We start from the raw sequence: 72,089 nt of genomic DNA, 5'->3' as shown, positions 1-72,089 counted from the left end.
CTGGCCCGTCGAGGATGCGCTCGGGTTCGCCAAGCTCGCGCTCAAGTGCACGGAAATGCGGAGGAGGGACCGACCGGACCTCGGCACCGTCATCCTGCCGGAGCTCAACCGGCTCAGGAACCTCGGCATCGCCTACGACCAGGCGCGCGCTGCTAGCGGCGACAGCAGCTCGCACGGGCAGGAGAGGACCAATGTCAGCTCACCGACGGTTGACGGAGCGTGTGCGTGGAGAACGGCACAGAGTTAGCGTTTGGCGCACGCAGGGTTAATTTTATGTAACTCCGTGTCAGATAGAGAGTGAGCTTATGAGGGGAGAGGGACAATGTGGTTGTCCTCGTTCTTTTTTGGGTTATGAAGATTCTTAATTGCCTTGATGTATGTAGTTTCTCGCATGCTTAACATTGACATGTTTGTAGTGCGGGCTCGTGATTACCTTGGGGGAGCCGCCATTAGGAATCAAAAACCTGCTTTGATCCCCAAATGATGATTAGACAGAATTTTACATCTATTAGGCGCCAATTAGATCTTGAAGGCAACATCTGGGTCATTTGGGTCATGAGGCACAATCTGAAGGCAACCAGGGATAACAAGGGACAACAGCAACACTAATATGAACCATATTTCAAAGGGACAAATGCAACATTTGGAGATACAATTCAATCAGGCAACAAAGGCAACAATGTTTTCCCTCTAATGTAGCTACAAACCTTTAAAAAGAAAGCCCACAAATTAATCGAATGGATCTCTATTGGCATTAAAAGACCAATAGGATTCTAAACCGCTGCTTAAATTAATCAACGCTTAATTAAATATCTTAATCTCGCATGTATAATCCAAGTAATAATCCAACCCTATTTATACTTGGCAGTGTTAAATTTAAAGCCAACCGGGATAAAAATGAACCAGCCCATCTCATCCACAAGGAGGGCGCCTATAGATACATACTCCGGCCATTCCTTAATTCTTATCGTGGTTTTAGTTCGACATGACAAAATTATGGAACAGAGGGAGTAGTTACTTGCACCAAAAGGACCCGCATGGAAGCACCACACACAACACATGCATTTATTTGTGGTTCAAGCCAAAAACAACATCATCAGCGTTACAAAACCAGCAGCACCACCACAGCAACCAACTTCGGACCACAACAACATTGTTGTTGATCACATCAAGAACATTTAGAATACCAAGAACATGATGAATTGCAGCTAGAACAACCGTGAAGAAAGTACAAATCATCGTGAAGGGATGCATTGAGGAGAGGACAATGTAGCAGCAGACGAAGAAGTGGTTGATCATCGGCACGTTCAGGAGGAAAGGCGGAGCCATGGAGAGAACAAGGATATGCGCGTCGAGGAGTTGTCACGTGAATTCATGATAATCAATAGGACTGTTTGGCTTGGTGGTATGAATATATTCATCATTGTCATAGATCTAAAAGTAGAGGCTATTATTCTTAAATTGGATTTTGAAAGGAATTTGACAAAGTGGATCATTAATTCATCCTCTCAGTTCTACAACATAAAGGATTTGGTCCTAGGTAGTGTCTTTGGATATAGCAGATTTTAATCTGCGCCACCTATTCAATTCTGTTGAATGGAGTCTCAATCTATATTTAAGTGCAGAAGTGGAGTCAGACAGAGTGATCTTTACCCCTCTACCTTTTGTATTGGCAGCAGATGTTCTACAAACACTTGCCAATGATGCCATGAGCCAAGGAAATATTAATAGGCATATCCCTCCGTTGTGCTCCACTGCATTTCCTATTGAGCAGCATGGTGATGACACTCTTGTCTTCATGCAAGCAAATGAGCTAGATGGAATTTGGTGTACCACCATAAAGATCAAGGAGGGCTTGGAATTCATGACCTAAAGGTCAAGAATTGAGCCTTCCTAGGTAAATACCTTATTTAAGCTTCTTACCGAAGATGGGGTGTGGCAAACCCTCCTTAGGAGAAAGTACATAGGCTCATGTGCATTGTCTAAGGTCTATTGGAAACAAGGTGACTCAAACTTTTGGGCTGGCTTAACGGCAACAAATAAATTTCTTTTCCCATATGGTTCATTCTCTATCAAGGATGACTCGAAAATTAGGATCTGGGAGTATAAATGGCTAGGTAACACCACACTCCAAGAATAGTATCTAAATTTTTACAATATTGTACGTCACAAAAGTGATACACTCAATAAGTTATTGGAAACTTCCCCGACAAAACTGGCACTCAAAAGAGACCTCATCGGTCCTAGATTAGCAGCTTGGAATGATTTGATATAGCGTTTAGCCTTGGTACATTTGACACAAGGGACATGCGAGTGTAATTTGCTTGAAAATGGTAAATTCTCACTGGACTCCAGGCATAAAGCGTTAATCCTGCCAGATGCGTTGGTGGATAATAATTAAAAAATATGTAAGATGAATATACCGATAAAAAATAAAGTGTTTGTGTGGTATCTTAGTCGCGGTGTAATCTTAACTACGGATAACCTTGCAAAACGCAATTTGCGTGGATGTAAAAAAGTGCGTCTTCTGCCATCAGGACAAGACTATCAAACACTTGTTCTTCGAATGCAAATTTTCAAGATCTATACAGTCAGTCATCTATATAGGTTCTACCTTATTGTTGGAGATATGCCAAAGAGGCAATAATAAAATGGTTATTATTATATCTTTGTGTTTATGATAAATGTTTGCATCACATGCTATAATTGTATTAACCGGAACATTGATACATGTGTGTTATATAAACAACAAGGAGTCCCTAGTAAGCCTCTTGTATAACTAGCTTGTTGATTAATAGATGATCATGGTTTCGTGATCATGAACATTGGATGTTGTTAATAACAAGGTTATGTCATTGGGTGAATGATATAATGGGCACACACCCATAATAAGCGTAGCATAAGATCAAGTCAAGTTCATCTTCTTATAAGCTTTCGATACATAGTTACCTAGTCCTTCGACCATGAGATCGTGTAAATCACTTACACCGGATGGGTACTTTGATTACATCAAACGTTACTGCGTAAATGGGTGGTTATAAAGATGGGATTGAGTATTTGGAAAGTATGAGTTGAGGCATATGGATCAAGAGTGGGATTTGTCCATCCCGATGACGGATAGATATACTCTGGGCCCTCTCGGTGGAATGTCATCTAATTAGCTTGCAAGCATGTAACAAGGTCACAAGAGATGACATACCACGGTACGAGAAAAGATTACTTGTCGGTAACGAGGTTGAACTAGGTATGGAGATACCGATGAACAAACCTCGGACAAGTAAAGTATCGCGCGACAAAGGGAATTGGTATCGTATGTTAATGGTTCAATCGATCACTAAGTTATCGCTGAATGTGCGGGAGCCATTATGGATCTCCAGGTCCCGCTATTGGTTATTGATCGGAGAGGAGTCTCGATCATGTCCGCATAGTTCACGAACCGTAGGGTGACGCGCTTAAGGTTCGATGTCGTATAAGTAGATTCGGAATCTGAGTTGGAGACCGAATATTTTTTCGTCAGATGGGATCCAGGACATCACGAGGAGATCCGGAATGATCCGGATAATAAGATTCATATAAGGGAAGTGATTTTCCGGAGTTCGGAAAAAGTTTCGGTGTTTGACTGGAGCTTCTAGAAGGTTCTAGAGGGCCACCGATGGGCCCACCACCCCGGGAGGGACCACATGGGCCAAGGGAGTGCATCCTGGCCTAATGGGCCAGGGACACCAAGCCCTCAAGGCCCAGCCGGCCAGCCCCCTAGGGATAGGATCAAATCCCAGAGGATAAGATCAAATCCCTAAAATCGAGGGAGCAATTTTGGAAGGGGAAGCAAACTTGGAAGGGGATGATTTATGATCCCCCCTTTCCTTCCGTGCGATGGTGGGGCCCAAGGGGTTGCCTTAGCCGCCCCTCCCTCTATAAATAGAGGAGAGGGGCAGCCGACCCTTTGCCCCTACACACCAAAGTCTGCTGCCCCCCTCTCTCCTCCACCGCTAGTCTGCTCCATCTTGGCGAAGCCCTGCAGCTTTTCTCCTCCACCACCACCACCACGCTGTCGTGCTGGTGGGATTCAGAGGGGATCTACCACACCTACTCTGCCCGCTGGAATGGGGAGAGGATGGACTTCATCGACACTGTACGTGCGACCGAGTACGGAAGTGCTGCCGGATTGCAGCACCGGAACGATCGTCTACATCAACCACGAGATCTGATCTCGTTAAGGCTTTGGATCTACAAGGGTTAGTTCTTATCTATCTCATTGATCCGATCTCATAGATTAGATCTTGGCTTTTCCATAGATTGGATCTTGGATTTATTCATCTTTGCGATAGAATTTTTTTGTTTTCCATGCATTGAACCCATCAGTGGTATCAGAGCCGTGTCTATGCATAGATATTTTGCACGAGTAGTACACAATGGATTTGTGGGCGTTGATGCTTTTGTTGTTTTTAGTAAGTGTACTTTGCATCTTGCGGGATGGTGGGATGAAGCGGCCCGAGCTAACTTTACATGACCGCGTCTCATGAGACTTGCTCCACGCTTGACATGCAACTTATATTGCATAAGTGGCTTTGCGGGTGTCTGTCTCTCTCACCATAGTTAAGATTCAATTTACTCTTTCGATTGACAACACTAGTATCACCGTTGTGGTTCATGTTCGTAGATAGATTGGATCTTGCTCGAAAACCCTAAATCACGTAAAATATGCAAACCAAATTAGAGGCGTCTAACTTGTTTTTTGCAGGGTTTGGTGATGTGATATGGCCATGATGTGCTGATGATTATATTTGATGTATGAGATGTTCATTATTGTATTTTGGCAACCGGCAGGAGCCTAATGGTTGTCTTTAAATTTGTTAAGATATGTGTGTCTATTCTTCATGTAATAGCTTTATTTCAAGTAGTTGTTATAGTAGCTATAAGTGATGGACAACCATGAAGCGGCGCCATGGACCTTGGTGCAATGCTAGTGATGATAGAGATCATGTTCATCTGCTTTGGAGATGGAGATCAAAAGCATAAGAGAAAGGCCATATCATATCACATATTTTTAATTGCATGTGATGTTAATCCTTTGTGCATCTTATCTTGCTTAGATCGCGACAGTAGCATTATAAGATGATCCCTCACATTAATATCAAGATAATAAAGTGTTCTCCCCTCGTATGCACCGTTGCAAAAGTTCGTCGTTTTGAAGCATCTCGTGATGATCAGATGTGACAGATTCTACGTTCACATACAACGGGTGTAAGGGCATCTCCAACCGCGCGACCTAAACGGACTCGTTGGACCGTCTGTTTTGGGCCGTTTGGGTGGCCGAGCGGACACGCGGACAGCGGCCCGCGTCCGCGTGTCCGTTTGGGTCGCACGCTGCGCCCAACGTGCGGACGCATAATGAAGAAATAGAAAAAATAAAAGTAAAAATGCAAATTTAAACGAAATTTGATTAAACATATGCCCTATTTTGGGAAAATTTGTACATAGCCCTATTTTGGGCAAATAACTAACAAAAGAAGCCCTCTATATGGGCTTTAAAATTTAAACTCAAAACCCTCTATTAGGGTTTGGTCGACGGCGCGGTGGTCGCCGGTGCACCGCCTAGCCCCTGTGGGCGTCGTCGGCGTTGACGACGTCCCCGAGCGGCGAGGCACTGTTGTGGCTCGAGCGCGTCGGGGACTCCGGCCACGGAGACCACAGGGCCTCCTCCCAGGCCGAGTGGGGGTCCGGTGCCACCCGAGGAAGCGGCGGCGCACGGAGCAACGCCTCCTCCCTGAGGCGCTGCTCCCTCTCCTGCCAGGCGCGGCGCCTGGCCTTCTGGCGCCGCTCCTCCTCCGCGCGGCGCCTCGCCTCCTGCCGCCGCTGGTCCTCGCGCCGCTGCTCCTCCGCGTGGCACGTGGCCTCCTCCCGCCGCGCCGCTTCCTCCTCCTCCCGTCGTGCCTGGCGGGCCTGGGCGTACAACTCCCAGGCCTCGGCTTCCTCCACCTCCCGCCGGGCCGCTTCCTCCATCTCGGAGGTGCGAATGGCCGCATGGAGGTGCGGCCATTTCGTGTCCTCCTCCGCCGCCGAGATGAGCAGCGCGGCGCGGAGGTCGGGGTCCTCCTCCGAGGACTCGGGCTTGGGCTCGAGCAGCAGCGGCGTCGTTTGCGGCATTGTCGCACCGCCGCGGGCGGCCTCTCCGATGTGGAGGCCACCTCGGTTTCCTCCGGATGGCCGCAGCGCCGGCTGCTCATCTATAACCCAGAATTATATCTCAAACCTAGTTGTGAATCACTTGGGTGATTACAATTATAAAACCAGACCATAATTGAGAATTGAACCAAGTACCATTAGGTGAATATAATTAGAACCCTAGAATTGCTCATTAGCTAAATTCTATGCTTCACTAATTAAACCTAAGAAACATCTAGTGCTTAAACTCACAATTAAAAACCTATATGTGGTGAATAACCACTCATACCAACCACTTATCTATATAATTAAGACCCAACCTTGAGGAGAGTAATATCTACTCTAGATAATTCAAAGTGTTCATAGACCATAACACAAATGCTAATTAATATGGGTTATCATCAAACCTATAAAACCTTAATAAAATGTTGCTCACATAAACTAACATGCAAGTGATTAATTTCTCAAATAGGAATTAAGACATAATGACAACTTCAGAAATACCTTGAGAATAAGGTATCAACTCTTATATTTCTAAATTGAATCGGAATTCATAACAAAAAGGAAAGTTAAGTGAAAATATCAACTCATGTCCATTTGCTATTTTGAATAAGTTCACAAATATGCAAATAATCTAATATAAAATATGAATTCAAATAGAATAGTGAAACAATAGTCAGTATACCAAATCTTGATTGAATCAACATAATTGAAATATTTGCAAACAGTATTGAATTCAAATAGGAATTCAAATAGGAAGTATAAAACAGAAAATAAAAATAGAAAAAGGAAAAGAAGGGAAAAACTCACCTGGACCTTACCAGACCGCAGCAGCCCAGTAACTAGCCCACCATAAGCCCAACACCACGGCCTGGCCCAGCCCAACTTACCTCTTCGTTGAAAACTCAACGAGAGGAAGTCATCATCATCCTCTCCTCACGCATGGAGGGCAGCACGACACCGTGAGGAGCTTCTCCTCTCGCAGGCGATCCCTCCTTGAACGACGACGTGACGAGTGATGACCCACAAGTATAGGGGGTGTATCGTAGTATTTTCGATAAATAAGAGTGTCGAACCCAACGAGGAGCAGAAGGTGTTGACAAGCAGTTTCGATGAAGGATTCACTGTAAATGCTCACAGACAAGTATTCAGGGGTTTTGATATAGCAGATGAATAAAGTACAAGTAAGTAAAGTGCGAGAGAAATAATTGCAGCGAGTGGCCCAATCCTTTTTAGCACAAAGGACAAGCCGGTTTGTTTACTTATAATGACCAAACGTTCTTAAGGACACACGGGAATTTAGTCTAGTGCTTTCGCTTCATATAGCTGATTAATCTTCATTGTTTTGATAAGTGTTGTGTGGGTGAACCTATGCTAATGCACCGCCCTTCCTAGGACTAATACATACTTGTGATTATACCCCTTGCAAGCATCCGTAACTACAAGAAAGTAATAATTAAGATAAATCTAACCACAACCTTAAACTCTGAGATCCTGCTATCCCTCCTGCATCGATATACCAACGGGGGTCCAGGTTTCTGTCACTCTGGCAACCCCGCAATTAGCAAACGAATACAAGATGTATTCCCCTAGGCCCATAAGGTGAAGTGACATGTAGTCGACGTTCACATGACACCACTAGAAGAATAATACCACAACACTACTAGGAAAAGGCTTATTGCCGGCGCACCAAAATGGGCTATTGCCGGCGCACCAAGAGCCCGCCGGTGCGAACGGGCCGGTGATAATAGCTTATTGCCGGCGCACCAGTCGGTGCGCCGGCGGTATCTCGCGTTATCCCCGGCGCACCTGTCTAGTTCGCCGGCGGTAAGTTATACAAGAAAACAAAAAAATTCAAATCTAGATCCAGATCTAGATCTAGATCTAGCTAGTCAACCGTGGTTGTCGTCTATGCGCCAGGTGTAGGAGGTGCATGAGGTGCATGAGGATGCTGGAAGCTCCCAAGATTGGCGGGCCGGTGTAGGAGGAGGAGTAGTAGGCCAGAGGAGGAGGAGTAGGCCGGAGGTGGAGGAGCCCGGAGGAGGTGGAGGTTGCCGGAGGATGCCGGAGGTGGTGGAGGAGGCCGACGGTGATGGGGGAGGCCGGAGATGTTGGAGGAGGCCGGAGGATGTCGAGGAGGCTGGAGGTGGTGGAGGAGGTCGGAGGACGTCGTGGCCGTCGGTGGAGGAGGAGGATGAGTAGGTCGCCGGAGTAGCTCGCCGCCGCAGAAGCTCGGTATAGAGAAGGAGGAGCAGGAGATGGAGGAGGAGGAGGAGGAGGAAAAGAGAAGGGGAAAGTGAGCACCTCGGGTTGAGTTGTGCCTATATAGCACTCCTTACCGCCGGCGCACCAAGTAGGGTGGTGCGCCGGGGCTATTTTTTTCTTTTTTTCACCCAAATCTTAAATCTGAAAAAAGTCCTGTTTCTGTTTTGAATTTGACGAATCCATTTTTTCTCCAAACGGCCGTAGGCGGTTGAATTCAAATAGGAAATTTCGAGTAGATCGATTTTGATATAAAAAAGTTTTTCATCGGAGGTCGTATGCAACCAGCAATCCCGTTTTACCGAAACATGATGCCATTTTGCATAATACATCGAAATTCAAATTTTCAAATTTTCCCTAAAACTAGATCACATATTACATGGGCATTTCAAAGGATTTTATTTTTTGAATTTTCTATCATTTTCTATTATTTTTTCGAAAACTGAAAAGGCGATTCCCAGGGGGGGTGGAGAGAAAAATCTAGGCAACTTACCCCCGGCGCACCTCTATGGTGGTGCGCTGGTGGTAAATTGTCTACCACCGGCGCACCACCATAGAGGTGCGCCGGGGGTAAGGTGCCCAGAATTTTTGGGGGCGGCCAGATCTCTTCGAATTTTATCCCCGGCGCACTAATTTTTTTTGTGCGCCGGCAGTATAGGTCCATCGCCGGCGCGGCGGAAAAGGGGTGCGCCGGCAACACTTTCCACCGGCGCACGTGCAAGTTGGTGCGCCGGCACATATTGCCTCCACCTATAGGCTTTTTCCTAGTAGTGCAACTTAAATATCATAACATTGAATATTCCCCAACATAATTCACTACTAACATTTAGACTTCACCCATGTCCTCAAGAACTAAACAAACTACTCACGAGACATCATATGGAACATGATCAGAGGTGATATGATGATGAATAACAATCTGGACATAAACCTTGGTTCAATGGTTTCACTCAATAGCATCAATAACAAGTAGAAATCAATACCGGGAGAGTTTCCCCTATCAAACAATCAAGATCCAACCCTAATTGTTACAGCGGTGACGAGGTGCAGCGGTGGAGATGGCGGTGATGATGATGGAGATGATGGTGATGATGATCCCAATGATGTCCAGCTCGATGACGGTGACGATGGCGTCAAATTCCCCCTCCGGGAGGGAATTTCCCCGGCGGATTTCAGCCTGCCGGAGAGCTCTTTTCTCTCTGGTGTTTTCCGCCCCGTAGAGGCGGCTGTGACTCTTCGTGATTATCCTCTGGAGCTTAGGTTTTCGGGACGAAGAAGTACGCGAAGGAGAGGAGGTCAGAGGGGGCTGTGGGCCCCCTCCCCACATGGCGGCGCGGCCAGGCCTGGGCCCGCGCCGGCCTATGGGGGGGCCATGGCGGCCCTCCTCGGCTCCTCCTTTTGGCTATCTTCGTCTTCTGGAAAAATAGGATTTTCAGTATAATTCCCGTTAGTTGTTGATCTTCCGAAATATTGCATTCTGACGGTGCTTTTTCCAGCAGAATCCTGACTCTGGTGCGCGATTCTCCAATAACCATGAAACATGCAAAATAGATGAAATAACATAAGTATCATCTCTAAATATGAAAAGATATCAATGAATAACAATAAATTATGATATAAAATAGTGATGCAAAATGGACGTATCAACTCCCCCCAAGCTTAGACTTCGCTTGTCCCCAAGCGAAACTGAACTCGGTAAACAAGACCACATGTTTATGGAGTGAAGAGTCAATAAATAAAATATGGACAAGAAGCATCATATTAATTCACACAAGACATTCTAGTAGACAACTTCCTCATATAATTCAACTTGAAACAAGTAAAAGGAAATCACAAATAAAGGTGCATAAGAAATCATATTTGGTGATGGCAAACTTCGTTCTTGGTCAGAGAACAGTTAACAGATTATACTTATCTATTGAGCAGCGCTCTTATATTAAAGCTTATAACAAAACTTGCATACTCAATCATAATAATTTCCTCAATAACATTGATAACCTTCAAAGCTATATTCAGATAAAACTTGTACTAAACAAGGAAGAATAAAAGGCATGATTAAGTAGATCACAATATAGATGGTTGGATCACAACAACTCAATTGCTTGCTTAAGATGGAGGGAAATAGGTTTACCGACTCAACATGAAAGTAAAAGAAGGGGCCCTTCGTAGAGGGAAGCAGGGATTAAATCATGTGCTAGAGCTTTTTAAGTTTTGAAATCATATAGAGAGCATGAAAGTAAAGTTTTGAGAGGTGTTTGTTGTTGTCAACGAATGGTAGTGGGTACTCTAACCCCCTTGCCAAACAGACTTCCAAAGAGTGGCTCCCATGAAGGACGTTATCTCTACCAGCAAGGTAGATCATCCCTCTTCTCTTTTGTTTACACATGTACTTTAGTTTATTTAAGGATGACACTCCCCCAACCTTTGCTTTCTCAATCCATGGCTAACCGAATCCTCGGGTGCCTTCCAACATTTCACATACCATGGAGGAGTGTCTATTGCAAAATTAAGTTGCTTACTGATGAATCAGGGCAAAACATGTGAAGAGAATTATTAATGAAAGTTAATTATTGGGGCTGGGAACCCCGTTGCCAGCTCTTTTTGCAAAATTATAGGATAAGTGGATGAAGCCACTAGTCCATTAGTGGAAGCTGCCCAACAAGATTGAAAGATAAAACACCACATACTTCCTCATGAGCTATAAAACATTGACACAAATAAGAGGTAATAACTTTTGAATTGTTTAAAGGTAGCACATGAAGTATTTACTTGGAATGGCAGGGAAATACCACATAGTAGGTAGTTATGGTGGACACTGATGGCATAGGTTTGGTTTAAGGGTTTGGATGCACGAGAAGTATTCCCTCTCAGTGCAGGTCTTTGGCTAGCAAGGTTGATTAGCAAGCATAAGAGTTGAGGGAAACAAACAAATATACATGTGATAGAAACAATCATGCATCTTCCTTTTAAGCACAAACAATTTTAACTTCAGAATACTAAGCTAGGAACTAACAAGAAAGATAATAACATATCTACATGCATTTCCTCTTTTCTACTTAAACTCAAAGTGTTGTTGCTATTGACCAATGCTAAGTTTGCCAAAACCAAATAGATTTACTCAATGCTCCCAAAGTGATACCAATACTAACAACAAGATCAATCATATAGCAGAGATTGCAAACTAAAATAAGATGTGCAATATGTAAATGATAAGACTTCTCATTAATATTCCATAACGATAACTCACACCAAGGGATACATAGACAACCAACTAAAAGAGAGATACTTCCATACCGCAACACATCTCATATGATAACTTCCCTACTCATGATATGACACTACTTGATAGTAAAAAGATAAAAGATAGTGATGATGTGATACCGCGGCACTCCCCCAAGCTTGGAACAAACCAAGGGGGTGCCAATACCGATGATGAATTACTCCTTCGGCGGTGGTGGTGATGAATTCTTGATAAGCTTCTCAACAAGCTCCTTTAGCTCATCAATCCTGTACGTGAGGTTGCGGATCATCTCCGAATTGTGCTCGACGCGGTTAAGAAGTATGTCCGACGGCGAGTCCCAACTCTTAGAATTGTTTCCCCACTCTTCAGCTTCAGGCCTCATCCTTCCTGCAGTGTTAGAACGATCTATATCCCAATTGCTAGGCAATACTGCCTTGGGAATCCTTTCAATTTGACTATTGTAAATTAGATTGCGGAAGGGGTTGTAGGTGCCTGGAGGAGATGTCTTTGGAGCTAGGTAGTGACGTGGAACCTTTCCTCCGGTGCGAATTCTTGCGCTTTTCTTGGTACTGAAAGAGTTTTCCACCACCTCGATGCTTGCGATGGTGGCACGCGGGTATGCACGTGAGTCTTCCTCCACTTCTTCTTCATCTTATTCCTTGCCACTCTCATCCACCTCTTTCCACTCGGGATCTTGAATATCTTCATCCGAAAGCCCCTTGCCCTTGTTGTTGGAGACCATGGTGCTTCTAGATCAAAGACAGATCCTGGCAGAAACACCTTGAAACAAAACACGTCGAGAAAATGATATACGGACCTCCAGGGGTCCGGGGGATTATATAGCAGAAATTTTCACGACAAAAGGAAAGTACCAGGTCGAACCAGAGTCGGAGAGGGACAGCGAGGAGCTGTCCTCATAGGGCGGCGCGGCCAGGCTGGGGCCCGCGCCGGCCTATGGGGGCACGCCCTCGTGCGTCTCCTCCACTCCGTTTCGATCTCGTAATTTTTCATATTTTCCAAAAGTAGCAAAAACATTGTTCGGAAAGTTAAACCCGGACTTTTTCTTACCGATCATCGTTACCTATTCAAAGTCGAACTCTGCAGAACAGTCAATTTGACCTTTGATGAAAGCTTCCGGAGTTACCACTCGAATAACATCAACATCTTCATTATAAGAATCACCGGAGATATAATGCTTGAGTCTTTGTCCATTCACCACTTGTGCGGCATTACCTTGCAGAGAACTAATTTTAATTGCCCCTGAACGATACACCTCATCAATGACATATGGTCCTTCCCATTTTGAGAGTAATTTCCCTGCAAAAAATCTGAGACGAGACCGATACAATAGGACTTTATCTCCAACATTAAATTCTCTTTTGATAATTCTTCTATCATGCCATTTCTTAACTTTCTCTTTAAAGAGTTCAGCATTTTCATAAGCTTCACTTCTCCATTCATCTAGAGAACTCAATTGTAGCAATCTTTTCTTACCGGCAAGTTTAGGATCTTTATTTAGTTCTCTCACAGCCCAATAAGCTTTGTGCTCTAGTTCTAAAGGTAAATGACAAGCTTTCCCATAAACCATTTTATACGGTGACATACCCATGGGATTTTTATAAGCAGTTCTATAAGCCCATAGTGCTTCCTTCAATTTAATAGCCCAGTTCTTTCTAGATTTATTACCAGTCTTTTGCAAGATAGATTTAATCTCTCTATTTGATAATTCTACTTGCCCACTAGTTTGAGGATGATAAGCGGAAGCAATTCTATGATTAATACCATATTTAGCAAGAGTTTTTCTAAAACCTCCATGAATAAAATGAGAACCTCCATCAGTCATAAGATATCTAGGAACTCCAAATCTAGGAAAAATAATATCTAAAAGCATTCTTAAAGAGGTCTCACCATCTGCACTTTTTGTGGGTATGGCTTCCACCCACTTAGTAACATAATCAACAGCGACAAGTATATGAGTGTTACCTTCTGAAGAAGGGAAAGGACCCATGAAGTCAAATCCCCAACAATCGAATGGTTGAATAACAAGAGTATAATTCATAGGCATTTCATTGCGTCTGGAGATATTACCAACCCTTTGACATTCATCACAAGATAAAATAAACTTTCTTGCATCTTTGAAGAGAGTTGGCCAATAGAAACCTGATTGTAGAACCTTTTGCGCGGTTGTGATGTCCTCCATAAACACTACCATGACACTTACTCAATATCTCTTGTTGTTCATATTCGGGAACACATCTTCGCAGAATACCATCCACTCCTTCTTTATATAAGTGTGGGTCATCCCAAAAATAATGCCTCAAGTCATAAAAGAATTTCCTCCTCTGCTGAGCTGAAAAGGTTGGAGGCAAGTACTTGGATACAATAAAGTTAGCATAATCAACGTACCAAGGACTATCTCGCGAGCTCACCTTTATTACAGCCAATTGTTCATTTGGAAAACTATCATTAACAGGAACAGGATCATAAGCAATATTTTTCAATCTAGACAAATTATCAGCAACAGGATTATCAGCACCTTTCCTATCTATAATATGTAAATAAAATTCTTGCAAAAGAATCACCCATATAATAAGCCTTGGCTTAGCATCTTTATTTTCCATAAGGTGTCTAATTGCAGCATGATCAGTATGAATCGTAACTTTTGAATCAACAATATAGGATCTAAACTTGTCACAAGCAAAGACTACAGCTAATAATTCTTTTTCAGTTGTAGCATAATTTCTTTGAGGAGCATCAAGAGTTTTGGTAGCATAATGAATAACATTCAATTTTTTATCTACTCGCTGTCCAAGAACAGCGCCTACAGCAAAATCACTAGCATCACACATAATTTCAAAAGGTAAATTCCAATCAGGAGGTTCAACTACAGGAGCAGTTGTTAAGGCTTTCTTTAGAGTTTCAAAAGCTTCCTTACAATCATCACCAAAAACAAAAGGTACATCTTTTTGAAGAAGATTAGTAAGAGGCTTTGAAATCTTGGAGAAATCTTTAATAAATCTCCTATAAAACCCAAGCATGACCAAGAACACTACGAATACCTTTAACATCCCTAGGATAGGGCATCTTCTCAATTGCTTCAACTTTAGCTCTACCAACTTCAATACCTCTCTCGGAAATTTTATGTCCCAATACAATTCCTTCATTAACCATAAAGTGGCATTTCTCCCAATTAAGAACAAGGTTAGTTTCTTCACATCTCTGCAAAACTTTATCAAGGTTTCGCAAGCAATTATCAAAAGAATTCCCATAGACAGAAAAATCATCCATGAATACCTCTACAATATTCTCACAAAAGCCATGAAAAATAGCAGACATGCATCTTTGAAAAGTAGCAGGAGCATTACATAAACCAAAAGGCATACGCCTATAAGCATAAGTTCCATAAGGACAAGTGAAAGTGGTTTTCTCTTGATCTTTAGTTTTAACAAGCAATTTGTGAAAACCCGTAATAACCATCAAGAAAGCAAAAATGAGTATTTTTAGACAACCTTTCTAACATTTGATCAATAAAGGGTAAAGGGTAATGATCTTTCTTAGTAACCTTATTAACTTTTCGATAATCAATGCACATTCTATACCCTACAACTACTCTTTGAGGGACGAGCTCATCATTATCATTAGGCACAACAGTCATTCCTCCTTTCTTAGGAACACAATGCACAGGACTAACCCATCTACTATCAGCAATAGGATATATAATACCATCTTCAAGAAGTTTTAATACCTCATTCCTTACCACATCCTTCATCTTAGGAATTACACGATGCTGATGTTCAACAACAGGCTTTGCATCATCTTCCATGTTGATAGCATGTTGGCAAATAGAGGGAGAAATCCCCTTCAAATCATCAAGAGTGTAGCCAATAGCTCCTCGGTGTTTCTTCAATATTTCCAATAATCTTTCTTCCTCAAAATCTGAAAGCTTAGAACTAATAATAACAGGATATATTTTCTTATCATCAATATGAGCATACTTAAGATTATCACGCAACGGTTTTAAATCAAAAACAGGATCTTCCTTTGGTGGTGGTGTTGTACCTAAATCTTCAACCGGCAAGTCATGTTTAAGAATAGGTTGACGAAGGAAAATTTCATCAAGCTCATTTCTTTCTTCCCTAAAGACTTCACTCTCACTATCCTCCAAATGTTGCTGCAAAGGATTATTAGGAGCAAGAGCAATAGACGCACACTGTTCAACTCTAAAATCATTATTAGGCAAATCAGCTTTATAAGGAGTTTTGGCAAATTTAGAGAAATTAAACTCATAAGATTCACCAGCAAATTTAGTCACAGTTTTTTCCTTCTTGCAATCTATAACAGCTCCACAAGTATTTAGAAAAAGGCCTACCAAAAATAATAGGACAAGACTTACTAGCAGCAGAACCAAGTACTAAGAAGTCAGCAGGATATTTAATCTTACCACATAGAACTTCCACATCTCGAACAATACCAATAGGAGAGATAGTTTCTCTATTAGCTACCCGAATAACCACATCAATATCTTCAAGTTCACAAGAACCAATTTCATGCATGATCTCCGTATAAAGCTCATAAGGAATGGCGCTAATACTTGCACCAATGTCACATAAACCATAATAACAATGATCACCAATTCTAACAGAGAGCATAGGAACACTAGCTTTCCTAGACTTATTAGGCTGCGAGACAATGTTAGAAGCATCTTCACAGAAAATAATATGACCATCTTCTACATTTTCAGTCACAAGATCTTTAACTATTGCAATAGCGGGTTCAACCTTTATTTGTTCTTCAGGTTCTATAGGTTTCTTTGCACTTTTATTGACCGCACAAGTTATAACAGAGTACTCCTTCATTTTAGCAGGGAAAGGAGTTTTTTCAATATAAGCTTCAGGAAGAATATGATCAACAGTTTCAATTATAGCATATTTATTTATAGATGGATCAGTTTTATCTTTATAAGGTTCATGATACTTATCAAAATTCTTCCTAGGCAATTCAAAGTGAGAGGAAAAAGCTTTATAAAAATTTGCAACGACTTGAGAATCAAGACCATAAGTAGCACTCATATTACGAAATTTATCAGTATCCATAAAAACTTCAATGCATTTATAATCATAGTTTATACCTGACTCTCTATCTTTGTCGTTCTCCCATCCTTCAGTATTCTCCTGGATCCGATCAAGAAGATCCCTTTTAAACTCTTCTTTGTTGCGTGTAAACGATCCAGAACAAGAAGTATCCAAGCAAAGTCTTATCTTGGAAAGACAAGTCTTGCATAGAAATTATCAATAATAATATTACCAGGAAGCTCATGAATGGGGCATTTCAGCATTAAAGACTTCAATCTCCCCCATGCTTGGGCAATACTCTCTCCATCATGAGGCCAGAAATTATATATGCGGTTCCGATCTTTGTGAATTTCACTTGGAGGATAGAATTTAGAATAAAATAAAGGCACAATGTCCTCCCAATCAAGAGAATCCCTATTCTTCAGCAATTTATACCAGGTCTGCTGCTTTACCAGACAGCGATATAGAGAATAGTTTCTTCCTAACTTCATCCATAGCAATACCTGCACATTTGAATAACCCGCATAATTCATGTAAAAACAGTAAATGATCTCCAGGATGGACAGTTCCATCCCTTCATAGCGGTTATCCACAACTCGTTCAATAATTTTCATAGGTATTTTGTATGGAACCTCTTTCTCACCTGGCGCCTCATCCACTACCTTTGCAGTAGTACTAGATTTTCCAAAGAGGAATTCAAGAGAAGACCTCTCCATAATGAATTATAGCAGCAGACAGAAATAAAAACAGCACGTACAATTCCACTTACCAATAGCGCTTCACTCCCCGGCAACGGCGCCAGAAAATAGTCTTGATGACCCACAAGTATAGGGGGTGTATCGTAGTATTTTCGATAAATAAGAGTGTCGAACCCAACGAGGAGCAGAAGGTGTTGACAAGTAGTTTCGATGAAGGATTCACTGTAAATGCTCACAGACAATTATTCAGGGGGTTTTGATATAGCAGATGAATAGAGTACAAGTAAGTAAAGTGCGAGAGAAATAATTGCAGCGAGTGGCCCAATCCTTTTTAGGACAAAGGACAAGCCGGTTTGTTTACTTATAATGACCAATCGTTCTTGAGGACACACGGGAATTTAGTCTAGTGCTTTCGCTTCATATAGCTGATTAATCTTCATTGTTTTGATAAGTGTTGTGTGGGTGAACCTATGCTAATGCACCGCCCTTCCTAGGACTAATACCTACTTGTGATTATACCCCTTGCAAGCATCCGCAACTACAAGAAAGTAATTAAGATAAATCTAACCACAGCCTTAAACTCTGAGATCCTGCTATCCCTCCTGCATCGATATACCAACGGGGGTTCAGGTTTCTGTCACTCCGGCATCCCCGCAATTACAAACGAATACAAGATGTATTCCCCTAGGCCCATAAAGGTGAAGTGTCATGTAGTCGACGTTCACATGACACCACTAGAAGAATAACACCACAACTTAAATATCATAACATTGAATATTCCCCAACATAATTCACTGCTAACATTTAGACTTCACCCATGTCCTCAAGAACTAAACGAACTACTCACGAGACATCATATGGAACATGATCAGAGGTGATATGATGATGAATAACAATCTGAACATAAACCTTGGTTCAATGGTTTCACTCAATAGCATCAATAACAAGTAGAAACCAATACCGGGAGAGTTTCCCCTATCAAACAATCAAGATCCAACCCTAATTGTTACAGCGGTGACGAGGTGCAGCGGTGGAGATGGCGGTGATGATGATGGAGATGATGGTGATGATGATCCCAATGATGTCCAGCTCGATGACGGTGACGATGGCGTCAATTTCCCCCTCCGGGAGGGAATTTCCCCGGCGGATTTCAGCCAGCTGGAGAGCTCTTTTCTCTCTGGTGTTTTCCGCCCCGCAAAGGCGGCTGTGACTCCTCGCGATTATCCTCTAGAGCTTAGGTTTTCGGGACGAAGAAGTACGCGAAGGAGAGGAGGCCAGAGGGGGATGTGGCCCCCCTCCCCACAAGGCGGCGCGGCCAGGCCTGGGCCCACGCCGGCCTATGGGGGGGCCCATGGCGGCCCTCCTCGGCTCCTCCTTTTGGCTATCTTCGTCTTCTGGAAAAATAGGATTTTCAGTATAATTCCCGTCAGTAATTGATCTTCCGAAATATTGCATTCCGACGGTGCTTTTTCCAGCAGAATCCTGACTCCGGTGCGCGATTCTCCAATAACCATGAAACATGCAAAATAGATGAAATAACATAAGTATCATCTCTAAATATGAAAAGATATCAATGAATAACAGTAAATTATGATATAAAATAGTGATGCAAAATGGACGTATCAACGAGGCACCCTCCAACGCGGTATAAAAACTCCAGGACGAAAACGAGCATCAGATTCTTCCTCCTCTCCTAAAAATTCCCCATAACCGAAACCCTAGCTGCACCGGTCACCATTACCGCCGGCGATTGGAGCATCCCCGAGCCAAGCCGAGCACACCAGCGTGATCGCCGTCCTCGACATGCCCAGCATGCGGAAGGAATCGAGCCGAGGTGCCCCGGAGCGTCCCCGTCGAGCTCGTCTTCTCCGACGTCCGGCGCCATGAAATCCGGTGATGTCGACCACCATTGACCTTGCCGTCAAGCCCTGCGTACTCCTGGTGAGCTGCTGATGCCCATGGTATCCTCTCTTAGCTCAATTGCATACCGTAGCGTCGCCGCACCATGAACCTGTCCCCGCCGCCGCGGTACATCGCCGGCGAGCATGCTCCGATGACCTATCCGGAGCGGCGCGACCACCATTCAACTCACCGTGACGCGCTGGGTCGAATGTAGTTAGTTTCCCGTCCGCGCAAACCCTGGAACGGCGGCGTCGTTGCCGTCCGATCGCCGGCGGTGAACCTCTCTGGACACGTAGCCTATTTTGACTAGTCAAAACCACCGTGGCTACCAGCGTGGCACTGGCCCACGGGTCAGTGACTCGGTGGGTAGAATAGTCGGGTAGATGTAGTTATTTTTTTCTGTTTAAATTTAAATCCCTTTATTCCAGAAACTTCAAATGAATTTATAAAACTCATAATAACTCATAAAAATGAAAATAAGATATAAAAATTCTGAGAAAAGAAAAATCTGTCCAATAAAAATATAATATGAAATCTTTATTTTCAATAAAAATTTAATTACTTAATACTTGTTATTTAAGCCATATGTATTAATTCTAAATTCAATTAAAATTCAATCATTAGGAAAACTTTTCAAATTAAATAAAAACCAGTAAATAAATAAAGAAAACATTAAAAGTAATTTTCTTTATTTGTTATTTTGTTAAATCCTTATTAGAGGGATTTAAACCCTAATTAATAATTACCTTAATTATTAATTCATTAAAAAAATGTCAAAACCAATATTACTTTTATTTCAAGGTTATTAATAACTCCAACTTGATAATGAAGTTATTAATCATAGACCTATATGGTAATCAGAAAACCCTAATTCCATATTGAATGATATTATAACCCTATCATTTCATGTGAAACCTCAAACCCTAATTCAATTAGGACCCCTAGCTCCATTAATCAATTTGAAACCTAAATGGTTCTAACCTAACTCCTAGGTTAGAACATGTGATCATGATACTTTCCTTTCAAACAAAGAACCATAATAGCAACTAAATAATTGCCATGATCACATAAAATGTAAGAACTCTATCACTAGTTAATTGCTATGCTCTTATCTAAATAAAACTTGTTGATCTAGTAGGATCAACCAAGTGTAAAACCCTAGTTCCTATTCCCAAGACCACCATCTTTAACTATCCATGACTAGCATCACACCATTGTGAGGAAACCAAATAGCAACCATGCTTATTATCTTGCATTACCTAACCATACTCCACTAAACCCTATTAGTGTAAGATAATTATTAGTCATCTTACTTAGGGGTCAACTATTTCTTACTTAGTAAGTCCAATAGCAAACCCTAGACAACCTTAAACCTAATTGAGATACTTCTTATAACTTAAGAAGTATGTTCTTCAAAAGTTATTCTTTTGAAGAAAATAAGGAATCATCATCAATCCTGCCTAATAGGACCTATAGCCAATAACCAGCTATCACCAGCAAGGTATACCCACCATGATAGCAACCATGCAAAATTAATTGCTTAAGTTGCTTATGCTTAGGTAAAACTAATCAAGCCTAGTTGCTGATGAATCCAACTGTGTTGAGATCCATCTAACCCTTACTCCAGAAACCAATTAGAATCATAGGGAACCATAGAACTCCACAACCCTAATTATCATACTTGTTCTTTATTTAAGAACATGTTCTTCAAAAGTTATTCTTTTGAAGTATATGATAATTAATCATTAACCATGTTGTATAGTGCTAAAACCAACCACTATTCATTACATGTTAGAATTATACCAAATGTTATTGTTGTGTGCTATTAGTGTTATTATTATGATATATTACAGCACATGTTTATGATACCAAGCAACCAATCCTTAATAAGAACCTTGTTTGTGAATCACTCTAAAATAGCAACCACCCCTGAACCAATCATTACAACTCACTGATCCTAAATCATCAGGGTTAGGTCACGTTTAGAGCGATTGCATCTCATAGTTATGCATTATTGCATCCTTGCCAATATTTTAAACATCGTCCTTACCGGACGATGATGCTATTTCAGAATTTGGGGTTATTGCGTATCGAAGACCTTGTCTGCATAATCTTGCTGCCATGAAAGGCAAGTTCATCACTTGCTCATGTCATTTGAGTATTTTTACCAAATTACTTGCAAAGTACTATATTTATCACTATTGCATCAAAATCAAAACCACTACTTTCATAACTATGAATGACTATGTGGTTGGCAATGGAACCATGGATTGTGTGATATGGTGGAGGTTCCATTGCAAGGGTTTATATCCATCTAGGATTAAACAACAAATGTCGTCCAGTGATTCTTGTGCCGTAAAACTCGTGTTAACCATAAGATCTGAAGTGGGACGGAATAGTCAATTGTATTTCCACCTCTCGTACATCAATGGATGCGCTTACCGTAGACACTTGACCCAGGTTGGGCAAGCGGTGGGGTGGGGATCCTATTCTAATTCCCCACGGTAATGTGGTCTATGATGGGTTGCAGCTACCGGCGGAGGAGTTTGGTTAACGAGTCCCAGACTGTCGTCGTGGTCGGGGTCCATCCTTAATTGGTATAAGAGGACCGGCGAGGACCCAGGGTCGGGGTATGCAACAAAGTGTGGGTGTGCGATGTAGCGGAGGAATATGATTGGCTATGACCTTATACCGGGCCTCACACCAAAGGAAGTGTGGACGGGTTGCGCCCCCGGTTGGCACCAAGGTTAAGATCTCTTATGGGTAAAGCAACACACCTCTGCAGAGTGTAATGAATCGTGACCTGTCACTCCCTGTTCCGGGATATGGAACTGCGAACGCTGCCGGAAAGGAGCTCCATGAAGTTCTAGTAAACCGGTGAAGGCTGACGGACATAGTTCTTCCGAATAAAAGCAACCTTTTGAAGAAATGATTATGAAAACCTGCATTGGTATTAGACTTTCCGGTCTAATGCCGTAGCTAGTGCATTAGACACCTCTTTCCTATAATGAACTTGTTGAGTACGCTCGTACTCATCCCACTCTTAAATCCCTGCTTAGATATGGAGGCATCGAAGGAGGATCTACAGTGCAACTCGAAGGCCGAGGAGTCAACAACTACTTCACGAGACAAGACCCTGTCAGAGGAGTCAGATACCACATCCAATAAGGAGAAAACCTAGTTTAGCCATAGAAGGGAACTAGTTTCCTAAACCTAGCTCCTATTTAGCTAGAATCTATTCATAGCCTCTATAGCTAGTCAAATACTCTATAATTAGAGTCTGTGATAAGACTAGACTACGAGTCGTTCTTCTGGAGTTTATTTGCAGTATTACCTCATTTTAAAGTAGGAGGCTGTGATGATCTTATGTAACAGAGTCAATATTGTAATTCTATAGACATTCCTTGGACCCGCATATGTTTCTGTTGTACCACTCTGAGAGATATAATACTAGTGGAACGGTGTTTCATTGGTGTTATATCAGACTTGCATACTACACCATGCAATGGTATGACGGGTCACCACATGATCCTAAGGTGGCATTGAGGCCGAAACGCCTTAGTGCCCACTAACCAACAAGAAATGGAGGTGTGCTCATCCCCGGTGTTTGCATAGGCGAGACGCGACAAGAACCAAGAAAAATGATGCCAAGAATGAAAAGTTTTGAGCTCTCTCCAAACAATACGATCAATTTACTCACTCGAGAGCCCTCTTGATAGTACATCCAACTATCCTATAAACCGGTCTCCCAAATACACCAGGAGACTAGTAAGAAAGAAACCCAATCAAGAAGAAACCTTAACCTTGTAGATTCCGCTTGAGCTAGATAATTAAGATCTTGACCACTTCAATTTGGAACATCTTTGTTCGTTGTGATTGTTTTGTGAAGTCTTGGGAATTTCTCCCCCATATACTATGGGAGAGGTTCTTCTTAAGTGCATGTAACATATCCATGACCCCCTTTTCGATAACAAGCTTCAATCATATGATCTCTTCGATATGGCTCATCTTGAACTTGCACTTCATTTCTTCTAGCTTGATAGTGTTGATGTCTTGAATATACACTTGAGAGCTCACTCCATCTTATTCTTCAATACATACTTGTCACTTGATCTTCTTCATTTGATTCTTGTTGCAACCTTTAATCCAAAATATGGTTCAATCATTGTCTATGGGCAAATCCTATAATTGGAACTCAATGCATACTTTAGTCCATATGGATTGTCATCGGTTATTAAAACCACATATGGGGCACCTTGCACTTTAAGTATCCCCCATTTTGGTCATTGATGATAATCTCTTTGAGAGGGTTTGTATAAGGAATTTATAGAACAAAACAAGATAAATATGTCATTTGAATGAACTTGAATTTCATTGCATATATTGCCAATCAAATGCTTGTGGAGTTTCCTATAAATATGGTTCCAAGGAAAGTAACAATATGCAAAGCATGAAATAAAATTGCTTAAGCACAATCCAAAACATAAAAAAAATCCCATAAAACCTCCAAACTTCTCCCCCGTTGGCATCCATTGCCAAACTAGACAGCGAAATTTAGAAGGCCAATACAGTTTTATTTACTCCATAAGGTGTGCATTTCTCACAGTATGAGTAAAATCATATGCACGTATCTAATGATGAATACCCGGAAATCAAACTATATTGAGTATCAAATATTGCAAAACTATAATGCGGTAAAAGTACTTGAACAAACGAAGCAAGAAAGCAATCAAATGAACCAATAAACCAAATAGGTATTATGATATGATCAAGAAGAGTTCTCTAAATAATATGAGGAACCTCCCCAAGGTTTGTGCAAAAATAGACAATTTGCATTGTATTATAAGGTGCACAAACAGGAAATTATCACTCCCAAAATATAATTCAAAACAAAAGATACTTGATATGTGCATTTTACATCATCAATATTATTACATATATGATTAGTTTTCATTGATATTGGCCATCATACATCATTATTTATGCATTTTTAGTTGATTTCCGGGACTTTCCTACAAAGCCCCCCGTCATTGGTATTTAATTTATGGGAGGCGGAAAACCTCCTTTTTCATATTTTGTTGTTTCAGAGACCTTCTGGACACCTAAAAATCGAAGGAAAAATACATGATCAGTTTTTCACCTGAAGAAGGACCGTGAGCCAAAGAAGCAAGCGAGGGGGCACAAGGGCCGAAAGAGACCAGGTTTCAGACTCGAGCGTCACCTCGGGTCCCCATTTATACCGACGCCTCCATTTCACCCAAAAACATAAGCCATATTTTCCCGAGATTTATTGAGGCGGCGACGGAGTACTCCGGGAGAAGGTAGATCATACCGCACCGGTGCCTCCGGTGAAGGGGAAATCAATGCTATCGTCATCTCCACTCCTCCTTGACATAGTGGGAGGCATCTCCATCAGCACCGTCATCGCCACCATCTGCATCTACGAGATCGACTTTATCCCCTTCATAGTTTGTGTTTGATTGAACCCCGGATATTGTTTTAAGGGGTAGTTGCATATTTGTGATGGGTATTTTATCTTTATTTGGTGGATAGATTATATATTTAGATTGTGTTGTAACCAGTATGCCTTTGGTCCATATTATGTTTGACACGTGTGAGTAGTTCCACACGTTCATGAGGGTATAGGATGATCTGGCTATGATTCTATACGATGTGCAATGAGTATTTGGTCAAGTTTTTTATCTTTTATGTTGTTCTCTGATGGTTTTATGCGAACTTCGACTACACATTACTTCACCTATATGGGCTCATAGGGTTGCACTTCAATGTAATGAATGAGTGTTGGAAGGGACGGAATGACAGATACTGTTTTCCAATACTTTGAGTTGCATTAGAGGGGTTTATGTCGGGGACCAATGAACTAATTGCTATGTGGGACATTTATATCTTAATGATTCCTATACTTGCACTTGAGAATGGCTCTAGGACCCATCATAAGGGGTGCACTTTCTCATATCTATGGTTGCACCTAATTTAGACTCCGCCCCTAATGGAATGAAACTTGAAAAAATATTTACCATGTTGTGTAGAACTCTAATGCTAGTAAACCCAAGCCGCCCTCAGGAACACTTGTCTCATATAAGCACACACACACACTTGAGCTTGTCCTCTTGCTGCATAGAGGACTAGGCTTTATCTCATTGAGAGCATTCACATATTGCTATTTAGTTTCCGCACTTTATTTTATTGCAAACTATATACCCAAAACACCAAAACTACTGCATTATTATTATTGTTTACTTGTCAAAATCTCTAACCAATACCTTCAGCTCCTCATGGGTTCGACAACCTTTCTTATTGAAAAGTACTACAATTGATCTCCTGTACTAGGGAGCCATAAGATACCAAGTGAAATAAACGATTATGATCATAAAAATAGTGCTTTAAATAAAATAGGAAGCTCCCGAAGGTATGTGCACAAATTAGAATGTTGCATGTGAATACAATGTGCATAACATGGAATCATCACTACCTCTGTACCATTTAAACACAAACACTTGCAAGAGATCATATATAATAAATTAAGCTTAACACTTCATCAAACAAATGGTTGAGCAATAAGTAAGAGATAACATATTAAAAGGCTCAACCAAAGAGATGTGTGAGAGGCATGGCAAAACATATTATAAGACTAATACAAGGATGAGCGTTGAGCATAAACATAGTCTTCAATTAATGATTTTGCTCAGCATGACCACCCAACACAGAACAAGAAACAAAGACGATATAAAATAAGAGATACCATATCTCTTGCGTATAAGTTTCTAAGTGGACAACATCACAAAGATATCCACAAAGAAATATCTACACACTAAATAGGTACTAAATAATATAACATGATATCCAAAACAAAGTCATGCAACATACCAATAAGATTTTTTTGCTTTAAAGCATGGTCAAAAGCTCAATCTTGTCTTATTGCATATTGATCAACTTCAACCACAAAACAAATCAAAGACATCAAAAATATCAAAAAGGGAAAGAATATAGTTGGGATGCTTTGAAAAATGAAACAGGTACCACGAAGAAAGAATACCAAAACAAAGAACTCGATTTGAACTTTTATCAATATTGCACATTTGAGAAAATTTAAGAATTCATATACAATAAAATTGCTAGATAGACATATTTGGGATTGGTGAATCATGAATGTGATTTTATATACTCCCCATAATATGTAATCATCTTAACTTACTCACATTTGCAATAAAGGGGTTTCATTAAGACCTTTGCAAGAAGCACAACATTTGCAAAAAAATATCCATGCTAATATGCAGCCACAAGGGGTTGGATGCAAGAAAATAATGCATGAAGTAGATACTTGTTACCGAGATGACATTGGTATGATGTACTAGATAAGACTTTGTCAATCATCATAGCTTATCTTCAAATTGTTGGAGATAGTGACCTAGAGGCAAATAATAAAGAGTATTATATCTCAAAAGTTCATAATGAGTTTTATGACATACTATAACTGTATTAATAACATTGATACAAGTGTGGTATGTAAACAAACCAAGGTCCTAGTAGGTCTACGTGCCAACTAGTTCATTGGACAACAGATGATCGAGGTTTCCCGATCATGGGCATTTATGTCAATCGGCAATGGGATCATATCATTGGTTCAATGATATGATAGACATACCCAATATAAGTATTGCAACGCGATGAAGTCACTAAGCTCATCGTTGAGATAATTATGAAAGTGTATTAACCCAATCCTTAGGCCGTGAGATCATATCTAATCACTATCACCGGAGGCTTACTTGATTGCATCAACTGTCACACCGTAACTGCGTGATCATAAAGGTGCGTGTTGGGTATTTCTGAAGGGATAGGTTGAGGCGTATGTATTGAGATCGGGATTTGTTCATCCACGTGGCAAAAAGATACTCTAGGCCAACTTGGTGAGATTACGCCCATAAAGCTGCACAGCGTATGACTAGGTCATGGGGATAGAATCACACGGGAACGAGTTGAAAAGACTCATCGGTAACAAGATAGAACTAGGTATGGTGATACCGATGATCAGATCCCGCACAAGTGTCGGCATTGAAGTAACAAAGGGAATATGACTCGATATTTATGGTTCAACAACTTGTATATTCATGGAATGCACAGGGTCATTATGGGCATCCGGTCCCGCTAATGACCATTGATCGAAGAGGCGTCTCGATTGTATGAACATGTCCATTGCCTATGTGTGGTTTTGGTAATTGATGACAATCCCTATGGACTAACGGTTGCATTAAGAATCAATCTTAGGACATGTCCATAGCCATGTGTTGGACTCAAGGTTGCAAGATGGAGAAGACGAAGTACAATGACGAAGACGGTGTCGAAGAGAGACGAAGACCGTGTTGAAGATGAAGAGAGATGAAGACAGCGTAGAAGATGGATGAAGACGGTGGCGTGTATGTTGGAGGAATACGGTGGCATGTACAATGATGAAGAGGGTGAAGACGGAGCTTGCCGACTCGAGAGGAACGCTCAGGGATAAGGTTTGTTCTCGATAGGATAGTGGATCGCATCATCGGAGAGAGCTCAAACCTCGCATGCATTGCATCGTGTTTCTTGGTTCTTCTTGGTTCTTATGCATGAAACGGATTCCGGTTGCATCGCATGTTGCATGTCAGAGACCTATACGGAGTCAAACTGAGCTAGGATTTCGGGGACGTCATTTTTTCACCAGAAGAAGTAAGATGGGATTTTGGAGCAGACCTGGAGAGGCCCGAGGGTCAAAAGAGGTCAGGTGGCTCGCCCACCTTGCTAGGGCGCGCCACCCCCCTCTTTCAGCCATCGATCGCCCAATTCGCTTGACTCGTTTGCGAACTGACGTATTTTGACCTAAAACCCACTATATATATGATCCCCAAGAGTTCTCTGGAGGAGAGCTGCGGAAACATAGAAAAATGAAAATGGAGGCTGCATCAGAGAAGATTTGAGGGGAAACTCCGCCGGTGCCGCTGCCGAAGGGATCTCCACCTTCTCCAACGTCTTCATCATCATCACCATGATCAAGGGGGAGTATTCGACCTCTGGACTACGGGTTTGTGGTAGTAGCTTGATCTATTTCTATCATGTTCTTGATAGTTCTTAGTCCCATATGAGTTGCCCAACATGATTATGGTCATATATGTAATACCTATGTGGTGGATCATTATTCTATGATATTGTGCTATGGGATTTGACTATACTTTGTGCAAGATGTATTGATAGATGCATATTATGTACCCCATTCTTAAGTATTGGTACTGATCCAACTTGTATGCAAAAACATGTGTCATGTGTGGGGTGATGTGTGTTAGCTGGAATAGCATGATTTTAGTGATTGGATAGTGACAACAAATTCATGATCTATTGTGGCTTTGCCTTTTCTTTTGCTATCTCACTAGGGTTAAAGTGAATGCATGTTCTAGGTTCGTCACGTGACAAAAGTGATGATCTTTTTTATTCAAGGTAACATATTTGATATTCAAACATCACGTTAAAGTACTTATGGCTATACTCTGTTAATTCTTAATACAAGATTGCTTGGAGTTTTTCCTGTCTTGTGGAGTATAAAAGATATGTGTTGCATCATCTTTATGTTAGGACGTGATGCCCATATGAATGCGTATCTTACACATGTTGAAGTTATACTATTTATATCTCATTGATGAATTGTTATTGTCCACTACAACTTAAAAGAGAGAATAGTCAAGTGAATCCATGAACCCCGGTCCAATTGTAATCATAAGAAACACCTTCCCACTGCATTTATCTTAATTTTGATTTGCAACACTATTTTAGTCTAAAAATAAAAAATATTTATTTATCTTATTTGCACTCAAAACCCCAAAACAAACAAACCTTTACCGTTTTTACTTAGTTTATTTTACTTGTTTAGTTTACTTTACTCTAGTTATTGCTTTATTTTACTTTTACCTACACGAAACCTTGTGCTTGACAACCACGCGGTGGAGTTGGGACACAAGGCTATATTTTATTTTGCAGGATTGCTAGAAGAATAAATGGAGAGATAACTCTTTACTCCATTCCCTGAGCGTTCGATATAACCCTCGAGTCACCCTTGTGGGGAAAATTCTCTGCTCACACAACACTGCACTTGGAGTCCCAACGTCATCAAGACTATTTTCTGGCGCCATTGCCGGTGAGGTAATCCAAACACTCCATCAACGAAATCCCTCGACAAGCGCCATCACTAAGTTCGTTGGGAATTAAATAATATGTATTTAAGTGAATTAACATTGAAATATATGATTTTTTTTAATAAAATAAGGCAGCCCACCTTAATTGGCCCCCTCCTGAATGGGGAGCCCATTAAGGGTGTCGGCAGCCACCCGTGAGCCAAGAGGAGGGGTCGGCTAGGGTTAGGGTTGGGGGTGTACGTGTGGGGCCCACCCTAGCTGCCACCTCTCTCACCTCCTACTTGGCCGCCGACCTCCTCTTCCCTCCCCTCCCCTCCCTCCAGGTGCCTCCATCTCTCTCGTTTTCTCTCTTGTGTGCGGTTCCACGAAGAGCTGCGCACGTGGGAGTCAACTCCACCCCAGTACGACATCGTGCTTGTCTTCTGATCCATAAGATCTACTTTTACAATCTCGGCTTGATTAGAGGTCTGGGAGTCATCACCGAACATTGTACGTGTGCGAGACCACAAAGGTGCTGCCATTTGTGGCGCCTATCGTCATACGAGGATCATCACGACCTTGAGGTCGGCAACGAGTATGACTACAACATGCACGTTCTAGCGGAACGTTAACCTCTTTCAGTCTACGAGGCTATGATGCCGTCTCTCTCCGTTACAGCATTACTCCTAGATAGATCATGGACAATCGGTGTATGCAAGTTAGAATTTTTTGTTTTATGCTGCGAACCCCAACACAAATATCATTTAGTCACCACTTATTTCTTATGATTGAGACAAGCATCCAATCTATCTCCGTAGACCTAGAACAAATTTCAAGTACAAGATGGTGCCCAAACTAATTGGGTCCGATGTAGTTAGATAAACTAAAACACACATGACAAACTTCACATAAATATGTGCATATAGATATAAAATGGAATTTCATGCCCATCTTAGCCGATTTATGATTTGTTAGAGATTACCCTATATAATTGGAACAAAGAAAGTAAATCATGCCATAAGATATACATATAGAAATATGCATGCACGGGACTTTCATTTACTTAGTGTTTTGTCTGAATTGTATAAGGAATATACAATTCGGACAAAACACTAAGTAAACCAAGAAGGCACACACAAGTGTGAGACAATAAAGGTTTTCCAAATTATATCAAAAAGTCAAACTAACACGATATTGATTCCCAACTTCAACAAATAAAAAAACTCAAAAACCAATGAGCAAAAAGGATACACAAAACACACATGCTCAAAGACTTATCTCATTCTAAGAAGTTAAAACAAATATCAAGGAATGATATAAAAAACTCCCAAAGAGAGCAAGGTTCAAACACATAAACCAAACCTTCCACACTTTTCATGATGGCACAAAGTGCCAAAAATAAAAGGTTTGTCTTCCAAACACAAACGCTTGAAAAAATATATGTTATGATAAGATCATCAAGAGAGTTATCTAGCAAATAAAGGAGAGCTCCTCTGAGATTAGTGCATTATTTAGGATTTCATTTTGAATACAAAATGCACACAACTAGGATACTCACTCTACCTATATATAATAAAACACGAGAAAGTTAAGAAAATAAAAGGATCCATAAAAGGGAAGGAAGACACATGGGAGTCAGAAGCAAAACATTTTCATGGAAAGAAATAAGGCAATTAAAAGTAAAGGCCAATATAAATATGATCAAGAAATACCTACCTCATAAAATATTACCAATTATCCATTGATGAGAAGTATTAGGGAATCTTTCCCGGTCGTAGTTTTACTATGTCCAAGATCATCTTCACAAAAAAAATGATAAAAGATAGCAAATAATAACCATGCTTCAAAAGATTGTCTTGGTAATCTCAAATAACTAAAGAATCATGGACAACAATGATTACAATAACATTGATAAAATGGTTTTCAAACTTAGGTGTATAAGTCTACATTTTAGGAAAACCTTACCAAGAGAATATCCCACAAACAAGATCCACGAAGATATTAGCAAATAAACCATTTTAGAAAATTGGAACTTGTTTGAGAAAACATGCCACGTAAGAACAAGATATTTACAATATCAATTCTATGTGACACAACCTCAAGTTTACGTATTTTAATTGCTTGTAGTATGCACAAAGTACATTACTTCCCCATAATGTGATAAATCATTTATTCTCTCAAGAGGAAAATAAGATCAAACTAGAGATAATTGGTGGACATTAGAATTTAAATTTATCATCACGATGACATACCACATAGAGACTAGATAATCTCACAATATCAATTCTAAGTGGTATTCCTCATGTACACACATTTTTATGATTGTGAAATTCCCAAAGTCATATCACTCCTCCCTCCCCCGCCCCCCAAATGGGATAGTCCATTAATCTCTAACAAGAGACAATTAAGATACCAATACGATGCAATATTGGGTCAAATACAAATACACGGAGTGCAACCCAATTTACATAGACTTAATTTCGCAAGATAAAGCAAGTAGGTGTCACACCATATACAAACATATGCAAGGTACAAAACCAACAAATGTAAAGGGGCAAGTAACTTTCAATGAAAGTAGGTTGAGTACATGTTACCACAAGGAGGAACATTGGATGTATGATAGAAACAAGATAATCCAAATGGCTTGACTTGAGAAAATGTGAATGAGGATGATCCCTTAATTACCAATGAGATAGCCAGGTCTCCAATGCCCTCTGACAACACCTATTGATCAAGTTTTAGCTTGTTGGTCCCCAACCAAGTTGGGTCGTAAGAAGTTAGTTATGACAGGCTTGGGGACCCAAATGGTTCTTTTTCGAAACCAATTTGAGCACCAACATATTTTGCAAACACATTGCCAACATAATCCTTACGAAGAGAATAAACATCATCAATTATGATAGAATTGGATGAGGTGCCGATAGTGCATGTAGAGGAGATGTGGCCCTTCTCACATCATACGTAGCAAGTTCTTCTCTTCTCCTTCTTCCCACTTGATTTTTCCACAATGGGAGCATTAGCTTGAATCCCCTTCTTGGGAAGAGGTCTTTTTCAACCTGAGATGGAACTTGAGATTACACTAGAGGCCGCTTCCCTTCTTATTTCTCACTTAGAGGCTTGTTCTTCAATAGGCAAGATCTAACAAGATGCCCTTAAATTTTGCACTTGAAGCAAGTAATCTTGGCCGGACCATTGACTTGTCCTTGTCCCTTGTTCTTGTTAATATTGGATTATTCTTATTGTTGGAGATAAATCCAAGTCCACTATTGTCATTAGGTTATTTTTGTACACGCAACATATTGTCAAGTTTGTACTTTCCTTCATGACTCTTTGCCAAGTCTTTCTTCAAGGAAGTAACTTGGGCCTTGAGCTATTTGATTTCCTCTGCATTGTTAGTAACCTTACAAGTACTAGAGGAAGTAGAAACTTCATTGTTAGAGAAACAAGACAAAGAGGATAACTCGCACAAGATATAGCAATAGTATGATTAGATGAATTACTACGACTAGCACATGGAAATATATCATTTTGAGAAGTAGTGTTAGTGTTCACATGAGGCTCACAAGATGTTACTTTTGACATACCAACCTCGTGAGCTAACTTTAGCCTATCATGGGATACTAGAATATCTTCATGGGATCTAAAAATCTTTCCACGGATTTCTTCCAATTTCCCATAATTGTTAGATGGAAATTCAAGTTGAGCCCTTAGCTCAACATTCTCCTTCAAAATGGATGCTTCAAAAGTAGAGTTAGTAGAAAAAGCATCATCATTAACATTGGAAGGTGACTTAGCATGATCTTTTAGATATGAGGCATACATTTTTTTCGTGCAACTTGGTGAGTTTAGCATGAGCAACTACAAGCTCATGATTTTTTATTTTGCAACCATTAGCCACTACACGAGCTCTATCATAGGGTTCCTTTACTTTAGACAATTCTAGAGCATAAGTCTCCTTAAGAGACTCCTTGGTGTCTATCTATTCATTAAAATATTTTCTTAGAGAAGGAAAGACTTTGAAGCTTCTGAATGGTGTTCTCTTGCTCCTCATCTTGAGCTTGCAATTGATCAATAATTTTCTTGCTCTCAATAGCAAAATTCAAGATTTCGACAAAGTTAGAGCAAGCAATTTTATTCTTACAAAGAACACGAAAGACAATCTCACCCCTCCCATGTAAAGAGGTGATATCATCTTCTTTGTAATCCTCACCATCATCACCCTGAGAAGTATTAGGTTCCATGGTAATATATATCGTGGAAGCCTTAGCCATAAGTTATATATGGGAACCAAGATATGATGATGAAGATTTACTTGAGGCTCCATTCAAGATCTTGTTTTCGCCGATGGAATCTTAGGTTTCTTCTACATTGTTAGACACACAACAACGACTAGAGGAAATATAAGCATTTTTTATCATGCCAACAAGACAAAGCAAGCATATCATGTTCTAGTATATAAACAGGCAAGATATAAAGCTTTGAAGTGAGATAGATATGAGGGATCAACAAAAGTAAGCTCATTATTAACATTGCCATATTCATCACCACTCACCTTAGCATTACCTTTTGTGTTGCAACACGTTGGTGGAGTGGATGAAAGTTCATCACGGTCGTAAGTGGATATCAAATCTATGGAAGTTCATCACGTTTCTCTAACACAATGTAAAAAATATTTGTAAAAATATTTAGCAAAAATCAAGATTTCAGCCATGATGAACTTTTGATACCCAAGCAATGGACACACGATATTTATATATGATGCTAGATGTGTTTAAATCCAAATATAAAGCATTAAAGTGAGATAGATATGAGGGGTCAACAAAAGTAATCTCATTATTAACATTGCAATGTTCATCACCACTCACCTTAGCATTACATTTTGTGTTGCAACATGTTGGTGGAGTGGATGAAAGTTCATCACGGCCGGAAGTGGAGGGGATATAATCATCCTCAATAATATTGCTCACAAGCAGGCATGAATGCTCCGAAAATACGTGATTGAAGAAATAACTATCTTGCTTAAAGCATTAATAATCACATTAAATGCTTGAGATTCTAGATATAAGTTTTTCTCATCCTTCAGAGATAGATTTTTGGAATCTATAGGACGACAAAAAAAACCACATATACAATTCGCTCTATATTTGGGTCCATGACGCTAAACTTATGAAGCATGTGAAATTTCCATGTATCAAGATTTGTTCCATTGAATATAAAATTAAGTGTCATCGTGCACTAATTACATAGCTAACATATTTACTCACAAGCAGGCATTGAAGCCTAAGAATGAGAGACCTTGCCCCCATACCAATTGAAAGGACACAAATTCCGCCTAGAGGGGGTGAATAGCAGGTTTAAAACTTTTAAAATAATGGTTTGAAAAATGAGGAATAAAACTAGCATTTAATTTCTCAAGCACGAGACCTATATATACTATGGTTCACCTATGTGCACCATCAGCTTATGCTAAGCACGACAAGCAACTATGTGATAGCAAGATATATAACTTCAAGCACGAAGGCTATCAAAAGTAAAGTGCATAGGTGAAGAGCTCTGGTATATAAACAAATGAGGCACGCGGAGACGGTGATGTGCCCCGAAGTTCACACTCCTGCGAGTGTTACTCCCGGTGGAGCGGCGTGGAGGCCATAGCACCCCAAACACCACGACGTCCTCACCGTATTCTCCTTGAGCCTCCCCCCCCCCCCAAAATGGAAGTCGTAGGGCCACTATGGAACCTTGAGGGTGGTCATTGAACCCGTACAAATTTGGGAAATTCCACAACTTAATTGGAGTCTCCCAAAAAATCGCCACGAAGGCCTTACGCTTGAGAAATCTCCACAACTCAATTGGAGGCCCCAAGAACTCCGCAAATCTACCTTGAACAAAGCTCCCTGACTTTCAAAGTTTCCTTTGCATATAAATTTCTCATGGAGCAGGAAGATGTCTACCCTGCTCTTAAGTGGATTTGGAAAAGATGTTGCCAAGAGAGACATAAGGTGTTCTTTTAGTTTATGTTGCTTAGCAGACTTAATACCATAACTTTGCTCCAAAGAAATAATTTCCGTATGGACAATTAAATGCTTGGTGGAGAGACTGCCTTAAGAAAGATCTTTTTGTGGAGAGACTGCCTTAAGTCTTTGCCTAAATTTAAATCATTAGCCACCTGCAGCTTTAACATTGGTAATTCTATGCTTCTTTGGAAGGGTAAATGGTCGGATGGTGACTTCTTGAGACACAGGTGGCCACATCTCTTTTCATTTGAGAAAGATGAAAATGTCAAGGTTCAGAGAGAAAATGGCAGTGTAGAATTATCTGAACTTTTTTATTACCTCTCTCATTAGAGGCCTTAGCTAAATTTCATTATTTGCATATACTGCTTCAATCTTCGCGGACTTAGCTCCCTGACTTTCAAAGTTTCCTCCACATATAAATTTCTGATGAAGCACGAAGATGTCTACCCTGCTCTTAAATGGATTTGGAAAAGATGTTGCCAAGAGAAGCATAAGATGTTATTTTGGTTGATGTTGCTTAGCAGACTTAATAGTTAATACCAGAGCTATGCTCCAAAGAAATAATTTCCATATGGATGATTAAATCTGCACACTATGTTCTAGCACAACAATGGAGACCAGGAACCATCTCTTTTTTCAGTGGCCATTTGCAGTTATGTGCTGGAACTAGTTGTGTCCCAAACTCCCAACTGGATAGCTCCCACTGATTCAGATATGGATATTCTGCAAGTTTTGACCAATTTGAAAGCCCAGGCCATTGCTTAGTCAATATAGACAAGTAGAAATGAATTCATTTTCAAGGGTGTTCCTCCAAGTGTCTGTGCAGAAACAAATTTAAGAAAGAGATGGCTCTGACGTCATGTTTGTTTCTGTTTCTTTGATCATGATATCTAAGGGCATGTTGTTAGTCATCTTCTTCAGTTTCTATCTCCGGCTTTTCACGCTTAATCTCATCTGAAATCATTCGTTTTCTTCTGATAGCTCCAAAATAGTTATAATAGTTGTAGTAGTTGTATGACACCGTTATTTCAGTGAAGAAAACTGGAATAAGCTGAAAAAACAGGCCCAATCCTTTGGTACATACTACTGCAGTTATACACTTATACTCCGGCTTTTCACGCTGCCGGTACACGTTCAAACGGACAAAATGGTTTACGCGTGAAGTGATAGCAATGCATTGTGAGGCTAATTTTATGAAGACTGATGAGACGCCAACGCCCAGAATAGCAAAACCAAAAACTAGCAGCACTTGCAGGCTCACCATCACTACTCCGAGCTACCTCTTCTCTCTCGTGTCCATCTCCCTGAGATGCATGGTTACTTGGTTAGCTGCAGTACAAGGAGAAGTTGCGCGGAAGGCTCCGGCAACAAAACCATGACGACGAGAGCTTCTAATTGCAGTTGCAAGTTTGAAAATTGCTTACCCGATCAGTGCAAGGACTTCACTTTTGCTGCGAAGTCGGTGCCTCCTGTCGATCGTCGGAAGTAGCAACCACGCACCAAGCTCTGAGGCTGAGCTTTCATTAAATCGGCTTCTCCCCTCTCATGTTCTCTGCTCCCACCACGCACCAAGTACCAACGCAACGCAACGCCCGCGGCAGGGCACAAACCCGCAATGGCGACCTCGTCGCTTTCCTGCTCCTCCTCCCTCGTCTTGATCCTCCTCCTCGTCGCCGTCACGCCGGTCCCGGCCGCCTCCGACGACCGACGCCTGCCCATCACGACCACTGTGACCGAGTGCTACCCAGCGACCAACGCCACCAACAGCACAGCGTTCAGCGCCGACGTGCTCTCGCTCCTGGCCGCACTCCCCACCGCCGCCGCGGCCACGGGCTTCGCCACCCTGCGCTCCGGCCACGCGTTCGCGCGGGGCCTCTGCTTCGACTACGCCGCGCAGTCCGTGTGCCACCGGTGTCTGTCCCTGGCCGCCAAGAACCTCAACCTCACCTCGGGCTGCGGCGCCAACAGCCACAGAGCGGGCATCTGGAGCGACGGCTGCTTCCTCTCCTACGCCGACAACAATGCCACCACGGCCAGCGAGGACGCCCTGCGCCCGCGCGTCATCTCCGGCGCCGACCCGCTCGGCGGCAGCGCCTCCTACTCCGAGCTGCAGCGGCTCGCCTCCGTCGCGCAGCTCTTGGCGCTGAGCGCGGCCGTCAACGACAGCATGCTGGCCACCGTGAATGCGACCGCTGTGTCGTGGGACTACGCGGCTAGGAGCACGACGCGAGTTCTGGCGCAGTGCGCGAGGGACCGCACGGCGGCGGAGTGCGACCAGTGCCTCGAGTACTCGGCGCTGGTGGCCGCAAGCTGCTGCTGGGGACTCGACCCTTGGCGTGACGGCGTGGCGGCCGCCATCCTTGGATTCAACTGCTACCTCCGGTTCGAGGTCTCCACCGAGCGAGTGCCCCTGCGACAGAGGATCGGTGAGCAAGTCCCACTCCCTCTCGTCTTCTTCATCACGTAACCAGTTGACCTGCAAATTTTCTGGTTCCATTAGTTTGAGCTGACAGTGGATACATAATGCACGTAGGAATGGTGGTGAACCATTATCCTTTCACAACCACGGTGTTGTTCGCACTCGTCGTGCTTCTGGTTATGGGGGGTTTGGCCATACTGATTCGGATGATTAAGACTTGCTGGATGAAGAGAAAGATCAGGGCCGGCAACAACGCCAGGAATGCAGCAGCAGCATCAGGTAATGTGACATGTTTAAACCTTCTCTGATCTAGGCCAAGCGACGGCTTTTGTTTCAACAAAATGCTTACATATGTATGACTATCTATATTTTGATCGTCTTATTTCCACATAGCATAAGAAAAATATTTCCACAATACGTTTTCTCAGTGAACTATGCTGCATATTTGTTTTTGTTTTTTTAGATTTGCTGCATATTTGTTGGATAGAAAAAAAAATGTGCTTGTCTTACGAAGCTTTACTATGATGCATGTGTTTTTTTAAGAGAGAAAGTGAAATGGGGAATGATTGTACTACGGCCTCTGCATGAATCAATTTACACAGCAAAATTATGACGCAAACTTCTTTTAGGATCAGACTACGATTTTGTTTCAAGAAAATGCATCTGTATGACTGTGCCTATTGTTCGATCTTAGCTCTTTGTACGACTTGTTTCCACATGATAATTGTTAAGTAAAACTTGTCTAGATTCATTGAACCTGCGACAACTATTTAGGACCGGGGGTGCAATATATATTTCATAAAAAAATCTTATCCGAATGATATATATTTGTTAGAAAAAACGAATTAGTGAGTAAAAAAGTAATAACCGCTTATATGTTCCCATTCCTATATTGCATATGTTTTTTTTTAGAGAAAGAGGAGATACCACCTACGGCCATCTTTCATGAATCGATGCACATGTTGCAAACTATCTCAAGGATAAAACTACGACTACTAGAGTTGAAGTGATGTTTTCAACTTGCAAAAAGTGGAAGATGAAGATGGTTGACTTGAAAATTCATGTTTTAATCAAAATTTGCTTAAATTATTGTGTGTAAACGATTTTGCAGTTAATTGTTGTCAGACAAACGTTGTAAAAGAGACATAACATTCTTTGATAGTCCATTGTTTAGTACTGTATGATCGTTTGGCAACCGTTGCTTACAGATAATTTTAATCTGCTACATCTCGACTCTATGCAGCAACGGTGGCAGCACCTCCGGCGCGGGTGGAGTTGGCGCACGTCCACAGGGCTCAAGCTAGCTAGGATGGTGATCTGGGCAAGGATGGAGGATCTAGCTAAGCGATCTGCAGCGACGAAGCGCGTACTCCTACAAGCCCAGGACAAGGATCATCTCGTTTCTCTTAACCGTTTGTTGTTAAGCACTTAAGCAGGCGTACTAATTAGCCCACCATTGATGTGAACCTAGAAGTAACAATCCAGAAACACGACTGTTGTCTTTCTTCCTGTGTTTGATGAGTCTCCCCTCCTCTTCGCTAAGGATGTAAAGGTTGCCGTAGTCGGGCACCGCAAGCAATGCCGTGGTGGCCTTCATCCGCCATAGCGAGGATATCACGTTGCCAACGAAGCACCGCCACGAGCCAAAGGCTTGGGACGGGGACGCACCTACAGACTCCAGTACAGGCACGTCAGAAAGTAGACACACCCGCATATGTGGAGCATCATCAACTACACGTACCAGTCAGTTCGACTTTGAGCATGTCGCCGTTATCAACGGTCTACCTTGGGCTGGGGGTCGTAGCAGCAGTGGCAACTGCTGCTGCATGCGGATGCAGACATACCGATGGATTCCAACACAACTTGAGTGCAGCCAATCCAATCCATTAGGGTTTCTGATAGTGAGATTCCTCTAGTCACACAACACCAAAAGTCCACGTTCTTCATCCAGCAACGACCGGCACGCACTGACGCACCCAGCTGAACAAATAAGGATATGTTGTTAAGAGTACAAACGTACATGATGGTTGATGGATCTCAGATGTTACAGTAACCTTTCTTTCGCAGAGAGTAAACAAATGTGTGCTACAATTGCTATTTACACTTTCGTTGACCAAGTGATCACTAACATCCCAAACCTGCATCTGTTATGCTCAGCTTCCAACTGCAACCCAACACCAAAACTGCAGCAGCGGAATTGTGTGGTAGACGGGTTTACATTTTTTGTAGACTGCACGTCTGAGGGATAGAAGAGTATTTATTAGTTTTTTTTCCGGGGAGGACATGTATTATTTAACAAGAAGGGACTAGAAATTCCCAAGGATTGAGATATGACCAAGAGAGGTGCATTGAGATATGAGACACGATGAATTATATATCAAATGGTACAATGTGGTAGGATAAGCTACACAAAAGTCTCAACATACTTGTTCACTACCAGCCAGTTTAGGGGTGGTCTCTACAAAGATTAGCAGTGACGCACCTCAGAAAGAATTAGGTGAGAGATCTGCCAGCCCATTCACGATCTCTCTTTTTTAGCTTCGCTTGCATCTTATTGAACTTCTGCTTTCCTTTCTCCAGAAGAGGATCGACCACAACATAGTCATTTGGATCATCCTTCCTAGTCATACCATCCTGTAAAGACAAAATTACTTCATGCATCTATTTCCCTTGTATGTGTGCACAAGAAAATAAAGCAGGGAGGATGCCAGCCTACCTTTGAAGTTTCAAAAGTGAGACGATTGGCGTGCCACTCTTTGTAGTCCTCACCATCATCTGCCTTTGTTTCCATATTAGCAGGCTTATTACTAAGAAAGGAGGCCTTGAACTTCTGTAACCTTGCTAAAGTCTAACAGAAAAAAAAAACAATGTTTAAGAAACATTTAGGCACTCATCTTGAAATACAAAAATTGGCAGGTATAAAAGACGCCAAATGGAATATGAATATGTGATCCATGTTTTAATGGCACGGAGGAATGTGGTCATGAGAAAGCAGAAAAATAGTACCTCCTCTTCACGGCCCTGGAGACTGCGTTTTCTCTGTTTCTTCAAATGTTTCTCTTGTTCAGCAGGATTTAGCAGTTGCAAATTAACATCTCCCCTGGACATCCTTTCAGTATTGGCTTCAGAGCCAATACCTTTTTTCTTCAAGGATAGTTTCCGTGATTTCGATGACTGGTGATCATCATCATCATCTTCTTCTTCATCATCATCACTCCTGTGGACATTATCTACATATTGTTAATAACTTCAGAATAAGCTGTTGGATTAGATTATCTAAACAGTACCGTTAAACGTTCAAAGTGGTTAAAGGACACAGACACAAAAGACTTCTTCCAGTATCATATGATATAAGTCTAGACTACCGTAAGTTATACTAATGCATGGTACCCCTGCTACCAACAAAAAATATGGTTGCGCGATCTGCAGAACCAAACTATTTATTAAAATGTCAAGGTAATGATAATTAAAGATATTGTTTTCAATAAGATTATGCTACAAGATTAGAAAGACTCGCATAATTCATTGCCATTCAGAATGGTTATGTGTCCCTGAGTAACATGGTGCTAATTACTCCCTCCATCCCCTAATATAAGATGTTATTACAACCTGCTAACTCATGTAGCGGTTGTAATAACATCTTATATTATGGGACGGTGGGAGTATCAAATATGAATACTTGTCAGTGGTGAGACACTTATCAATTATGTTTTCAGAAAATAATCACTTGGTATTGGACAAGTAAAGAGATCAGGACAACAAGGATACATAGGAATACTACAGGTTGTTGTTCAAAAGAAAGGACGCTCCAGTCATTCAAGACATCATAACGACAACCCAAATGATTGAACTAAAGATATATGCAAAAGACAGTCACAGCACATAGGTGACCAGGAACATATAAATAAGGTTAGAGAGAATCACAGAACCTGCGAGCTGGTAATTCTTTATCCTTCCGATGAGATTTATCTGTACCAAAGAGAGGGAAATAAATTACTCAGTTTTCAAACTTATGTGTAGCAATTATGTAAAATCAGTTTAAAAAACAAGTAGCGGCGTGAAATTACGTAATCCTGACTCTCATTAAGTCAGTCATGGTACAATAAATTGCTGGACAGAAGTGTTCCAGATATGGAGAATGACTGTCTTAATAGAATGTTCAGAAACTGGAGCAGTAAGCTACCTTTCTTGGAATTTTCACTAGGTCGTGTATCCCCAAGCTCCCTACGTTTTTTTAGAATTCGTGAACGCATCCTGTTGTCAAAATCCTCCTCGTTCTCGTCTTCAGGAGAATCATCATTTTCTGAATCATGCTCTGGCTCTCTGAAGTCAGTTTTCTTCGAGATCAAAGCCTCCCTGATAGATAGAACAGTTTCATTTTTCTTCTCCTCCTCCTCCTTGGACTGAATGGTTTCAACAAACACAAAGGTGTCAAATTTCATATGGTCTTTAACTATTCGATATTAAACAAGTAGCACATAATATACAAAACCTGACCAGATTCCAAGATACAACTCATGTGTACTCCCTCCAATCCATAATAAGCGGCGTGGTTTTAGTTCAAACTTATTATGGATCAGAGGGAGTATTTAACTGGCAGGGATTAATAATAAATACGGAGTAGAAGACAAACAACATTGAAAATCAGTCCAACAAAGCACTCTGTAAGAATGTGCTCCTTAGGTAGTTAATGTGTTAAATGGAGAAACCTAGAAAAGATAAAGAAAATGATCCAATTTTGTGATTGTCCTTGTTTAAAATGGTGGTTTTAAACCAAGGAGTAAGCATAATCAACACAGGTAAATCTCAAAAGGGTAATTTTGACAAAGTAGAAAAGATGGCAACACCAATTCCTGGTGTCAGATGGTATGCACACTAACATGGTCAAATGCTACAGGGTATAGAATGCATATATGCCAGTTAAATAAGTTCTCTCCCTGATTCTGTTATTGGGATATGTTTGCTAGCAAATGATAGGTTAACGTCTTACAGATTTCATCGACAAGAAGTGACAAAAGGGATAATACTTACTAGTTGTTCAATCTGTGGTTCCACTTTAAGAAAACGGGGATCGTCCAACACGTCATGGATACTTTTTATTTTGTCCTTCACAAAGGAAGCTGCCTCATTCTCCTCCTCTTCTACTTCATCTCCAAACGAAAGCACATTAAGTTGCCTATAGAACGAATGGACATGTCAAAACAAATCCAACATCATTATCCTATCTTGTCAAGGACAATAGGTTGCAAGATGCAGAGGACATACTTAACAGCTTTCTTTTTTGGTTTACCCTCAGCATCAGCTTTGGCAGCAGGCTGAATCTTCTTAATTTGCCTTGGGACTATATCATCAAATGGGTTCCAGAGTACCTAATAGAAGCAGAAATACATGTAGCTAGTCAATAGCTAGTTAGGCTTTACCAAAAGAAACCGAAAGATCATAAACACGAGGGGAAAAGCTACCTCCACCGAGAGAATTTTCTGTGGGTACACGGGCCGATCATCTTTATCGGTCTCGATATCAGCCAAGGCCAGAAGGTTGAAGACAGAATCCCCAGTGACCTGAACGCAGACGAACCCACAAAGTCAGCCGTAATCACCACCAGCGAAACAAAATGTGCTACACCAAGACATACATAATGGCACTCAAGCTAGACAGGGTACCTTCCCGAAAATAGTATTCTTCTTATCAAGCCAATCGCAACGGTCGAGAGTAATGAAGAACTGGCTTCCGTTCGAATGAGGCGTGCCAGCATTTGCGCACGCCAATAAACCCCTGTGGTTAAACCTCAGGCGCGAGTGGAACTCATCAGAAAACGGGGCTCCATAGATGCTCTCACCACCTGAAAATTGATATCAGACAAATCGTCAGGTTCAATTCAGAGCACCACAAAACCACCAATCGCACTTATGGCTCAAACAATAGTTAAGCAGGCACAATTTTTCTAAATTTGAGTCAGTAATCAGTAACTTGAACCAACATCCACGATTCATTTCGGTAAAGACCGACAGTAAAATCTGGAATAAGAAACCCTAGATAAGTCTGATTAGGGTTTGGGATCTCACCTGTGCCGGAGCCGGTGGGGTCACCGCCCTGGATGAGGAAGGACTTGATGACGCGGTGGAAGAGGGTGTCGTCGTAGTAGCCCTCCAGGCATAGCTGCACGAAGTTGCGCGTGGCCTTGGGAGCCTCCTTCGCCCACAGCTCAATGTCGATTGGACCGGCCGTTGTCTGCACCACCACCTTCCCCTTCGTCGGCGGCTCCAGCACGTACACGGAAGACATCTTGCCGGCCTCCTCTTCCCCGCCGGCCGCCGCTCAACTCTCGAACTCCGGCAGGTCGGCCTGTCCCGTTGATTGTTGGTTCGGGTGGTCCGGTTCGTACGGCCGCTGTTTGAGCTAGATTCCAGAACCGCCTCCACCAGATCTACAATTCCACGAAAACGTAGTTCAGCTATACGTTTTCTTCACATGGATACGTACTTTTGGTGCTTCAAAGCATCTCGCTTCTACTCCCTCCGGTCTCTTTTAATTGACTCGGATTTAGTACAACTTTATACTAAATTTAAGTCAATTAAAAAGGACCGAAGGGGTAGAATATTTCAAACCTAAATTTGATCAGCACAGCAAGAGACATGAAAGAAAAAATTGTTGATGAAACTTGAAAACTGCAACTACATTTGAGTTAGATTTTTCTTTGGGTCGCTGGATATCATTTGCATGCAAAATTTTGTTATATTTTTTCAATAAACAACATATATATTTATAGGGTAAAGATACCAATTACACGTAGCTTTTGTAGAAACACAGTGCACTAATGATAATACGGATGTATAACCTAAAAAAAATTACAGGAAATAAAAAGTCCGACTACATTGATCTATTTCTTGTAAGAACGGACCAAACACCACTAAGACAGCATCAGAAATCCATCTTCTCAAAAAACGACGACTCCCACAAGCATCATCGGTAATCTTATCATAGATCATAGGTTTTCACAATCGAGAAAATCCGTACTTACAAAACAGTACCTTCAACAAGGTCATTGGCATGCACAATCAATTACGACCAGGTTTTAGATTTTCACCCTTAAATTTTAGATTGTGAACTTCTCATGTGTTGTCTCCCCCGCTTGTCGATGCCGCTACTTAAGTTATAAATCACAAAGACAATTCCACATTGCCACCAGAACTCGAACCAACATTACTAGTCCTCAAATCCGTCTTCCCTGTCATTCTCTACGACTGCCTTCATTATTGAACTAAAGACATGTTTCACGATGGCAAGAGACCGCAGAACTTCGCATTGCTCCTCTGCAATCAAATGGTAAGAAAAGACACAGTTGCGCGCGACCAAATCCCATTCGATCCAGCAATCTTCACGCATAAGGCGCACAAGGCAGTTCATCGCCGGAGCATTCAGGAACTCGACACTCCAGCCAGATCAATGAAGGCATACATCAGGCAGAAAACTATCTTGGCACGAGAAGAAACACTAGGACACCTCCTTGATTCGCAAGACCAGCCAAGGATAAGACAGCCTAACCCTCAAGCCTAGATCGGATCCCTCGAGCCCATATCAGAGCCCGGTAGCCTAGATCGGCCACCATGCCTCCCGAAGGCTGCACCGGCGATGCACCACCCTCTCCTCGTCGTCGCCCTACTGGAGAAACTCAGCCGTCTGCCGATCCGGTAGCAGCGTGATACGTCTCCGACGTATCGATAATTTCTTATGTTCCATGCCACATTATTGATGATATCTACATGTTTTATACACATTATGTGTCATATTTATGCGTTTTCCGGAACTAACCTATTGACGAGATGCCGAAGGGCCGGTTCTCGTTTTCTGCTCGTTTTTGGTTCCGTAAATCCTAGTAAGGAAATATTCTCGGAATCGGACGAAATCAACGCCCGGGTTCCTATTTTGCCCGGAAGCATCCAGAACACCCGAGAGTCGCCAGAGGGGGGCCACACAGGCCCCAGATGATAGGCCGGCGCGGCCCAGGCCCTGGCCGCGTCGCCTTATGGTGTCGTCGCCCCTTCGACCTTCTGACGCCGCCTCTTCGCCTATATAAAGGTCCCAGACCTAAAACCTCGAGACGGAAAAAGCCACGGTACGAGAAACCTTCCAGAGCCGCCGCCATCGTGAAGCCAAGATCCGGGGGACAGGAGTCTCCGTTCCGGCACGCCGCCGGGACGGGGAAGTGCCCCGGAAGGCTCCTCCATCGACACCACCGCCATCTCCATCAACGCTCGCTGTCTCCCATGAGGAGGGAGTAGTTCTCCATCGAGGCTCGGGGCTGTACCGGTAGCTATGTGGTTAATATCTCTCCTATGTACTTCAATACAATAATCTCATGAGCTGCCTTACATGATTGAGATTCATATGATGATGCTTGTAATTTAGATGTCATTATGCTAGTCAAGTGGGTTTTACTTATGTGATCTCCGGAGACTCCTTTTCCCACGTGTGTAAAGGTGACAGTGTGTGCACCGTGTGGGTCTCTTAGGCTATATTTCACAGAATACTTATTCACTGTTATGAATGCGTAGTGAAGTGCTTATTTATATCTCTTTATGATTGCAATGTGTTTTGTATCACAATTTATCTATGTGCTACTCTAGTGATGTTATTAAAATAGTTTATTCCTCCTGCACGGTGTAATGGTGACAGTGTGTGCATCCGTGTTAGTACTTGGCGTGGGCTATGATTGTGATCTCTTGTAGATTATGAAGTTAACTATTGCTATGATGGTATTGATGTGATCTATTCCTCCTACATGGTGTGAAGGTGACAAGTGTGCATGCTATGTTAGTACTTGGTTTAGTCGTGTTGATCTGTTATGCACTCTAAGGTTATTTAAATATGAACATTGAATTGTGGAGCTTGTTAATTCCGGCATTGAGGGTTCGTGTAATCCTACGCAATGTGTTCATCATCCAACAAGAGAGTGTAGAGTATGCATTTATCTATTCTGTTATGTGATCAAAGTTGAGAGTGTCCACTAGTGAAAGTACGATCCCTAGGCCTTGTTCCTAAATACTGCTATCGCTGCTTGTTAACTGTCCTGGGCAAAGCACTTTTCTGGTGCCGTTACTACTACTCATATATATTCATACCACCTGTATTTCAATATCTCTTCGCCGAACTAGTGCACCTATTAGGTGTGTTGGGGACACAAGAGACTTCTTGCTTTGTGGTTGCAGGGTTGCATGAGAGGGATATCTTTGACCTCTTCCTCCCCGAGTTCGATAAACCTTGGGTGATCCACTTAAGGGAAAACTTGCTGCTGTTCTACAAACCTCTGCTCTTGGAGGCCCAACACTGTCTACAAGAATAGAAGCACCCGTAGACATCAAGCTATTTTCTGGCGTCGTTGCCGGGGAGGAAAGGTAAAAGGTACTCACACTCCGGATCTCGGCTACTAAGCTATTTTCGCCGTTGTAAGTACTCGAAGCTATTTCCTTTAGATCCTGCAATTGCATCTTTTTGTTTCTTGTTTACACTAGTTTGGCATAATGGACAACAATGAGCTTCTTATTCTATTTCCTGATTTAAGACATGGATGGTTTGATGCGAAAATTAAAAAACCTATGGAATCTTATTTGCATGCTGGTAGTAATATTAGTATGAACGCTTTAAACACCATTGTTGATAATGATATAGAAAGTTCTAAGCTTGGGGAAGCTGGCTTTGATGAGCATGATATTTTTAGTCCCCCAAGCATTGAGGAGAAAATTTTCTTTGATGATACTTTGCCTCCCATATATGATGATTATAATGATAGTAGTCTTTTGTTACCGCCCGTTATGGAGGATAAATTTGATTATGATTACAATATGCCTCCTATATTTGATGATGAGAATAATAATGATAGCTACTTTGTTGAATTTGCTCCTACTACAATTAATAAGAATAACTATGCTTATGTTGGGAGTAGTAATAATTTTATGCATGAGACTCATGATAAGAATGCTTTATGTGATAGTTATATTGTTGAGTTTGCTCATGATGCTACTGAAAGTTATTATGAGAGAGGAAAATATGGTTGTAGAAATTTTCATGTTACTAAAACACCTCTCTTTTTGTTGAAAATCTTGAAGCTGCACTTGTTTTATCTTTCTATGCTTGTTGCATTATGCTTCATGAATTTGTTTATTTACAAGATTCCTATGCATAGGAAGCATGTTAGACTTAAATTTGTTTTGAATTTGCCTCTTGATTCTCTCTTTTGCTTCAAATACTATTTCTTGCGAGTGCATCATTAAAACTGCTGAGCCCATCTTAATGGCTATAAAGAAAGAACTTCTTGGGAGATAACCCATGAGTTTATTTTGCTACAGTGCCTCTATTTTATTTTGAGTCTTGGAAGTTGTTTACTACTGTAGCAACCTCTCCTTATCTTAGTTTTATGTTTTGTTGTGCCAAGTAAAGTCTTTGATAGTAAAGTGAATACTAGATTTGGATTACTGCGCAGAAACAGATTTCTTTGCTGTCACGAATCTGGGCCTAATTCTCTGTAGGTAACTCAGAAAATTATGCCAATTTACGTGAGTGATCCTCAGATATGTACGCAACTTTCATTCAATTTGGGCATTTTCATTTGAGCAAGTCTGGTGCCTCAATAAAATCCATCTTTACGGACTGTTCTGTTTTGACAGATTCTGCCTTTTATTTCGCATTGCCTCTTTTGCTATGTTGGATGAATTTCTTTGATCCATTAATGTCCAGTAGCTTTATGCAATGTCCAGAAGTGTTAAGAATGATTGTGTCACCTCTGAACATGTTTATTTTTATTGTCCACTAACCCTCTAATGAGTTGTTTCGAGTTTGGTGTGGAGGAAGTTTTCAAGGATCAAGAGAGGAGTATGATACAATATGATCAAGGAGAGTGAAAGCTCTAAGCTTGGGGATTCCCCGGTGGTTCACCCCTGCATATTTTAAGAAGACTCAAGCGTCTAAGCTTGGGGATGCCCAAGGCATCCCCTTCTTCATCGACAACATTATCAGGTTCCTCCCCTGAAACTATATTTTTATTCGGTCACATCTTATGTACTTTACTTGGAGCGTCTGTGTGCTTTTGTTTTTTTTTTGTTTGAATAAATGCTTGTGTGGGAGAGAGACACGCTCCGCTGGTTCATATGAACACATGTGTTCTTAGCTTTTAATGTTCATGGCGAAGGTTGAAACTGCTTCGTTAGTTGTTATATGGTTGGAAACGGGAAATGCTACATGTAGTAATTGGTAAAATTTCTTGGATAATGTGATACTTGGCAATTTTTGTGCTCATGTTTAAGCTCTTGCATCATATACTTTGCACCCATTAATGAAGAAACACCTAGAGCTTGCTAAATTTGGTTTGCATATTTGGTCTCTCTAAAGTCTAGATAATTTCTAGTAAAGAGTTTGAACAACAAGGAAGACGGTGTAGAGTCTTATAATGTTTACAATATGTCTTTTATGTGAGTTTTGCTGCACCGGTTCATCCTTGTGTTTGTTTCAAATAACCTTGCTAGCCAAAACCTTGTATCGAGAGGGATTACTTCTCATGCATCCAAAATCCTTGAGCCAACCACTATGCCATTTGTGTCCACCATACCTACCTACTACATGGTATTTCTCCGCCATTCCAAAGTAAATTGCTTGAGTGCTACCTTTAAAATTTCCATCATTCACCTTTACAATATATAGCTCATGGGACAAATAGCTTAAAAACTATTGTGGTATTGAATATGTACTTATGCACTTTATCTCTTATTAAGTTGCTTGTTGTGCGATAACCATGTTCCTGGGGACGCCATCAACTACTTTTTGTTGAATATCATGTGAGTTGCTATGCATGTCCGTCTTGTCCGAAGTAAGAGAGATCTACCACCTTAATGGTTGGAGCATGCATATTGTTAGAGAAGAACATTGGGCCGCTAACTAAAGCCATGATTCATGGTGGAAGTTTCAGTTTTGGACATATATCCTCAATCTCATATGAGAACACTAATTGTTGCCACATGCTTATGCATTAAAGAGAAGTCCATTATCTGTTGTCCATGTTGTCCCGGTATGGATGTCTAAGTTGAGAATAATCAAAAGCGAGAAATCCAAAATGCGAGCTTTCTCCTTAGACCTTTGTACGGGCGGCATGGAGGTACCCCATTGTGACACTTGGTTAAAACATGTGTATTGCAATGATCCGGTAGTCCAAGCTAATTAGGACAAGGTGCGGGCACTATTAGTATACTATGCATGAGGCTTGCAACTTGTAAGATATAATTTACATAACTCATATGCTTTATTACTACCGTTGACAAAATTGTTTCATGTTTTCAAAATAAAAGCTCTAGCACAAATATAGCAATCGATGCTTTCCTCTTTGAGGGACCTTTCTTTTACTTTTATGTTGAGTCGGTTCACCTATCTCTCTCCACCTCAAGAAGCAAACACTTGTGTGAACTGTGCATTGATTCTTACATACTTGCATATTGCACTTGTTATATTACTCTATGTTGACAATTATCCATGAGATATACATGTTACAAGTTGAAAGCAACCGCTGAAACTTAATCTTCTTTTGTGTTGCTTCAATACCTTTACTTTGATTTATTGCTTTATGAGTTAGAGAGTGGATTTGGTGATCAGGGGGGTACGTGAGCACGCCCTAGCCACCGTCGGATCAACGTTGAGATTCCATTTCTCACTCACGGCGTTAGTAGCTTTTTTGGCTGTGAGCGCGTGTGCGGGCGCGGGCAATGACACAGCGGGTGCTCCTCTAAAGGGTCAGTACGACCTTATCCTCTTCTTACCTGGTATAGCAGCATCCATTCGACCTTCTCCACCTCCGTTCTTTGCGCTGCTGCACGACAAGGTCTGGGCCGGCCTTCCGCTCCTCCCCTACTTCCCCTGCCTCCCCGGTCCCTGCACTCTACACCGGCCTCCCCTACGTCGCCGGCCCCTGCCCCGGCCTCCCCTACCTCTGCGCGGCGATCTGTCGACGGGAGCTCGAGGGACGGCCAGGCATCCCAAATCGAGACTCCAGGTCGATGTGCTGGCGCCGGCCCGCGCGCCCGCCTACCGCGCCCTCCGCCAGCTCCCGCGCGCCGGCCTGCCCAGCAACGCCCCGTGCGCCCTTAGCTCGCTCCGCTCCGTCTCCCTCCGGCTCATCCTGCTCGATGCCCGCCGAACTCATCCTGATCGAGCGCACCTACGAAACGGATCAGGACTTCCCACTTTTTTTTATTTCTTTCCTTTTTTTGTTTTTTTTTCTGGATGCAGTTCTTTGGTCAGAATCTGGGTTCTTATATCGTGAGATTCTACACGCTGCTGGGTCTGATTATTGCAAAAAAGGGTCTAGTTATTGCAATCCATTAGTTGGGATGGGACAGAGAAAAAATACAGAGTACTGAAGGAACGAAGGAACTGGAGGGCTGCCGCGATTCGCGGCCACCAGGAGGGTGGAGATCAGATAGAGAAAAGAATAGCTTGTTCTTTTCAGTAGGATTCAGATTGTTTCTTGGGGATTCCCAGCTCGCTCCAGTTTTTTTTGGGGGATTTTGACACATCTTAGAGGCTCCAAACCAGCCATGCAATGTAGAAAGGAGTCTAGATGCATCTTTGTCGTTTATTTGTTTGCTAATTGCGGTTTGTCGTGTGTTGGTCCATGCATTGCAATACTGCATAGCTAGAAAAAGTCACTCAAGGGCTATAAAAGTAATTTTTGGAGCTATAAAAGTAATTTTTGCAGCTGAAAAGTAACTCACAGCCAACTAACACCGTTTGACACGTGTCAGACAGAGAAGGGGTGCTCACGTACCCCCCTGATCACCAGGCTTCATCCGTTATGAGTTAACTCTTATGCAAGACTTATTGATGCTTGTCTTGAAGTACTATTCATGAAAAGTCTTTGCTTTATGATTCAGTTGTTTACTCATGTCATTACCATTGTTTTGATCGCTGCATTCATTACATATGTTTACAATAGTATGATCAAGGTTATGATGGCATGTCACTCCAGAAATTATCCGTGTTATCGTTTACCTGCTCGGGACGAGCAGGAACTAAGCTTGGGGATGCTGATACGTCTCCGACGTATCGATAATTTCTTATGTTCCATGCCACATTATTGATGATATCTACATGTTTTATACACATTATGTGTCATATTTATGCGTTTTCCGGAACTAACCTATTGACGAGATGCCGAAGGGCCAGTTCCTGTTTTCTGCTGTTTTTGGTTCCAGAAATCCTAGTAAGGAAATATTCTCGGAATCGGACGAAATCAACGCCCAGGTTCCTATTTTACCCGGAAGCATCCGGAACACCCGAGAGTCGCCGGAGGGGGCCACACGGGCCCCGGATGATAGGCCGGCGCGGCCCGGGCCCCGGCCGCGCCGCCTTATGGTGTCGTCGCCCCTTCGACCTTCGACGCCGCCTCTTCGCCTATATAAAGGTCCCGGACCTAAAACCTCGAGACGGAAAAAGCCACGGTACGAGAAACCTTCCGGAGCCGCCGCCATCGCGAAGCCAAGATCCGGGGGACAGGAGTCTCCGTTCCGGCACGCCGCCGGGACGGGGAAGTGCCCCGGAAGGCTCCTCCATCGACACCACCGCCATCTCCATCAACGCTGCTTGTCTCCCATGAGGAGGGAGTAGTTCTCCATCGAGGCTCGGGGCTGTACCGGTAGCTATGTGGTTAATCTCTCTCCTATGTACTTCAATACAATAATCTCATGAGCTGCCGTACATGATTGAGATTCATATGATGATGCTTGTAATCTAGATGTCATTATGCTAGTCAAGTGGGTTTTACTTATGTGATCTCCGGAGACTCCTTGTCCCACGTGTGTAAAGGTGATAGTGTGTGCACCGTGTGGGTCTCTTAGGCTATATTTCACAGAATACTTATTCACTGTTATGAATGGCGTAGTGAAGTGCTTATTTATATCTCTTTATGATTGCAATGTGTTTTGTATCACAATTTATCTATGTGCTACTCTAGTGATGTTATTAAAGTAGTTTATTCCTCCCGCACGGTGTAATGGTGACGAGTGTGTGCATCCGTGTTAGTACTTGGCGTGGGCTATGATTGTGATCTCTTGTAGATTATGAAGTTAACTATTGCTATGATGGTATTGATGTGATCTATTCCTCCTACATGGTGTGAAGGTGACAGTGTGCATGCTATGTTAGTACTTGGTTTAGTCGTGTTGATCTGTTATGCACTCTAAGGTTATTTAAATATGAACATTGAATTGTGGAGCTTGTTAACTCCGGCATTGAGGGTTCGTGTAATCCTACGCAATGTGTTCATCATCCAACAAGAGAGTGTAGAGTATGCATTTATCTATTCTGTTATGTGATCAAAGTTGAGAGTGTCCACTAGTGAAAGTACGATCCCTAGGCCTTGTTCCTAAATATCGCTATCGCTGCTTGTTTCATCGTCCCGGGCAAAGCACTTTTCCGGTGCCGTTACTACTACTCATATATATTCATACCACCCGTATTTCACTATCTCTTCGCCGAACTAGTGCACATATTAGGTGTGTTGGGGACACAAGAGACTTCTTGCTTTGTGGTTGCGGGGTTGCATGAGAGGGATATCTTTGACCTCTTCCTCCCTGAGTTCGATAAACCTTGGGTGATCCACTTAAGGGAAAACTTGCTGCTGTTCTACAAACCTCTGCTCTTGGAGGCCCAACACTGTCTACAAGAATAGAAGCACCCGTAGACATCACAGCGCCTTACGCCCCCTAACTAACGCATCACCTCTTCCTGTGATACGCCACCATGAAACACCTCTCGCCTACCGTCTTTGACGGGATGGGCGCCGCCGCCAGCGACAGCAACAACGGCGGGCAGAGGGAAGAGATCGGAGGGGGCTAGTAGGGTCGGAGGGAGGGCCCTCCAAAACCGCGGGGGGGACGGCTAGGAGGGGGCTAGTTTGTTCCTGAATAGTACCTTGTTTTTTCTCATTGACATAAATGGATGTCTTAGATTTGTCTAAATCTATATTTATCTGGACATTCGGCATCTATTCATGTATGGAGGGAGTACGTGACATCCTACAAATCTGCAATTTGTTTTTTTTATCTTCAACAATAAGAATAAAGTAAAAAACAATAAATGATGTGCACGATACAATAAAAATTAGCATACAAATTAACACTCAAAACGAACAATCGAGCACCACAATCTTAACATGAAGGAGTTGTTGATGTCCAGTATACACGACTCCCTCGTATCATGTCGGTTGTTGGCACATCGAAGTGTAATTCAAACGATAATAGAATGTTGTGTGCGAAAAAACGCAATATGGACATGAGAAGAACAATCGGTCAAAACTGCCCCAATAAAAAGGTACTTAGAAGAAATTTGTTCTGACAAATACAATTTTAGCAAGGAAAGCAAAGAAATCGAATTTTAGAACAAAATACATGTGGTGAATCGTTTGACAAAAATGGTGGAGCATGGTACATTGGCAAGCTTACCATGAAAGCGGGAGAAGACACGACGACTAATAGCCCTATGGCCATGTAGACTGAAGTGTAGCAATATCATAGTGTAGCAATGCAATTCATAGGACTTGATATTCCTTTGAACTAGATAGACTCAATAGAAGAAGAAAAAAAAAAGTCCAAGCATTGGAATCCAACAAAAGCCCTTTCAAATTACTTCTGAACCAAAGGAGCTCTAAGCATCTGATAGTTATTTCTCTTTATTTTATACGAAATTTTGTGTTCTGCGTAGGATTGTTTGATCTCAGTCAAACTTGGGCCTCGTCCTATGGCCATGATATTCTTTTCTTAGCTAAAGATCCAAGCCGTGCCACGTGAGCTTAGTTAGCCTGGGTTTTCTTATCTTCCTGGTCACTATCTACGCAACATATAATCAGGATTCGCTGTCTACATCACAACAGCAATTGCGCCTTCAGCTTCTACTATGTTGATTAGGATGCTAACTACCCTGGTCAAGCTGGGCCAATAACTCGTCATTTCCGGCGTAGGCCTTTGCGTCACCGTGGCGCCACGGTGACGAAGGCACCAAACCGCGTTGCCGCAAATCTGCAAATTTGGGGTTTGCTGTGAGGTCAGAGGTACGGGCGGGAAGACGACGGCGACGGGATATGGGCAGCAAATGATGGACGCCAGACAATACGTGGTTTTCAGCAATCTAAAAGGCGTGTTTCACGTTCGCAAACCGGGAAAAGTATTCGATGGTTCTTGATTCTGCGTAATCCAGAAAAGGCTTTCCCATTTTTATTGTTGTTTTCAAAGTTTCTATTCCTAAATTGAACCGTTTGCAACACAGGGACTTAATCTTAATCGTGTTCGGGTGTATTTGGCATCTGCAGTTTTAGGGCCCGCTTGGTTCAGAGGATATGTAGGCAAAACGGGTGCCAATATTCTGGGCGTAATTTTTTCCATACTTAACACTTAGTTCACCTTTTTTTAGTCGGTCGGATTTTTTTTATCCAGCGACGCAAGCGGGGCCTTAGCAAATGAAACTTACGAAAATAGCTAGTGGAACCTGGGTCTACGTGGACCTATTTTTCCAAAATTCGCAAAGTGCTACTTCAAAGTTTCAGAAAAAATTGAAATAGATTTTTTTGCATCTACATATTACATTGTTACTAACTCATACAAATTTTCAGAAAAAAATACGATTATATGTGGCCTACACGAAAGTGAAAAAATGTCCAAGTAATGATTAGATTTCTAGTGTTAAAAACACACGAATTCCCGTTTTCTCTTTTTGTGTAGGCCACGTAAGGTCGTATTTTTCCTTAAAAGTTTGCACGAGTAAGTATTAATATAATATGTACATGATTATTTTATTTTTCTATAACTTTGTACTAGCATTTTTTTCGATTCGGAAAAATAGGCCTACACAGGTGTCCACCAATTCCGGGTCTATGAAACTTGCATTCCCAGTTCATATCCAACAAAGAAATGGGTATTACTGTTTGACTTGGGAAAAAAGATGCATATTTGTGTTATACTAGTTTTGTTCAAAATAAGTATGAGGCAAGATTTGCTATATTATTACACACAAAATTTTACAAACATGAAAGAAGAATTTTGGTTTGATGAAGAGTAATATATTAATATCTAATAATACCAATTGCACTAGGCCTCTGTAAGAACCCGATTTAAAAAAGAAAGTCAAGACATTAAAGATACATATAACCAAAATATTAAAATAAAATGGAAAAGGGAAAATGATCCTGCAAACCGATTGGTGACTCTGAGACAGTTTTCGTAAATTCCATTTTGAAGCTGAATTAGCCCCTAGATTGGCTCGCACAATGGTCGAATTAGAGTAAAGTTAGGATCCAACCTTTTTAGTTTCATATTGTGAAGGCTTCAAATTCCTGTGTTTTAAGGATCATGCGAGAGCCCTCGAGGGCATATGAAAAACAAAGGGATCGCAAAAAACATAATCATAGTTTAAAGGTCTTGGCCCCGTTATTTGGACATAGGAATTTAAAAAGATCCAACTGAATTATGAAATTTATTGGGGTTTTTCTCCCTGTACATACTAATTTTTTTTAAAAAAATTGTACAAATATAAAATATAATCTCCTTAATTTATATTTGCTTCACAGGAAAAAGTTTCCGTTCTTACATGTTCCCTCTATTTTTTGCTTTGAGCCAAAGGGAGGGAGTAAGGGCATCTCCAACCGCGTGACCCAAACAGACGCGCTGGGCCATCCGATTTGGGCCGTTTGGGTGGCCGAGCGGACACGCGGACAGCGGCCCGCGTCCGCGTGTCCGTTTGGGTCGCGCGCTGCGCCCAACGCGCGGACGCATCACATAACCGGAGAAACACGAAAACAAAAAAAGAGGCAAATTTAAACGAAATTTCATTGAACATATGCCCTATTTTGGGCAAATTTGTACATAGCCCTATTTTGAGCAAATAAAACTAACAAAAGAAGCCCCTATATGGGCTTTTAAATTTAAACTAAAACCCTCTATTAGGGTTTGGTCGGCGGCGCGGTGGCCGCCGGTGCGCCGCCTAGCCCCTGTGGGCGTCGGCGGCGACGTCGTCGTCGTGGACGACGTCCCCGGGCGGCGAGGCGCTGTTATGGCTCGACCGCGCCGGGGACTCCGGCCACGGAGACCACAGGGCCTCCTCTCACGGTGAGTGGGGGTCCGGAGCCACCCGAGGCTGCGGCGGCGCACGGAGCAGCGCCTCCTCCCTGAGGCGCTCGCCGCCTCTCCGCCGGGCGCGGCGCCCGGCCTCCCGGCGCCGCCGCCGCTCGTCGAGGCGCTCCTCGTCGGCGCGGCGCCCGGCCTCCTCCCGCCGCGCCGCCTCCTCCTCCTCCCGTCGCGCCCGGCGGGCCCGGGCGCGAGCTCCCAGCCCTCCGCCTCCTCGGCCTCCCGCCGGGCCGCCTCCTCCATCTCGGAGGTGCGAATGGCCGCATGGAGGTGCGGCCATTTCGCCTCCTCCTCCGCCGCCGAGATCATGAGCGCGGCGCGGAGGTCCGGGTCCTCCTCCGAGAACTCCGACTTCGGCTCGAGCAGGAGAGGCGGCGGTTGCGGCAATGCCGCACCGCCGCGGGCGGCCTCTCCGATGTGGAGGCTGCCTCGGTTTCTTCCCGCAGCCCGCAGCGCCGGCGGGCGACGGCGGCTGCTGCTCGCTTCGTCGTCGTTGGCGGAAGCGAACCGTCGCTTGGCCATGGCGGCGGTTTCGCTGCGGGGAGTGGAGTGGGGACTGGAGTGGAGGACCAGATCCCCTCCAGTCCCCATTAAATGGACTCCCTGGTCACCGACAGGTGGGCCCCAGGGAGACGAGGCGACCAGCGCCCGCGAGCGGACGGCGCGTGCCATCCGCGGCCACGCAAACCTAGCCCAGATTTGGGCCGGGTTTGCGTCGTTCCGGACGCCACGGCCGTCCGCTTTTGCGGTGCGTCCCCGCGCTCGGCCGCGTTTTTATCCGGCTCGACCCAAACGGACGCGCGGGTGCGGTTTGGGTCGCGCGGTTGGAGATGCCCTAAGGGACCACCAACCTCGTTGAACCAGAAAAGCATTCACGCACGGATACGTATGTTTTCTCAACCTGATGGTTGGTAGATGTAGAAAGGACGGAGTCAACGTGGCTTTCTTTTTTTGGTAGACTGGGAACGGGCTCTTCAACATCGTGCTATATTCGACGTGTATTCTTCGTTGATCAATGAACCTGCTGTATGGGAAAAAAGAGACCAGCTGTCTCAGTGGCTTTCCTTTTGTGGCGCGTTCCTACTGACTTTTCCACCGGTTTCGTCACTCACGAATCTCAGTCCCAGAAAATTGAGCATGTGCGCAGTGCGCTCGGTTCGACCAATGAAATCTTATGTGAATGTGAATGTGAATGTGAACGTATGCTTATACATTTTCTTTTAGACACTAAGAAAAGATCTTCCCACCGCGCATGCTCATATTCGATTCAAGCTTTTAAGTTTTAACTTTCTGTCTCCCTCTAGGCTACCACCCTATAGCATCGTTCATACGATAAATAAATGTATCTAGACACTAATTGTTTTTGTTTTGCTTCACTTCCCAGTCTATATATATCCAGATTTAGCTAAACCTTAGATACCTATTTATAGACAGAGGTAGTATGTTATTGCAAATATTATCCTATATTCCGGACGGAGGGAATATTACCTATTCAAAGCCACCTCTACCTATTCTGGAGAGAAACCGCTTTTGCCATGTTATATATCTTAAATTGTTGGGGAAAAAGGAAAATAGTTACCACAAAGGTCGATCTTTCTTACGTGGAATAGCTTGCATTAACACATGTAATCTTTGTAAGACGTTGAATGGAAATTTATATTGGCACCCCTTTGTTTTTGCTTTGCTTCACTTCCCAGTCTCATTTCTTTAGGTCTTTAGTCTTCTTATATGGTTACATTTTATTAATAAGTACTCATATATATTTTTCACTTTGGTAAGAGGATTACTCAAAAGTTAAATGCTTAGTGGCCCGAGAATTTTTTTGTCTCTCCAAAAGGAGGTATTAACTCTAGTTAAAAACGCCCGGTGGCTCAAAACACTAGTGTTATCTCGCTTATTTTTTCTCCTCCGAAGAGTTACCAAGGACCATTTACTTGGATCATCTTGTAGTTCATGTTCAAGTGTGGTCTTTCTGGGAGCTAGTATTGAGAAGTAATTTGTGTTTTGCTCCCTTGGATTTTCTCAAGTCTATACCGCCTCAAGTTATGGCAAAACATATAATGATCCCCGTTGGTTTATGATGTATGTGTGACCTCGACACACGATAGCAGTAGATGCTTTCGGATTTATGCGACTGCAAAATTGGGAAACACGATACCAACGCAACTATGGCCAGATTGCAAGTTTAAAAATCACAAAAATACAAAAAAACCCCTGAAAATTTAGATATTGGATAGAACACAAGACAAATACATTAAAATGCATCGGGAGTACCTCTGATCTCTTTTAATCAACACGCATGACATTTAGTGCATTCATGTTTGGCGTCAATTACTACTTAAGATCGGAGGAGTAGAAAAACAGGTGGGTACTCCCTGCGTATTTAAATAGGTGTACATTAGGACATGTTTTAAGTCAAACTTTCTTAACTTTTCTTAACTTTGATTAAATTGTTAAGAAAAATAATAGTGTTTATGACACTAAATTAATATGGCTAGATTCATCATGATATATACCCCTTCGTCTAAAATTATGTGTCACTCTTATCTAGATACGGATGTGTCTATTTAGAAATACATTCGTATCTAGACAAAAGCGAGACATCTACTTTTAGATTTTAGACGGAAGGAGTAGTAGTTTGATCTCACATGTGTTGCTATTTTTGTGTAAAAGTTTGATCAAATTTTAAAATGTTAGACTTTCAGAAAAGAAAAGCGTATTCGCGGTTGGAAGGAGTAGACTGGAATTTTATGAAAATATCCCTCCAAAGAGCCTGCAATCCAAGGAGGCCCTTTTCGCGCGGAAATGTTTTTGAAAGCATCAACGTGGCTCATGGGTAGGGGGCCTGCCATGCCCTGCGGTCTGCAGCTACGGCACGTCAGTTGAGGTGGTGCCAACAAATCAGCAATGTCGCGTCCGTCGCAGAGCTGCAGGGTACGTAGTACGGTACGTTCCGGCCTTCCCCAGACGTCAGCGCAACGCAAACGGTCAGTCAGGCGGCACGGCACGGCACGCAGCATGTGGACTGTGGAGGAAAGGACGGGACGCCGCCGTGGTTCCTGGAACGCCGTGGCTGCCCTTCCGTGCCGCTCGATCTCACCGCACTAGCCAATGCCCGGCTGCCTAGTAGGAGTATTCGTCTGTAGTAGAGCACGAGGAACTTGCCAGTTTAGTTTGTACTGTACGTACAGTATACTCGACTCGAGCAAGCGAGGGTGGCGCGCGGGCATGTCATGTCATTGACCACGTTCGTCCCCGTTGGTCCATTTTGATAAAACTGGTCTTTGGCCAAACTATTGTTGATACAATTTCACAAAACTGTTCCTTCTAGGTCAACATGGTAGCGCGCGGAGCTGTGTGGCGTTCTGGAACCATAGTTTTAAAACTGAACCGACGAGTGAACCGGTAAGGTGATGGGCTCAGTGGTTCTTCGGTTCAACCGCTGGCTTAACCGGTTCAAGATTGACAAAACCCCGCCAAGTATAGTAAATAAGTGTGTTGATTTTCAAAAATATTAGCCTTAAAACCTATATTAAGTATTTAATTTGGTATAATATCACAAAAGATGTTTAGGCGAGGCGGTGTTGGTCTTTAGGTGGGCAGTTTGCAACGTTATTGTAGGTCGTAAGCTCAAGCCGGACAGGGTGCTAGTTCCTATATTAAGTATTTAATTTGGTATAATATCACAAAACTATGTCTGAAACTGCCAACGTGGCATATGGGGCCCAACGATGGAAATGGTAGCACTGCTGTTCAAAGCGATATGCTCATTGAGGTTTTAGAAAAATATATGAGGCTTGCATTAACGAAAATTTCTAAGTCAAAGGGGTTAGCCCGCGATACCGTCTAAAACATAAACTTCAAAATCTTGTAACTTTTTCCCTCTGGGTCACAAATTAAACTACTTTCCAATGCAATTGGGCCCATTATGATTGTACAAATAGGTAATATTCCATGACTTATTTCTTATCTTAGTTTATTTGACCATGTAAAACCAACATAAGCAACAATACAACCAGCATAAGTTTGCATACGTGCATATATGCATGCATCATTTATCTTGATAGCAACAAAAATAAGTTTTTTTGGGGCGCTATTTGATTTCTATTTTGCTAATATATGTTTGATGCAAAAAAGAGGATTCCTGTTGTAGGAAGAAATTGTGAAAATATTAATTTAAATCGTGATAAAGATCTAGGTGATTTCTTCTTCTTCCAATTTGTTATTCTCATCCAGTCCTTTATTTTAAATTTTCTGGTTGGTTGGCCTAGCTATGAGGAGTTGCATGTCCGGGAAATACCAGAGGAGGAAGAAGCTATAATAAACAAAGAATTACTAAGAGGGATGCCAAAGTTTCATATTAGCCTCTTGTTTTTCATAATAAATAAATCATAATAACCCCACTCTCAAAATTATGTTGTATTACACTCCAACAGTTTGTGAACTTGTAGATCCATATGCTTTTTACGGGATTATGAGATCAGCTATAAATTTGTGCTATTTATATAAAGCGAAGACAATGTTGCAGTTGTAATCTTTGGTGAACCATCAACCATCCAAGATCTCTATTATGTAGAATTTTACATTTTGAATTTTGGGCATTGAATCTTTTCGATTATAGCAATTAAATGTGTTCATATATTGCTACCCCCAGTGAATGGACAATTATGGATAATAAGTATGTCTATGGTCGATTTGTTTGCATTCTTTCGATGCTCGTGGGTATGCCTCCATTTATTTCTACTTAACTTTGGATGTATGAAGTAATTTTTATAAAACCAAACCAACTTTTTGTTTTATTATGGAAAATAGGGAGTACTCCATCCTAATTAAAATAGGTTGCACATATTCCTTCTGTCCACAAATAAATTTTAGGTTCAAATGGGAGAATACTTCCCCGATTCTATTTTCATAGAATGAAACCATAATGTCGCAGACAAATTGAGAGTTTTAAATTAAACTACAATACTGAATTTCAAACCACATTACAAAAGAGCTATAGTAGTAAATTTATGAAGAAGAAGCCCAAAGTTTCATATAAGCATCTCTCTTTTCATAATAAATCATCATAACTTCTCTTTCTAATTTATGTTTTAGTTTACCCACCCAATCGGTTTGTCTACTTGTAGCTCCTTTTTTATGGGATTATGAGATCAGCTGTAAAACTATGTTGTTTATAGGAGTGAACAAAATGTTGTAGTTTAATCTTCGATGAACTATTACCACCTAAGATCATTATTATTTAGTGAACTTTACAATTTGATTTTTGGGCATTGAATGTTCTCCATTATAGCAAGTGGACCAGAGAAATGAGCAATCGTGGATAAGAGGAATGTTCAAGATTGACAAAACCCCACGGTCATATATTACTGTGGTGACCCTGCATACCACTGCATGTTGTAGTATGCCAGTCGTTGATATAACATTCGCGAAGTACCATTCCGCAAATATCACATCCCTCAGAGTAGTACAACAGAACATAGCAAGGTCCATAACTCATTCACATATTATTACAATACATATACACAAGTCGTCTCGGAGCTCCTCTTGGGTCCTAAGAGGATATCTCCTGGGTTCGAGGTGAACCCAACTTAACTTACAATACCATTGTCTCATTAAACAAACATTTATTTAATCGAGCAGCAACATGGTAAGAGTTTGTGCTGCTCGGCTACTACTATTCCTCGGATATCTCTAGGCTTGTTCTTCTCCGGAAGCCTTCCCGGATCCGTAGACGATGATGTAGTCTACGCCTTCAACTCCTCCTGATAGGTCAGGTGCATCATAGCCGATAACCTCGGCTCCTTCATTGTTGTCGTAGTCCTCCTCCAGACGGTTCAGACAATCTAAGCATGGGATTTAAGAGTGGTATGAGTACGAGCGTACTCAACAAGTTCATTATAGATAAGAGGTGTTTAATGCACTAGCTACGATATTAGACCAGAAAGTCTAATACCAATGCAAGTTTTGGTAAACATTTCTTCAAGAGATTGCTTTTATTTCAAAGAGCTATGTCCGTCGGCCTTCACCGGTTTACTAGAACTTCATGGAGCTCCTTTCCGGCCGCGTTCGCAGTTCCTCAATCCCGGAACAGGGAGTGACAGGTCACAGTTCTTTACACTCTGCAGAGGTGTGTTGCTTTACCCATAAGAGATCTTAACCTTGGTGCCAACCGGGCAGCTTTCCCGTCCACACTTCCTTCGGTGTGAGGCCCGGTATAAGGTCTAGCCAATCATGTTCCTCCGCTACCTCGAACACCCACCCTTTGTTGCATGCGCCGACCCTCGGGTCCACGTCGGTCCCATTATTCCCGTAATTTCGGGGTGGACCCCGACCACGACAACGATGCTTGGGCTCTTACTATACACTCCTACGCCGGTGGCTGCAACCCATCATAGACCGCATTACCGTGGGGAATTAGAATGGGATCCCCACCCTCCGGTTGTTCCGCAAGACACAACCGCTACGGCAAGCAATGCTTTACCGTGGGGAATTAGAATGGGATCCCCACCCTCCGGTTGTTCCGCCAGACACAACTGCTACGGTAAGCGCATCCGTTGATGAACGAGAGGTGGAAACACTTTTGACTACTCCGTCCCACTCCGGATCTTATGGTTAACACGGGTATTACGGCACAAGAATCATTGGCGACATTTGTTGTTTAATCCTAGATGGATATAAACCCGTGCAATGGAACCTCCACCATATCAACACAATCCAAGGTTCCATTGCCCACCACTTAGTCATATTCATAGTTATGAAAGTAGTGGTTTTGATTTTTGTGCAATAGTGATAACCATAATACTTTGCAAGTAATTTGATAGAAATACTCAAATGACATGAGCAAGTGATGAACTTGCCTGAACACCGCAAAGTTCTGCAGTTGGAAGGTATGGACTGACCCTTGTCCTCTTGTTCTGAAAAATAGCATCATTGTCCGATAAGGGCAATGGTTAAAGAAGCAATAATGCATGATTCCAGTTTTAGGGTTTGTTTCCCCCCCTTCCGATGTCGTTGTTATTTTATGAGAGGTTAGATACTAAGAACATCTTAGGGATACTTAATTTAGGGTAAATCCAACCTTGAAATGTTGTCAAGGTGTTTTGGAAGTCCAAAGGCATTAATGGACTTATTTTTATTATTGAAAAATATATGTGTGATTTAAATGATTAGTTAATTCCTCAAATTAAGACTTATTCTTCTTTGTCTTTAAAAATTCTCTTTGATATTTTATTTAGGTAGAGAATTTTATGCTGATACATTTTCATATTTTTATTTATTTTTTTGGAGTTATGTTTTATTTTATAAAATTCTTGGAAATTCTTGTTTAAATGGGTATTTTGGAAAATGCCCAAAATACCCCTCGGCCCCACTTGTCAGGAGACCGAGCTGGTTAGGTTGGACCAGCCCAGTGGGCTCGGTCCAACCGACCCGGTCGTTTCGTCGTCCTCTACCCCGTAACCCTAATCCCCTTTCGGGCTCCCGCGACACTCGAATCGCCTCCGCCGTCGTCGCTCTGCTCCGGCCGCCTCGGCCATCATCGGCGACGATCCGATGTGGATCCGGACCGCCTCTCGACGGCGGACCTGGTGGTCCGCGTCGATTTGACGCTCGCGTCCACCTCGACTCTTCCCCAACGCAACTGCGCCTCGGCCGCACGGATCCGCGAAGATCCGCCGTTCGTCGGCGTCCCTGGCGCTGCGGTGCGGCCGTGTGCCACGCCGTGGTTGCTGGTAGCTGCGGCGCTGCTGTGGCTTGGCTTGGCCCGGCGCCGCCGTGCCCCGGCGTGTGCCGCCGTGGCCGCCATGGCCGCGCCCTTCATCTCGCACCACCAGTGAGTACTCCTTCGCCTCCTTCTCTCCCTCTCTGTGCTACTCTCTTCTCTCCTACATCTGGCTCGGCCACTGGCCTCATCCTCCATGTGGAGATGCTTGTCATGCCGATGCGCTGCTGCTGCGGCTTGCTAGCTTGTGCTCATGCTTGCTGTGCCTGTGTGGCTGTGCTATTGTGCTTGCTATCGCTATGCAGTTCTTACTTGAATCTCTCCCTGTGCTGCTGTTCTTGTTACTGCTCTTGTTAGGCTCTCAAGTGTATTCAATTTGACTGCCCTGGCTTGATTACCAAGTGTAAACCTTGCATATTAACAAGTGCCAGTGCCTCTGAGCTAGTTCCTTTAGTTCAGATTCATTATTATGCTCCATTGAGCTAGTACTTGTTGGCTTAGCAGTGTGATTTAGTGATGGATTTACATGTGCTTTTCTTGTATATTGTGATCCTTTGGTTCATCAAGCCTTTGATGTGCTTCTAGATACAATTATAGAGCCTGATGCCCTTATCTGGGATGCAATTGTTCAGTTATTTAATTATCTGTTCATGTGTTAATTACTTGGAATGAGTTCTAGCATGCAGTAGCATGCTCTAGCAAGCTTCTGGTGATCATCTGATCACCGATTGCTTGTAAAAACCGCTCTTTGTGATCTATGGCTCACTCGTTGCTCACTCGTGTCTGTGTGTGTATCACACGAGCTTAACTCCGGTGTGTATTATTGTTGGCCTAAGCAATCGTCTGTTGCTCGCACCGATCCATTGGATCACCGCAAAGCCCCGGTGCTTTGATTTATTTGCTTTGTTCACTTATCCGTGTTGCCTGAATTATTCCGAAGTGGATAAGTGATGTGAGTCTGCTCTGCAGCTTGTGATCATCTAATTAATTGTGTTAGGGCTAGATGGATGCCAACCTTCAGTTGTGTACCCTAGCCCTTTACTGAGTCCAATTGGATAATGAGGTATAGGTTCTTGTACTGGCTTAGGGTTGAGGTGGCCCTGGCAGCCCTTGTGTTGCTGTCCTGGTTGCTCCCCTATCTGTGATTTGCCATGGTTTGTGTTGGCTGGCTGGAATGGATTAGTTGTTCACTGGCTTGATCCAATCTTGGACTTCCAGTGACCTTTTTGGTGTTGACAAAATATATAGACAGGTAATTGTCTATAATCTGATGGCCTAGCTAGCTGTAGGTGCTTAGTGAGTGGTTTAGGCTAGCTATGGTTTCATTCTTGGCTGGATTCCTCTAGTTATGCATGGATTTGCATAACTCGTTGTTCCCATAGAATGTTTACCTAGTGGTCTTACCCATCTATGCTTGCACCAAATGGCCCGGTAGCCGGATGATGACACACACGGGGTATTCTACCCTTCCGTGCTTCGGTGATGCATTGTATGCTTATTTATGAGCAAGATATGATCTTGCTCGGGCTTTTGTGTGGTATACCTCACTCCAGATCCTAGATTTAAGTGTTGTTGTAGAGGATTGCTTCTGTGATGCTTGGTTTGCTTGTCCTTCTCCTCCTTACAAGCTTGTGGTGCTTTACTCCATCTGGTACTTGCTCTCAGTTGACAGTTCTTGGTGAAACTGTCCCTGGATGGTTTCTGATGGCTTGTGGTTTTTCCTGTTCTAAGTGTTCTTGGTGTTCTTGATGAACTTACCACTCGTCTGTCGTCGATGGATGAACAAATGACTAGGGTTCACCGTTGGAGAAGCTTTTATATGATCTCCCTCTCCTTCTCCGGTCGACAACACAGCCCTAGCAAGCTGCTGGTGACTCACCGAGCAGTGTGTGTGTGGTGTGCTACATGCACACCTGCTGTGTGAGCAGCCAAGCCGTGTGTGTGTGCAAATTCATGGTACCTGGCTGGTGTCTTGGCTGTGAGATGATCAGCTCGGCAGAGCTGATCCATATCTGCTCAATTTCATTATTCTTCTAACCTGCCAAGTGGTTTTACCACTTGGCATAACTTCTCTTTTGTTGTGTTTATGTGCAGGGATCAAGAATGGCTCAAAATGGACTTGGAATTCATCATATACAAGATCAAGTGAAGATGATCTTGTAGAATTTAGACTAGGATATTAACTTGTAATTTTTCTTTATTTTCCTTTCTTCTATTCTGCCCATTTATGTAATGTGTTGTATTATTCTTTTATTTCACTTATGGATATTGTAATGACATTGTAATGTGTGTGATTATCAATAAAGCTCAAAGTTTTCCCTAATGAGCTTTATATATTAATTGTTCTATTTATATCTTGATTATTAAAGATTGTTTATTAAATTATCTCAAGTTTGAATTATGAGATAATAACTTGATGTTTGAATTTGAAATTCAAATTTAAATTTGGTTTGAGCTTGATCAACCATCTTAACTTAGGATTCAATCATGCAACTTAAATTGGTGATTCAAACTCTCCCCTCTCAACTCAAAACCCTAGTCTAGTTAAGTGAGATGCAAGTTTGTCGCACCCTCGAAACCCTAACCTCGTAAGGTGTCGAGAGAGAAACTTGTTCCCCTTCGATGCAGTTTTTGTTTAAAAGCGCGAAATTTCCCCAGAATTTGCTATGCAATGCACATCCCTTTCTAAAATCTACCCCTCGATCGTCTCTAAACCTGGGATATTACAATTACTATCCTAAGAAATGAGCAATCGTGGATAAGAGGTATGTTTATGGTTGATTTTTTTTGCATTTTGTTAATGCTTGTGGGTATGCCCCCATTTACTTAGACTTAACTTTGAAAGTATGAACTTACTTCTATAAAACCAAACCCATTTTTTATTGTCAAAGGAGGGAGCACCCCGTCCTGCCTAAAATAGGTTGTATTTACTCCCTCTATCCACAAAAGAATGTCTCGACTTTATCAAAATATGCATATATCTACACACTAAAACCCGTCTAGATACATGCATATTTTAACAAAGTTGATACATCCTTTTGTGAACAGAAGGAGTATAAATTTTGTGAAAGTTTAACCATGTATATTGATAAAGTTATGAATATATACAATGTCAAGTTATCTTATTAGAATTATTTTTTAAATAGTAGGGGTTTCTCCAATTCCATTAACATGCAAGCAGAGTACGACATCAAGGTTCCAACTTATATTAGAAAGGACACATCAAGATCGCAAGAGAAGCTAAGCACGAACAACAGAAAAGAATTAGGGGCCAACCGAAAAAGAGAAAACTCTACTACCTAAGCATCAACAAAGCTAAACACCATCTCTAGGTAATCCTCATTAGTTCATCATGAGTATTCTCCACGAGAAACAGGTTACGATCCAGCAGGTTTGAATGAACATTCGCACAGAGCACCCACGACCTCCTGATGCAAGTACGCACACTACTCCAAACCACCTCTGTGTCGAGCCAGCTTTTTCGCTGAAAACACAGTTCATTCCTTAGAGACCACAAAGACCGAAACACATCAGAACAAAATAGGTTTAGCACGACATTGTTTTGTGTTGGAGATATGCCCAAGAGGCAATAATAAAATGGTTATTATAATATCTTTGTGTTTATGATAAATGTTTGCATACCATGCTATAATTGTATTAACCGAAACATTGATACATGTGTGTTATGTAAACAACAAGGAGTCCCTAGTAAGCCTCTTGTATAACTAGCTTGTTGATTAATGGATGATCATGGTTTCGTGATCATGAACATTGGATGTTATTAATAACAAGGTTATGTCATTAGTTGAATGATATAATGGACACACACCCAAATGAGCGTAGCATAAGATCAAGTCATTAAGTTCATTTTGCTATAAGTTTTCAATACATAGTTGCCTTAGTCCTTCGACCATGAGATCATGTAAATCACTTACACCGGAAGGGTACTTTGATTACATCAAACGCCATTGCGTAAATGGGTGGTTATAAAGATGGGATTAAGTATTTGGAAAGTGTGAGTTGAGGCATATGGATCAATAGTGGGATTTGTCCATCCCGATGACGGATAGATATACTACGGGCCCTCTCGGTGGAATGTCATCCGATTAGCTTGCAAGCATATGAATAGTTCATAAGAGATCACATACCACGGTACGAGTAAAGAGTACTTGTCGGTAACGAGGTTGAACAAGGTATGGAGATACCGATGATCAAACCTCGGACAAGTAAAATATCGCGAGACAAAGGGAATTGGCACCGTATGTAAATGGTTCAATCGATCACTAAGTCATCGTTGAATATGTGGGAGCCATTATGGATCTCCGGATCCCGCTATTGGTTATTGCTCGGAGAGGAGTCTCGACCATGTACGCATAGTTCGCGAACCGTAGGGTGACGCGCTTAAGGTTCGATGTCGCATAAGTAGATTTGAATATGGTATGGAGACGAAGTTTGTTCGGAGTCTCGGATGTGATCCAGGATGTCACGAGGAGGTCCGGAATAGTCCGGAGAATAAGATTCATATAAGGGAAGTTGATTTCGGGTTTTCGGAAATGTTCGGGATTATTCCGGTGTTGACTGGAATGTTCTAGAAGGTTCCGGAAGGGTCCACCATGGGGCCCACGACCTAGGAGGCCCACCGTGGGCCGAGGGGATGCTTCCTGGCCTAATGGGCCAGGGGCACTTGGCCCCCAAGGCCCAGGCCGGCCAACCCCCTAGGGTTTCCTAAGGGGGGATCAACTTGGGGGAGTGGAAAGCCCTCTCCCCCCTCTTGGCCGCCGCCCCCCTAACCCTAGATGGGAAAGTGGGCCACCTTGGCCGGCTGCCCCCCTATATAAAGAGGGGAGGGGGTGGCCGGCCACACCCCCCATCCATTGCCTCTTCCTCAGGCCGCCTCTCCCTCCACCATACGCTGCTCCGGCTTAGGCGAAGCCCTGCAGTTTTCTTCCTCCACCTCCACCACCACGCCGTCGTGCTGCTGGACTTGGAGGAGATCTACCACACCTCCGCTGCCCGCTGGAACGGGAGAGGAAGGAGCTTCATCGACACCGTACGCGCGACCGAGTACGGAAGTGCTGCCGGATTGCAGCACCGGGGACGATCGTCTACACCAACAACGAGATTAATCTCGTAGGCTTTGGAATCTTCAAGGGTTAGTCTCGTCTCCATCTCGTTGCTTCGATCTTGTAGATTAGATCTTGGGTGTTCCATAGATTAGATCTATTGGTTTTATTCGTCTTGCGGTAGGAAAATTTTTGTTTTCTATGCTACGAACCCCATCAGTGGTATCAGAGCCATGTCTATGCATAGATCTGTTGCACGAGTAGAACACAATGGTTTTGTGGGCGGTGATGCTCTTGTTGCTTTAGTTTGTGTACTTTGCTTCTTGCGGGATGGTGGGATGAAGCGGCCCGGGCTAACTTTACATGACCGCGTCTCATGAGACTTGCTCCACGCTTGACATGCAACTTGTATTGCATAAGTGGCTTTGCGGGTGTCTGTCTCTCCCACCATAGTGAAGATTGTAATTTACACTTCTATTGTCAACACTAGTATCACCGTTGTGGTTCATGTTCGTAGGTAGATTGGATCTTGCTCGAAAACCCTAAAACCACGTAAAATATGCAAACCAAATTAGAGGCGTCTAACTTGTTTTTGCAGGGTTTGGTGATGTGATATGGCCATGATGTGATGATGATTATATTTGATGTATGAGATGTTCATTATTGTATTATGGCAACCGGCAGGAGCCTAATGGTTGTCTTTAATTTTTGTTAAAGACTTGCGTGTCTATTCATCATGTAATAGCTTTATTTCAAGTAGTTGTTATAGTAGCTATAAGTGATGGACAACCATGAAGCGGCGCCACTGACCTTGACGCCTTGCTGGTGATGATGGAGATCATGTCCGTGCTTTGGAGATGGAGATCAAAAGCACAAGAAGAAAGGCCATATCATATCACACATTATGAATTGCATGTGATGTTAATCCTTTTATGCATCTTATTTTGCTTAGATCGCGACGGTAGCATTATAAGATGATCCCTCTCACTAAATATCAAGATAATAAAGTGTTCATCCTTAGTATGCACCGTTGCTAAGACTTGTCGTTTCGAAGCATCTCGTGATGATCGGATGTGATAGACTCTACATGTGCATACAACGGGTGCAAGCCGGTTTTGCACACGCGGATACTAAGGTTGCCTTGACGAGCCTAGCATGTACAGACATGGTCTCGGAACACGGGATACCGAAAGGTAGAGCATGAGTCATATGAATGATATGATGAACACTTTGAGTGTTCGCCTTTGAAGCTACATCTTTTCTCGTGAAGATCGGACTTGGTGTAGTGGATTTGGTTCGTGTAATCACTAAGACAATGCGAGGGATGTTGTTTTAAGTGGGAGTTTGATGGCGTGTATTTCACACGTTCGTTGGGCAACCCCAAGAGGAAGGTATGATGCGCACAGCAGCAAGTTTTCCCTCAGAAAGAAACCAAGGTTTATCGAACCAGGAGGAGCCAAGAAGCACGTTGAAGGTTGATGGCGGCGGGATGTAGTGCGGCGCAACACCCGAGATTCCGGCGCCAACGTGGAACCTGCACAACACAACCAAACTACTTTGCCCCAACGAAACAGTGAGGTTGTCAATCTCACCGGCTTGCTGTAACAAAGGATTAACCGTATTGTGTGGAAGATGATTGTTTGCGAGAGAAAACGAGTAGAAACAAGTATTGCGAGTAGATTGTATTTCGAGTAAAGAGAATTGGACCGGGGTCCACAGTTCACTAGAGGTGTCTCTCCCATAAGACGAACGAGCATGTTGGGTGAACAAATTACGGTTGGGCAATTGACAAATAAAGAGAGCATGACAATGCACATACATATCATGATGAGTATAGTGAGATTTAATTGGGCATTACGACAAAGTACATAGACCGCCATCCAACTGCATCTATGCCTAAAAAGTCCACCTTCGAGGTTATCGTCCGAACCCCCTCCAGTATTAAGTTGCAAAGCAACGGACAATTGCATTAAGTATGGTGCGTAATGTAATCAACAACTACATCCTTAGACATAGCATCAATGTTTTATCCCTAGTGGCAACAGACACAACACAACCTTAGAACTTTCTGTCACCTGTCCCAGGTGTCAATGCAGGCATGAACCCACTATCGAGCATAAGTACTCCCTCTTGGAGTTAAAAGCATCTACTTGGCCAGAGCATCTACTAATAACGGAGAGCATGCAAGATCATAAACAACACATAAGCATAACTTTGATAATCAA

At 42.3% G+C, this 72,089-nt stretch overlaps 2 protein-coding genes across 3 annotated transcripts in view; one reads left to right on the top strand and one right to left on the bottom strand.

Moving 5' to 3' along the window:
• Window positions 1-438, top strand: part of LOC124659008 (U-box domain-containing protein 35-like) — a 2,569-nt gene extending 2,131 nt beyond the window's left edge. Inside the window, exon 4 of the mRNA XM_047196977.1 lies at window positions 1-438. This exon is cut by the window's left edge and continues 1,093 nt beyond it. Within this exon, the coding sequence (XP_047052933.1) occupies window positions 1-247 (247 nt within the window). The 3' untranslated portion in view covers window positions 248-438.
• A 39,467-nt stretch (window positions 439-39,905) lies between these two features.
• Window positions 39,906-44,322, bottom strand: LOC124663303 (peptidyl-prolyl cis-trans isomerase CYP57). Of its 2 annotated transcripts, none has more exons than XM_047201029.1 (11): window positions 43,990-44,322; window positions 43,588-43,766; window positions 43,387-43,485; window positions 43,190-43,293; window positions 42,956-43,100; window positions 42,108-42,327; window positions 41,854-41,893; window positions 40,931-41,141; window positions 40,641-40,772; window positions 40,407-40,558; window positions 39,906-40,125 (listed from the first exon to the last, which is right to left on the bottom strand). In XM_047201029.1, exons 1-10 carry the CDS (start codon window positions 44,207-44,209, stop codon window positions 40,418-40,420), a joined length of 1,491 nt encoding a protein of 496 aa, XP_047056985.1. In that variant the 5' UTR covers window positions 44,210-44,322; the 3' UTR covers window positions 39,906-40,125; window positions 40,407-40,417. The 2 variants fall into 2 exon arrangements, with proteins under 2 accessions (XP_047056985.1, XP_047056984.1); XM_047201028.1 differs by having other exon boundaries at window positions 39,906-40,162; window positions 43,990-44,321.
• Between the last annotated feature and the right edge of the window lie 27,767 nt (window positions 44,323-72,089).

The sequence above is a fragment of the Lolium rigidum genome, chromosome 6 (assembly GCF_022539505.1).
Source record: "Lolium rigidum isolate FL_2022 chromosome 6, APGP_CSIRO_Lrig_0.1, whole genome shotgun sequence".
Classification (NCBI taxonomy): Eukaryota; Viridiplantae; Streptophyta; class Magnoliopsida; order Poales; family Poaceae; genus Lolium; species Lolium rigidum.
Note: the sequence above shows the minus strand (reverse complement) of the source record. Positions and strands in the feature narration are given on the sequence as shown.

Coding starts and splice junctions, on each gene's coding strand:
- LOC124663303 (XM_047201029.1), bottom strand. CDS start 44,209: ATGTCTTCCGTGTACGTGCTGGAGCCGCCGACGAAGGGGAAGGTGGTG. Junction 43,486..43,587: donor AGAATACTATTTTCGGGAAG/GTACCCTGTCTA, acceptor GTCTGCGTTCAG/GTCACTGGGGATTCTGTCTT. Junction 43,101..43,189: donor CCAAAAAAGAAAGCTGTTAA/GTATGTCCTCTG, acceptor TTCGTTCTATAG/GCAACTTAATGTGCTTTCGT.